Raw genomic sequence first — 72,089 nt, 5'->3', positions numbered from 1 at the left:
CAATGCAAATAAAGAGAAAAGGAGTTTGACAACGAAATTAACAAAAGCCGAATCTGAAATCAAAAAACTTCAAAATCAAAATGTGGTTATGAAAAAGAAGATGCAAGAACAATCTTGCAATTCTAATGATAAAATCTATCGTGAGAAAATTCGCAAACTGGAAGACGATGCGCACGGTGATAGAGTGATTATGGACTTAATGCAGAGGAAGTTAAACGAGATCGGAATGAAACATAATCAGTATGTAATGCAAATTCAGGCAGAAGCTGAGAAAACAATCAAACAGTTAAGGGAACAAAACAACGCCCTGCTACAGACCATCCAAATATTGGAGGATGAAAAGGATCATCTGCTGGCCGTATTTGTGGAAAATAAACAATTTCAACCACGAAGACATCAGGGAAAACCAAGAAGAGGCAATTTCTATTAACTAAATTTCAAAACACGAGGACGTGTTTTACGCGAAGGCGGAGCATGTGTTACGGTGTAAAATACGACTTTTCGGACTTATTATTAATTACTGTGAAAATAAACTTTTCAGACTTCGTGTAAATTGTTATAAAAACTTTTCGTATATTTCGGCAAATGTGTTAAATACTATAAATTCTACATATCCTTATTCCTACCCGAGGCACAGTCAGAGATGGATACGACTTTTCGGACTTATTATAAATTACTGTGAAAATAAACTTTTCAGACTTCGTGTAAATTCTTATAAAAACTTTTCGTATATTTCGGCAAATGTGTTAAATTCTATAAATTCTACATATCCTTAATCCTACCCGAGGCACAGTCAGAGATGGACACTTAATCCCTTAATTGACTTCTGTTTATATTTATTGACACTTAATCTTTCATCTACTTTAATTCTATTATATACATGCCGCTAAAATGTCATCATTCGCTCAATAATTGTTTAATACTTGATTTCTTAATACTTATTGTTAATCCTTTTATTTTGTTCTATCATTATTCAATATGTATGTTTTGTTGTGAAAATTTATAGTCAGCTGGAACAGACCTTCGGCGCTGATAGTTCCCAAACTCATGTAAAAGTATATGCCATGCTGATTCTATATAAAAGTATTAAAACCATAACGCGTGTTGGCTTATTGGATGTTTTATGAATCTGGGTTCAACAATAAGAGGAAAACCCACGGTTGGCCCATAATTAGAATTTGACGGACAAATTCATCCCGTAAAATATGTACCAATTAATGATCTATTTTACGTACTGTTTTTCAATGTTAAATGTATCAATAATTGTTAAATGTACCTTGACCTATGGAGAGAACGATTATAGGCATTATGCCTGCTGTTCAATCCATTTCATTTATAATGAATAAATATATTTTAAACTAAATATATAAGTCTTGATAAATTCTGAAACCGCCATTTTGAAGAGCAACTCAAATCACCGATGCTCATAACTAATTCAAAATAATTATTTTCCCTATATGTAATATTTTCATCTAGAATTCTTAAACTACACCTAGATTACCTATTTCAAATGAAACTGGCATCAAATTCCATTTTTTAACTGTTTTACAGACGATAAATATGTAAGTCTTGATAAATTCTGAAACCGCTATTTTGAAAAGCGACTCCAATCACCGATGCTCATAACTAATTCAAATTACTTATTTTCCCTAATATTTTTATCTAGAATTATTAAACTACACTAATAGTACCTATTTCAAATGAAATCGGCATCAAATTCCATTTTTAATTGTTTTCAGACGATAAATATGTAAGTCTTGATAAATTCTAAAACCGCCATTTTGAAGAGCGACTCAAATCACCGATGCTTATAACTACCGTAATTCAAAATAATTATTTTTCCTAATATTTTCATCTAGAATTATTAAACTACACTTAGATTATCTATTTCAAATGAATCCGACATCAAATTGCACTCTTTAATTGTTTTACAGACCTTAAATAAGTCAGCTCTGATAAATTCTGAAACCGCCAAGCATTTTGAGGAGCTACTCAAATCACCGATGCTCATAACTAATTCAAAATACTTATTTTCCCTAATATTTTCATCTAGAAATATTAACATGCATTCTCTGTAAGCACCAAAAAATCTTGGAAACGACATTTTGATGAAATTTGCACCACAGGTGCATCTTGGCACAAAGCTAGTAAATATGGTGTTAGAAGTTTCACACGTGCACCCGGTTGCCATGGAGACGGACCAATTGAATTTGGCCATTTTTGGCCCTTTTTGACCAAATAAAAACATGAAAATTGAGAAAATGTAAATGCATTTTTATCTTTATGTAGTAAACTCAAACATAAATCATTGTATCATAAGAAAACATCAACTTTTAAGGTATACAGGGCATATAATCGGTTATTCCAGAATTATTCCTACTCTAAGAAAAAGGTCCTGTAAAATGACATTGTTTCTGAAAATGTGTAAAATGGGAAATTTGGTATTTTTTTGAGAATTTTAAGGTTAAATAAAAAAAAATGTCTACGGAAATTTTTCAAATCTTAAGTGTGTTTTCGTACTTCAGAATTAGGAGTGTCACCTCATGAAAAAATTGGAGTGGGATCTCAATACTATTTTTAGTAACATGTATCTATAAATAGACATATTTCAGAAAAATCTAAAAAATCAAATTTGGGCAGAGTTTAAGATGTCAGTGTTAGGTATTTCAGAAATATACTGTAAAAGTCAATATGTTAATGTCAGAAACTGGACACCAATAACTACTATGCATATTATTTGAAGGGAGTTCCGTTTTCTATTTATAGCTTCAAATGCCTTAAAATAGACATGTCTAATAATATGTGTAAAAATGACTATTTTCTATCATTTAGAAGCTCCACTAAAACATAAGTGATAAACATACTGCTCTCACCAATATTTCATCAATTAGAACAAGGGATAATGCAATAACTCACACATTATTGAGGATAGGCTCTCATTTCTGTAAATAGTACAAATCTCTAAAATTAGACACATGGGAAATTAATGACGAAATGTGGATTTTTGCACTAGTTCTCACATTAGAGATGAACAATTTGCATACTAACTGTCATTAACTGTAACTGACATAATGTGACTGACAAGTACAGGAGAGCATTAACTGAAATGCAGAATAATAAGCGGAGGTTTCCATTTCTATTTATAGTAACAATTGTTTAAATACATGTATAGACATTCTACAAATTATCAAGAAAATGTAGAATTTTGCACTATTTTCTCACATTAGGGATGGACAATTTGCAGACAAACTGCTATTAACTGTTAATAACATAAGGGGAACAACAAGTACAAGAAAGCATTAACTGAAATGCAGAATAATAAGCGGAGGTTTTAATTTCTATTTATAGTAAAAAATGTTTAAAAATAGACATACTGCAAATTATTAAAGAAATGTAGAATTTTGCACTGTTTCTCACATTAGGGGTGGACAATTTGCAGACTAACTGTTATTTACTGTTGTTGACATAAGGCGACTGACAAGAGCAAGACAGCATTAACTGAAATGCAGTACATTCAGTGGAGGTTTCCATTTCTATTTATAGTAACAAATGTTTTAAAAATCATATCATAGAGGAAATGTAGAATTTTTGCACTATTTCTCACATGAGGGATGGGAAATCTGCAGATTTATTGTTATAAAGGTTATGTATTCGACAAAAAAAAAACAACAACACAGCATTAACTGAAAAGTAGAATAATCGGTGGAGGTTTCCATTTTTAGCTCCTCTGAGCCAAAGGCTCAAAGAGCTAATGCTATGGCCATTTATGCGGTGTGCGTAAACTTTATAGAATATGGGCCATAACTCAAGAACCCCTTGGCCAATTATTGTCAAATTTGTTACAGGGTATCCTTGGCCCAACAGCTCCCATTTTTACTAAAACTAGGGTTGTGACCCTTAAACAAGGGGAGATAATTAGGAAAATAGAAACAAAAGTACTGATTGCTAAAAAATCTTCTTCTCAAGAACTACTGGGCAGATTATCACCAAACTTACACAAAAGGATGAGGATATGTTGTAGATTAAAATTTGCACGGGGAATCACCCTGGGGCAAAGGGCATGGTCTCAAGGTCACTTCAAAGTTGACCAAAAATTACATTATATTAAAATGTTGATATTTTGCTTACTATAAGGACTAGGATCATCAAATCTTGTCAGTTGATGCATCTAAGGACCTCATATCATGTTGACTCAAAAGTAGGTCACGGTGACCTACTTTTTAAATTTTGCGGCCATTCTTTTTCAAAATGATTTTGAGGCATATTTTGAACAATTTAAGGCCTATGTCAGTTGATGTATCTTGGGTCCTCGGAGTACGTTGACTAAAAAGTAGGTCACCTTGACCTACTTTTTGAATTTTATGGCTAATCTTTTTTAAAACAATTAAGGTCATTAATTCGAATACTGAGAGGTTTAGAATCATTAAATTTTGTAAGATGATGCATCTTGGGGCCAGAAAACATATTTATTAAAAAGTAGGTCACAGTGACCTACTTTTTGAACTTTGCAGGCATTCGATTTCAAAGCGTTTTAGAGGCATAATTTGGACATTTTAAGGTCTATGATCATAAAACTTTGTCAGTTGATGCATCTTGGGTCCTCGGAGTAAGTCGACTGAAAAGTAAGTCACAGTGACCTACTTTTCAATTTATATGACTATAATTAAATATTTCGGGTACTAATTGGCTTAGAATCATCTTGGGTTCTCAGGGTGTTTCATCTAAAATGCAGGTCATTTTGACGTACCTTTGGAATTTCAAGACTTTATACAAATATACAGGATATTTAGAGGCTTCAAATAGAAGTGATAGGTTGTACAGTTTATCAGAAGAGCGATTCAAGGCCCTTCGACCTCTTGTTAATTTTGCCACCAAACACTAAAAATGATACAATGGAAATATATGCATGAAGAACAAATGTCTATATTTTCTATCATGTTGAGGCTCACAAAAAATTTGATAAAAATGCAAAGTGCTCTAATAATTATTTCATTGACAATACTAACACACAATATAAAAGGTGAGCACTCTTATGAATTAAAAAAAAAAACATTTCATTTGATCAAGAGCTTGATATTGTTAATACTGTAGATAATTTTTCGATAGTACATATCAAGAAAGGACTACAAAACATCAAATTATAAGAACACGAATTAGCGATAAAACCCCGCTCCACACTTTTACCATGTATTTCAACCATATAAAAACAAGCATTCTGAGAGTATTGCATTAGCAATACTAGTCCCCTACCGGCAAGTGTAATCTGGTTCCCGTTAAGAATTGAAAATGCCATAATTCCGTCAAAAATCAATGAAGCGGGACAAAATGCAAACTTGATCTATAACTAATCAAGGTAAAGTCACATATCAAAGATCAGCTCAATATCTGAAAGCATTTAGAAGAAAATTGCGGAAAACCTCTAAAAATTGAAAAGGCCGTAATTCCGTCAAAAATCAATGAAGCGGAACGAAATGCAAACTTGATCTGTAACTCATCAAGATACACTCACACACCAAAAATCAGCTCAATATCTGCAAGCGTTTAGGAAAAAAGTGCGGAAAACCAAGTGGGACAGACTGACAGACAGACAGAGGGACAGACAGACAGACAGACGGACAGACTCAGAGGAAACCTATAGTCCCCTCCGGTTTCACTGGTAGGGGACTAAAAAGCGAATAATTTTATGTTTCATGTGGTGCTTCTCACGAAGCTACGTGATAATAAATTCCTCAATGTAGTTCACTATTGCACTGTTAGATTGATGACACGATAATGCCACAATGCAATAACGATGATGCGAAGTAGCAATGATAATGCAATGACGATGGTGTGATAAAACAATGAAGCGATAGTAAGTATCTCTTCATCTTTATCGCACCATTGCATCTTCGCTATCACAGTCGCGTCATCGCGCTGTCGCTTCATAGTGCCATCACATCATCGTTACCATATTGTCGCGCAATCGCATTATTAGTCCCCTACCGGTGAAACCGGAGGGGACTATAGGTTTCCTCTGAGTCTGTCCGTCCGTCTGTCTGTCCGTCTGTCTGTCTGTCCCTCTGTCTGTCTGTCTGTCAGTCTGTCCCACTTGGTTTTCCGCACTTTTTTCCTAAACGCTTGCAGATATTGAGCTGATTTTTGGTATGTGAGTGTATCTTGATGAGTTACAGATCAAGTTTGCATTTCGGTCCGCTTCATTGATTTTTGACGGAAATACGGCCTTTTCAATTTTTAGAGGTTTTCCGCAATTTTCTTCTAAATGCTTTCAGATATTGAGCTTATTTTTGGTATGTGACTTTACCTTGATTAGTTATAGATCAAGTTTGCATTTCGCCCCGCTTCATTGATTTTTGACGGAATTATGGCATTTTCAATTCTTAACGGGAACCAGATTACACTTGCCGGTAGGGGACTAGCATTGCTAATGCAATATTTTCAGAATGCTTGTTGTCATTGATTCATGGTCATTGCATTATTGGTCATCGCACTATGGACCCAAACCTTTATGGTGCAATGACGCAATAGTGGACTTCATAGCCCTATCCGGATTCCATAAACATACCCTGGATGTAAGGAATTTTACATCGGAAAAATAAGCAACACACTAAGAGCTCGGATATTTATCGAATACAGATGGGGTCATGTAGATCACTATCGCACTATTTAGCATCAACTGTTGCAATGGTGCGATGACGCAATGTTGCGATACCAATGATCCAATTGTCATTCAAATTGAAAAATTCCATACTTAATTTTTTTTAAAGATATTGGTAAATGTTTGTAAATTATTTTTGTTTATTGAATTATTTCAATTAACTGTGACTTATAATTGTAAGCCAAATGATGTTTATGACAGTCTGCAGATTTTCCATCCATAATGTCTAAAATACTGAGCATGTTCATCTTTCAAAAAATCACAATATGTCTATTTTAGACATGTTTCTATAAAAAGAATGGAGAACCCATTCTCGGTAATGTGTGAAATATAGTGGAGATTGGTAGAACTGTAAAAAAAAAAAATTCTACGAATTTTCTAATTGGTGTAAAATTGTCATTTTTAGCTTTATTGGGTCTTACTTTTAATACTGGGTAGCTATTAAATTCATTCCTTATTATTTAATTTTCCATCACCAAGTGTAATTGACTGATTGATTACTGTTTAATGCCAAGGCGACATTATTTCAGCCATATTTCAGCGGGCACTTAGTGTGAAAAAATAACAATTTCTCCTTCAAATTGTACATAATTAAAATGTAACATCAAGCGGATCGATACGTTTTTGACTTAAGTCAGTGTGACCTAGGCAACACAGGTTATATGGTACACCATAACCAACATAATCAAATTAAACAAAATTGTGACACTATAAAAAGAAATGGAAATCTCTACTAGTACTGGTAATTCTGCATTTCAATTAATATTGACCAGTTCTTGTAAGTCACAATATGGTTATGACAGAAAATCTGCAAATTTTCTACTTCTTATTTTTGAAATAGTGCAAGAACCTACATTTTCTAAATTATTTGAGATACTGTAAAATCATTAAATTTTGTGGGTGTTTTATGGCATAGAGAGGCCCACAAATATATGTCCTCCATGAAATGTAAAATTCAAATATATGACAACCAAGCTTTTCTTCATTCACAAAGAAAATCCCCTTTACCAACTAATTTTTTCTTCAAACCACGAAAAAATCACTCCATGAAAAAAATGCTTTCCTGTTCTTGTCATTCACCTTTTGTCAATAACAGTTAATGATAGTTAATCGGCAAAATGTCCATTCCTAGTGTGCGAAAATCTATATTCCCTTGATTTTTTGCAATTTGTCTATTTTTAGACATGTATTGCTATAAATAGAAATTGAAACCTCCACTGATTATTCTGCATTTCAGTTAATGCTTTCTTGTACTTGTTGTTCCCCTTATGTTATTTTAAACAGTTAATAGCAGTTTGTCTGCAAATTGTCCATCCCTAATGTGAGAAAATAGTGCAAAATTCTACATTTTCTTGATAATTTGTAGAATGTCTATTTTTAAACAATTGTTACTATAAATAGAAATGGAAACCTCCGCTTATTATTCTGCATTTCAGTTAATGCTCTCCTGTACTTGTCAGTCACATTATGTCAGTTACAGTTAATGACAGTTAGTATGCAAATTGTTCATCTCTAATGTGAGAACTAGTGCAAAAATCCACATTTCGTCATTAATTTCCCATGTGTCTAATTTTAGAGATTTGTACTATTTACAGAAATGAGAGCCTATCCTCAATAATGTGTGAGTTATTGTATTATCCCTTGTTCTAATTGATGAAATATTGGTGAGAGCAGTATGTTTATCACTTATGTTTTAGTGGAGCTTCTAAATGATAGAAAATAGTCATTTTTACACATATTATTAGACATGTCTATTTTAAGGCATTTGAAGCTATAAATAGAAAACGGAACTCCCTTCAAATAATATGCATAGTAGTTACTGGTGTCCAGTTTCTGTCATTAACATATTGACTTTTACAGTATATTTCTGAAATACCTAACACTGACATCTTAAACTCTGCCCAAATTTGATTTTTTAGATTTTTCTGAAATATGTCTATTTATAGATACATGTTACTAAAAATAGTATTGAGATCCCACTCCAATTTTTTCATTATGTGACACTCCTAATTCTGAAGTACGAAAAAACACATAAGATTTGAAAAATTTCCGTAGACATTTTTTTTTTATTTAACCTTAAAATTCTCAAAAAAAATACCAAATTTCCCATTTTACACATTTTCAGAAACAATGTCATTTTACAGGACCTTTTTCTTAGAGTAGGAATAATTCTGGAATAACCGATTATATGCCCTGTATACCTTAAAAGTTGATGTTTTCTTATGATACAATGATTTATGTTTGAGTTTACTACATAAAGATAAAAATGCATTTACATTTTCTCAATTTTCATGTTTTTATTTGGTCAAAAAGGGCCAAAAATGGCCAAATTCAATTGGTCCGTCTCCATGGCAACCGGGTGCACGTGTGAAACTTCTAACACCATATTTACTAGCTTTGTGCCAAGATGCACCTGTGGTGCAAATTTCATCAAAATGTCGTTTCCAAGATTTTTTGGTGCTTACAGAGAATGCATGTTAATATTTCTAGATGAAAATATTAGGGAAAATAAGTATTTTGAATTAGTTATGAGCATCGGTGATTTGAGTAGCTCCTCAAAATGCTTGGCGGTTTCAGAATTTATCAGAGCTGACTTATTTAAGGTCTGTAAAACAATTAAAGAGTGCAATTTGATGTCGGATTCATTTGAAATAGATAATCTAAGTGTAGTTTAATAATTCTAGATGAAAATATTAGGAAAAATAATTATTTTGAATTACGGTAGTTATAAGCATCGGTGATTTGAGTCGCTCTTCAACATGGCGGTTTTAGAATTTATCAAGACTTACATATTTATCGTCTGAAAACAATTAAAAATGGAATTTGATGCCGATTTCATTTGAAATAGGTAATATTATTAGTGTAGTTTAATAATTCTAGATAAAAATATTAGGGAAAATAAGTAATTTGAATTAGTTATGAGCATCGGTGATTGGAGTCGCTTTTCAAAATAGCGGTTTCAGAATTTATCAAGACTTACATATTTATCGTCTGTAAAACAGTTAAAAAATGGAATTTGATGCCAGTTTCATTTGAAATAGGTAATCTAGGTGTAGTTTAAGAATTCTAGATGAAAATATTACATATAGGGAAAATAATTATTTTGAATTAGTTATGAGCATCGGTGATTTGAGTTGCTCTTCAAAATGGCGGTTTCAGAATTTATCAAGACTTATATATTTAGTTTAAAATATATTTATTCATTATAAATGAAATGGATTGAACAGCAGGCATAATGCCTATAATCGTTCTCTCCATAGGTCAAGGTACATATAACAATTATTGATACATTTAACATTGAAAAACAGTATGTAAAATAGATCATTAATTGGTACATATTTTACGGGATGAATTTGTCCGTCAAATTCTAATTATGGGCCAACCGTGGGTTTTCCTCTTATTGTTGAACCCAGATTCATAAAACATCCAATAAGCCAACACGCGTTATGGTTTTAATACTTTTATATAGAATCAGCATGGCATATACTTTTACATGAGTTTGGGAACTATCAGCGCCGAAGGTCTGTTCCAACTGACTATAAATTTTCACAACAAAACATACATATTGAATAATGATAGAACAAAATAAAAGGATTAACAATAAGTATTAAGAAATCAAGTATTAAACAATTATTGAGCGAATGATGACATTTTAGCGGCATGTATATAATAGAATTAAAGTAGATGATTAAGTGTCACTAAAAATAGTATTGAGATCCCACTCCAATTTTTTCATTATGTGACACTCCTAATTCTGAAGTACGAAAACACACATAAGATTTGAAAAATTTCCGTAGACATTTTTTTTTTATTTAACCTTAAAATTCTCAAAAAATACCAAATTTCCCAATTTTCACATTTTCAGAAACAATGTCATTTTACAGGACCTTTTTCTTAGAGTGGGAATAATTCTGGAATAACCGATTATATGCCCTGTATACCTTAAAAGTTGATGTTTTCTTATGATACAATGATTTATGTTTGAGTTTACTACATAAAGATAAAAATGCATTTTCATTTCCTCAATTTTCATGTTTTTATTTGGTCAAAAAGGGCCAAAAATGGCCAAATTCAATTGATCCGTCTCCATGGCAACCGGGTGCACGTGTGAAACTTCTAACACCATATTTACTAGTTTTGTGCCAAAATGCACCTGTGGTGCAAATTTCATCAAAATCGGAGAGATGTCGTTTCCAAGCCCAATAGTAAATTTTTTGGTGCTTACAGAGAATGCATGTTAAACTACACTTAGATTACCTTTTTCAAATGAAACTGGCATCAAATTCCATTTCTTAATGGTTTTACAGGCGACAAATATGTCGATCTGTCTTGATAAATTCTGAAACCGCCATTTTGAAGAGCGACTCAAATCACCGATGCTCATAACTAATTCAGAATAATTATTTTCCCTAATATTTTTATCTAGAATTATTAAACTACACCTAGATTACCTATTTGAAATGAAACTGGCATCAAATTCCATTTTTAATTGTTTTACAGACGATAAATATGTTAAGTCTTGATAAATTCTAAAACCGCCAAGCATTTTGAAGAGAGACTCAAATCACTGATGCTCATAACTAATTCAAAATAATTATTTTCCATTAATATTTTCATCTAGAATTATTAAACTACACTAAGATTGCCTATTTCAAATGAAACCGGCATCAAATTGTTCTCTTTAATTATTTACAGACGTTAAATAAGTCTGTTCTGATAAATTCTGAAAACGCCATTTTGAAGAGTGACTCAAATCACTGATGCTCATAACTAGTTCAAAATAATTATTTTCCCTAATATTTTCATCTAGAATTATTAAACTACACTTAGATTATCTAATTCAAATGAAACCGGTATCAAATTGTACTTTTTAATGGTTTTACAGACGTTAAATAAGTCAGTCTTGATAAATTCTTAAATCGCTATTTGAAGAGCGACCCAAATCATAACTAATTCAAAATAATTATTTTTCCTAATATTTTCATCTAGAATTATTAAACTACTCTACGATTTTCTTTTTGAAGCTAAACCTAAATCCATTTTAATTTTCTTAAGTTGGTACAGACCGTAAACTAGTAGCTTCTGATGGTATTTTGACGAGCGACCGAAAACATCGATGCTCATAATTTATTTATGATAATTATTTTTCGAATTTTTTCTTTGAATTATTAAAGTAACCTTATATCATCTACTCCTTGTCAAAACAACATCCAATTTTTAAGTTGTTAGAGATGGAAATATAATTCTGGTAGGTAATGAAACCCCCTTCTGAAGAGCGACCGAATAACTAAATAAACTTAAAATAAAGTTTTCCGATTTTATCCCTAGAAATATTGAACTACACTCAAATAATCTACTTAAAATCAAAACTGCAGCCCTTTTTACTATTTAATGTTGTAACAGAAGGCATACTAATCTGTTCGTATAAAACAATAGAACATGAAACCGTAATTTTGATGAGCAACCTGAATCACCGACGCTCATGATTTGTTTAAGATAATGTTTCTGCAATTCTTCACATTCAGATTTATTAAACTCAATTTATATCAGCTACTACATAACAATCAAAACTACATCCATTTTTTTCTCTTTTTTCTTTTTCTTATCATTTCGCCGGATAAGTGGCCAACCACCCTAAACGTATTCAAAATTATCATGTCTTCATTATTTATTAGTTCAGAATTATTTTCCCGTTATTTGTTAAATGAACAAGAGGCCCAGGGGCCACATCGCTCACCTGAGCACCATGGCTAGGAAAAAGCAGAATTCAGTTCAGTCTTGAAAGGTTGAAAAGTTTAAATAAAAAAGTGGTTCGGGGGGAGGGGGGGGGGAGGGATCATGAATTGAACAAATTTTAATCTACATTATCTGAGGAAGCTTCCATGTAAATATGACCAATCATGGCTTTGCTGTTCTTGAGAAGAAGATTTTTAAAGATTTTTCCTATATATTCCAATGTAAAACTTTGATTGCCCATTGTGGCCCCACCCGACCCCCGGGGGTCATGATTTGAACAAACTTGAATCTACACTATCTGAGGAGGCTACCATATAAATATGACCAATCATGGCTTTGCTGTTCTTGAGAAGAAGATTTTTAAAGATTTTTCCTATATATTCCAATGTAAAACTTTGATCGCCCATTGTGGCCCCACCCGACCCCCGGGGGTCATGATTTGAACAAACTTGAATCTACACTACCTGAGGATGCTTCCATGTAAATATGACCAATCATGGCTTTGTTGTTCTTGAGAAGAACATTTTTAAAGATTTTTCCTATGTATTCCTATGTAAAACTTTGATCGCCCATTGTGGCCCCACCCGACCCCCGGGGGTCATGAATTGAACAAATTTGAATCTACACTATCTGAGGACGCTACCACATAAATATGACCAATCATGGCTTTGCTGTTCTTGAGAAGAACATTTTTAAAGATTATTCCTATATATTCCTATGTAAAACTTTGATCGCCCATTGTGGCCCCACCCGACCCCCGGGGGTCATGAATTGAACAAACTTGAATCTACACTACCTGAGGATGCTTCCATGTAAATATGACCAATCATGGCTTTGCTGTTCTTGAGAAGAACATTTTTAAAGATTTTTCCTATATATTCCTATGTAAAACTTTGATCGCCCATTGTGGCCCCACCCGACCCCCGGGGGTCATGATTTGAACAAACTTGAATCTACACTATCTGAGGAGGCTACCATATAAATATGATTAATCATGGCTTTGCTGTTCTTGAGAAGAAGATTTTTAAAGATTTTTCCTATATATTCCAATGTAAAACTTTGATCGCCCATTGTGGCCCCACCCGACCCCCGGGGGTCATGATTTGAACAAACTTGAATCTACACTACCTGAGGATGCTTCCATGTAAATATGACCAATCATGGCTTTGCTGTTCTTGAGAAGAAGATTTTTAAAGATTTTTCCTATGTATTCCTATGTAAAACTTTGATCGCCCATTGTGGCCCCACCCGACCCCCGGGGGTCATGAATTGAACAAATTTGAATCTACACTATCCGAGGACGCTACCACATAAATATGACCAATCATGGCTTTGCTGTTCTTGAGAAGAACATTTTTAAAGATTATTCCTATATATTCCTATGTAAAACTTTGATCGCCCATTGTGGCCCCACCCGACCCCCGGGGGTCATGAATTGAACAAACTTGAATCTACACTACCTGAGGATGCTTCCATGTAAATATGACCAATCATGGCTTTGCTGTTCTTGAGAAGAAGATTTTTAAAGATTTTTCCTATATATTCCTATGTAAAACTTTGATTGCCCATTGTGGCCCCACCCGACCCCCGGGGGTCATGATTTGAACAAACTTGAATCTACACTACCTGAGGAAGCTTCCACATAAGTTTCATATTTTCAAGCACAGTGGTTCTTGAGAAGAAGATTTTTTAATGATGCCATTAATTTTTCACAAATTCTTAATTATCTCCCCTTGGAAGAAGGCGTGGCCCTTCATTTGAACAAACTTGAATCCCCTTTACCCAAGGATACTTTGTGCTAAGTTTGGTTGAAATTGGCCCAGTGGTTCTTGAGAAGAAGATGAAAATGTGAAAAGTTTACAACAACAACGACAACGACAACAACAACGACAGACAACGGACAAATTTTGATCAGAAAAGCTCACTTGAGCCTTTGGCTCAGGTGAGCTAAAAATCTTTGGAATAAAACACTTCATGTACTTTCAACAAGAGGCCCAAGGGCCTTAACGGTCACCTGAGTACAATACAACAATTTAGAGGATCCATAAACTGAAAAATGAAGCCTTGTTGCCCAAAAGCAAGAAAAATAGTATGATTAGCATCAACAAAATAATTGGTCTAGTATCTATCTGCCTATCTGACTTTCCAAGTCATTAAATCTATGAAAGTACATTTTCATTATACAATAAATTATCTTGCATAATTCTCTTATTCTATTAAGCTTTCAAATACATTATTTACATTGATTAATTATCAAAGGTGAATGGCAAAGGGGAATAACTTTGCTCAGCAGAATACAAGTTAATAGAGCCCTGGCCAGAACTAGAACACTTGACTAAATGGTCCAGGTGTTCAAAAATCTGGTAAAAATACCTTTGCATATTAAAACTTTTACTCTGTTTGCCTTGAACATCCCCAGAAGCATAGAAGATTTTCAAAGAAATGCATTTTCACCATAAAATTAAATAAATAAAGCCCCATCCTTACCCAGAACATCTGACCCATTGGCCACGAACTCACAATTCTGGAAGAAGCACCCTTTCTCATTATAACTATACACTTGTTTCTTTACTTTATAACCAGTAGTAGAAAAAATATTTTGAAAGAAATTATGCATTTTCACTATATATAATCAATAGAGCTCTTTCCCCCTCACCAGAACCCCTGACCCAAAGGCCATGAGGCATTCTTCCTTATCATAACCATGCACTTCCTTTGTTTGAAAAATACCCAGGCGCACACAAGATTTTGAAAGAATTCATGCCAATTCCCTATCTAATCAATAAAGCCCTGCCCTAACACCAGAACCCTTATCCAGAGGCCATTAAATTCATAATTTCTGAGGCAGCCATGCTCATCATAACTATGTACTTAGTTTATTTAATATCCAGGAGCAGAGAAGATTTTCAAAGAATTAATGCAATTTTACTATATAATCAATGGAGCCCTGCCCTAACACCAGAACCCCTGACCCAAGGGCCATGAAACAATTTCTGAAAAGGCAGTCATGCTCACCATAACTATGTTCTTAGTTAGTTTATTTAATACCCAGGAGCAGAGAAAAAGATTTTCAAAGAATTAATGCAATTCTACTATATAATCAATAGAGCCCTGCCCTAACACCAGAACCCCTGACCCAAGGGCCATGAAATTCAAAATTTTGGAAGAGGCACTCTTGCTCATCATAACTATGTACTAAGTTACTTTATTTAATGCCCAGGAGCAGAGAAGATTTTCAAAGAATTAATGCATTTTAACTATATAATCAATCGAGCCCCACCCTAACACCAGAACCTCTGACCCTGGGGCCATGAAATTCATAATTTTGAAAGAGGCACTCTTGTTCTTCATAACTATGTACTTAATACCCAGGAGCAGAGAAAATTATTGCAATTCTACTATATAATCAATAGAGCCCTGCCCTAACACCAGAACCCCTGATCCTGGGGCCATGAAATTCAAAATTTTGAAAGAGGCACTCTAGCTCATCATAACTATATACTAAGTTAGTTTATCTAATACCCAGGAGCAGAGAAGAAGATTTTCAAAGAATTAATGCCTTTTCACTATATAATCAATAGAGCCCCACCCTAACACCAGAATCCCTGACCCTGGGGCCATGAAATTCATAATTTCAGAAGAGGCACTCTTGCTCATCATAAATATGTACTAACTTAGTTCATTTAATATCCAGGAGCAGATAAGTAGATTTTCAAAGAATTAATGCATCTTCACTATATAATCAATAGAGCCCCGCCCTAACACCAGAACCCCTGACCCTGGGGCCATGAAATTCACAATTTTGGAAGAGGCACTCTTGCTCATCATAACTAAGTACTAAATTAGTTCATTTAATAACCAGGAGCAGATAAGAAGATTTTCAAAGAATTAATGCATTTTAACAATATAATCAATAGAGACCCGCCCTAACACCAGAACCCCTGACCCTGGGGCCATGAAATTCACAATTTTGGAAGAGGCACTCTTTCTCATCATAACTATGTACTAAATTAGTTCATTTAATACCCAGGAGCAGATAAGAAGATTTTCAAAGAATTAATGCATTTTAACTAATGTATATAATCAATAAAGCCCTGCCCTAACACCAGAACCCCTGACCCTGGGGCCATGAAATTCACAATTTTGGAAGAGGCACTCTTGCTCATCATAAATATGTACTAAGTTACTTTATTTAATACCCAGGAGCAGAGAAGAAGATTTTCAAAGAATTAATACATTTTCACTATATACTCAATAGAGCCCTGCCCTAACACCAGAACCCCTGACCCAGGGGCCATGAAATTCACAATTTTGAAAGAGGCACTCTTGCTCATCATAACTATATACTTAGTTAATTTATTTAATACCCAGGAGCAGAGAAGATTTTCAAAGAATTAATGCATTTTCTCTATATAATCAATAGAGCCCCGCCCTAACACCAGAATCCCTGATGCTGGGGCCATGAATTTCACAATTTTGAAAGAGGCACTCTTGTTCTTCATAACTATGTACTTAGTTACTTTATTTAATACCCAGGAGCAGAGAAGAAGATTTTCAAAGAAATAATGCACTTTCCCTATATGATCTATATAGCCCCACCCTAGCACCAGAACCCCTGACCCTGGGGCCATGAATTTCACAATTTTGGTAGAGGACTCAATGCTTATTACAATGATGCCAACAGTTTGACTGCTTGATGTCCAGGAGTAAAGAAGAAGATTTTTAAAGATTGCATTATTTTTGGTGGTTTTAGCCCCACCCCTCAGGCCCCAGGGGGGCAGGGACCATGGAATTCACAATTTTTGTTCCCCTTCACCCATAGGTGCTATATGCCAAATTTGGTTGAAATTGGTTAAGCGGTTTCAGAGAAGAAGCTAAAAATGTTCAAATGTTAACACACGACGCACACCGCACGACGCACGCCAACGGACGAGAACGGATAGCAATAGGTCACCTGAGTGACTCAGGTGACCTAAAAATAGGTCGAATAAATAGGTCGAAATGAGATAAGAATTATCACTTCATATTCTGGTGAAATACAGGTATTTATGGTTCATTGCAGGCAAAATACAAGTGGTTATCAAAACACAGTTCACACCTTTGGTAAAAATTGACCCTGGGGAGCTGTGTTTGTGAGTTATTAACATACAGGTAATTGTTGACACCTGTCTAAGATAACGCCCTAGGCATGGTTCACAAATGTTGAAACAAATGACTGAGAGATTGTCTCCCCCCCCCTTTTTTTATAGATATATGTTCAATTTACAAAATTTTTAATTAAATTTGAACAGCTGTTGAAGTCGTTTATTTCCTTTTAGAAACTAAAACATCATTTTAATAATCCTATTCGAAGAAAATTCAATATTCATGATATTACGTTTTAAATAACATATATACTTGTTTTGCATACTTTTAGGATTAAAATAAATAAATAAATAAATAAAATACCGAAAGCTAAGACTGCGGATACTATTACCGTGGAATTAAAACCAGTAGAACACCGCTTTGATTTGAACAATCGGAATACCTCGCCCTTTTCCCTCGCACGCAAGAAAAAAAATCTTTTTTCTAGCGTGCGACGGAAAAGGGCGAGGTGATCCGATTGTGATTTGAAGCGACTAAAATCCTCAGGCATGCGCAGAGGCCAGTGATTTGAGTCGCTCTTTTCCCTACCATATCAGTATATATATTCTATTAAGAGCGACAGAAATCACGGTTACACCGGGGACCAGTTTACTGAAGTTTCATTTTCTGGGATGAAATTACCAGTTACCGTAGAATTCAGGTACATAATATCACACATACATACATACATACATATATATATATATATATATATATATATATATATATATATATATATATATATATATATATATACATGTGATATGTATAAATACATATCATTGCAGTGGCCGCTTGGCGGATCCAGAAAGGGACTACGGGGGTTGCATCATCTTTGATATTGATTTACAGTGTAGGTGTGATAAAGTTGTGTGAATATAAAGCAATTTTTAGTTTGTAGAAACTGTAAACAGTAGCCAAATTTTGTTAATGTTCATACATTCATACATAGCTTTTGCTGTACTGTGAGAGTTAATGTTACAACTTGGCATATATAAATGGTGCCTGTTTTGGAGGGTAACAGTTGAAATTGACACCCTGAGGAAAACCATTGTCAACCAACTGTTACCCTCCAAAACAGGCACCATTTATTTTATTATACTGAATGTCTAATTGGTTTAGGATTTGTCGATCATTGTTAAGTTCACATTTAGAAGGATTTCAAACTCCTTGCTTCTGTTTTTCTCAATAAGAAAGCTTCGAAAAAGATTTACCGACCACTTTATTGTTTGTTTGATATTCAAAGAGTTCTTAATCAAAAGTTTCATTATTTCTGCACTCGCAAGCATTTTTTGTCTGTTCGTTGTTTTCATTTAAGCCAAATAGGACGTAAGTTTGATTGACGTCAAGTTTATTCTGCTTCTTTCAAATGCACAACTGACATTTTGAGAATTCTATGGTGAACCTTACGCACATGATTTACACGCATGTGACATTTTGTTCTATTATACCTCTACTCTTATTACTCTGTATAAAATTAATACCATGAAACTGTCTTTTTCCCTGAGAAGATACTATTTCCCCCATCTGAGGACTACTCCCTGAAAAATCAAAGCTACTCCCTGGGACTACTCCCTCATGAATATTTATTATTAATTTTAACCAATTAAAATGAACAGTGGGCGGAGCGTTCAAAGAATCTCGAGTCCATGACGTTATGTTATTATTTAGCAATGTAACTATGACATCAAACATTTCGACATGCGATGTCAAAATCATACTGGAATTTCTGAGCAAAAAGAGGACAATGATAATCCTTCGAAATGTCAGTGAAATTATTATTTTTTTAAGTAATTTTATTTTTTCCGTACTGATGCATTATATATTAAACAAAATTGGAATCACATGCATTTTTGATTACTTATATAAATGCCTTTATAGTTTTAAAAATGTCTAAGTCTCTAATCTCCTTTGTTGTTTCGGTATAATAAAACAGTTATAGAATGGGTACTCGGGAAATATCAAATTTATAGTTCCCCTTGGCAGGAAACTTGTACTATATCCCAATAGATGATTTTCGCCGCCTCAGGAAATAGTTTCCTCCCTCGGGGAACCATAAATTTGATATTTCCCTCATACCCATTTCATAACTGTATACTATTACCCGTTGTCAAGTATGTTGCTAACGCTGAGGGTAACATAATGGATTGTTAAATGTGTCTAAACCAATCAGATTTTAGTATTTAACATGAAAGTATAATAAAATATAAGATGTTGGAATGCTAGCTTGCACTTCATAAACATGTGCGATACAATTGGGTAATCATTTTGTCACTGAACGCTGTAAGTGTAATGATTTGGGCCGTGGATATTGGCCTGGTTAGCTCAGTCGGTAGAGCACCTGACAAGTGATGCAGGGGTCCCGTGTTTGATTCCCGGTCCAGCCATACATTTTCTCCTTTCCTGTTACAAAAGGATTTTTTGAAAAAAAAATTGCTATTGCAAAGTGCATTTTAATATTTTAATTTGTTCATGAAATATCTCTTACTTGGAAAACTTGTGTCAAAGAAGATGGGCGAACAAGGTGAGCGAAATGCCTATAGTCAGGCTGAAAAAAATAATAGTCTTGTATCCTAGCTGCTACTAGCCTGAAAAAAAAATAGGGTAAGTAGGTAGGAATATTGTTTTTATTTTTTTATTTTATTTTTTTCCAACTGTATTTTTTGGATATGAACTAATACAAAACCAAATTAGACATGTCATAGGTCAATATTATCTTTTGAAATTAAATTTCAGTTCTTTTGATGCACAACTCAAGTGGTATTTTATGAAAGTCCATATTTAAATCATAGAATTTCATGAAATACATGTACCACTTGAATATATATTTTTTAAAAAGGTTTGGAACATGAAATTCCTGAATTTCCCGTTTTTTTTTTTTCCAAAACTAAAAAAACTTTAGGGTTGGGTGCAAAAAAATAGGGTCGGTCGGATAGCAGGAAACAAGACTATTATTTTTTTTGGCATCATGATAGTGCAACAAATATAAAGGTGAAAAATTATATCTCAATAATAAAAAAAAAATTCTTCAATATTTCGTCTAATATTAAAGTATACTTTATGTAAAATCTTCACAATTTGCAAAAATCTCACAAAGATTAGAATTATTTATCTATGAAATAGTATACACACACTAAAGAGGGCAGAAATGATCATTTTCTCATAACACAATCTTTCAATACTAGTGGGTCTTCGCTTGGGCCATTTTTTGAAAGTTTATCCTCAAAGTTTGTGTAAAAATATACATATTTTGGTAAACAAAAACATGGAGCTAAGGCCAAAATAAAAAATACCTTTGTTTCCCCTAACGCGTCGCACCCAATAATTGCGCCAACTGAAAATTTTTTTTAATAAGATTATTCAAATATTTTTTTAATTGTTCATCAACTTTATAAAATGCAATTTCATCAAAATCCGTTTTTATCAGAATTTAAAGGCGGCTTTTGTTCTACCCTCATTTGGCACCCACATGTGGTCACAGAGGGTTTGTTCATGTTATAAAACAACGGCGATGTATCAATCTTGTTATATATCTTTATCTTATTAGAATCCTACACTCTTGAAACATTTTGTGAATTAAATATACCATGACTATTGAGTGTTTCGATGGTATTTACAAATGTGTCTACTAAAATTAACGTACATGTACGTATTGAGCATGACAGAGCCTGTCTCATGAGCAGATGAGGGGCCAACCATGTGTATACATATTAATAAATTTCACTGCATTTCATCAGTTTAGATCTATAAAAACAGTTCATGTATGATCCTATTTTATATGGGACTATACAAGTTGTAAATATGTCTTAAAATAATTATTTCATATTGATAAATATAATTCAGACGTCGTTTCTTCATTCATTTTATTTATGGGTTAAAATTCATGAATATGACGTGAGATATATTGCATTTTAGTCATTTTTAGATATGGTTTGGTTGAACTAAATATTGTTTATACATGTACACTCTTTCCAAATTGTGTTGAAATCTTTAAATTTGGCTTATGGTACAGCCTCCTGAGACATCCAGTGCATTTTTCTTTAGTTAGGCCCTTGAAAATAGGTTTTTTTCTTTGTTTTAAAATCCCTTTCAAAATTGTTGAGCCGACAATATTTGAACATATACCTGGTGGAGGGCTCCAAATTTAGACCTTTACTCGGCACTTATGGCCATTGATCATAAAGCATCAGTAAGGGATCTTTTTTGTGCCAACATCTATACTGTGACACTGGACCTACATTTTTGCGGTCTCATTCGACTGACTAGTCTCCAAGTCCTTCACTGGGACCTGTGACTTAGAATGAGCTCCTGAATTACGTCCTGCCTCCGAAACGAAACACTCTAGAATCACTGCGCCACATGAGGCCCTTGACATTATGCCTGTGAAAGCACTTGAAGATTGAAGATTGATAGGTTTACTTGGATGTCCGATGTTTGAGTATTTAGGAATCTTGTCTTTTTTTAAATATTCTATTTCAATACATTTACACTGGCCTGAGATATTTCAGAAGTTCAAATGAATATTATTTATGAATTTATTTATCATACATGTTGCTTTTAAATGTCATTTGTATTTCATTTGATATTTGGTATAAAAATCAGTTTCTTCTGTTCTTTCTCATTTATAAAGATATTATTCAATTTTTAGAATGTATTTTCATAACTGCAGTCAGAAAAAATTTATTTACCTACATGTACCTACCTACCTAACTTGAGATTTTAGGGTTGGATTAGGGGAAATAAAGATATTTTTAATGATGGCCTAAGACCCACTATACCTTAAAAGTACACTTTCAAGACACAACATTCACATCTTTCTGAGAAATAATTGAAGTCCTTTTAGTCAAGGGTCATATCACAAACATGATTGCTGATAAATTTTTCCTCAGAAAAGTCCATCTTTAAAAAATTGGTTGGTTGCCCTCTCCCGACCGACTGGCTAAATATGGCCCGACTCAAAACTTTTTTCTAACCTCCAGTAAGCAATTATTTTTTTTATGCATTATCAAAAATATATTTTGAAAATTCAGCATTGATGTCGACATTTTCAAAGAAAAAAAAAATTTCCACCTACCTACCGACCCAATTTTTTCATCCTGGGTCGGGAGAGGGCAAGCAAACATTACTTTAAAGGTGGCCTTATCATTATTTTGTAAATTTCAATAATAAGGACATAAATACTCTATTTAACATACTGTAGTATGGAAAGGAGGAATGAGTTAATATACATTGAAAATTCATAAATATATATATAATGAAAAACATATGGCTGGACCGGGAATCGAACCCGGGACCCCTGCATTACTAGTCAGGTGCTCTAACCACTGAGCTATCCAGGCCGATGTCCTCAGTCCAGCCTAAATTCCTACAATACTACGCTTACTAATTGAATATGATTTTTATATATCTGAATATATATATATTCATATGGAAACATACTCAGGTAGTGTAGGTTCAGATATGTTCAAATCATGACCCCCAGGGCTATGGTGGTGTCACATGAGCCAACAAAATTTACATAGAAATATATAGGAAAAATCTTTAAAAATCTTCTTCTCAAGAACAGCAAAGCCATGATTGGTGATATTTATATGGAAGCATTCTGAGGTAGTGTCGATTCAAGTTTGTTCAAACCATGACCACTTGGGGTTGGGAGGGGCCACAAATTTTTACGTAGGTATATATATGAAAAATCTTTAAAAATCTTCTTCTCAAGAACAGTAAAGGAATGTTTGAAAGCATTCTCAGGTTCTTTACATTCATGATTTTTCAAATCATGACCTCCAGGCCTAGGGAGAAGCCATAATTGGTGATCAAAGTTTTACATGATAATACATAGGATAAATCGTTAAAATCTTCTTCTCAAAAATAACAAATTCATGATTAGCTATATTAATTCAGAAGCATCCTCAGGCAAGGTATACTCAAATTTGTTCAAGCCATGTCTGCTGGGGGTAGGACGGGGCCACAACAGAAGATCAAACATAAAGAAAAACAAGAGGCCAAAGGGCCTTATCAGTCACCTGAGTATAATGTGACGATTATCCATAGATTAAAACAAAAAAAAGCTGATAAATAAAGCTATGTTTCCCCAAACCAAGAGAAATTAGATAATCAGGGATCAGCAAAACATTAATTTAGTACTCAATAACAAATCTTAAAAGTTTATCTATTTATTTGCCTGTACTTTCCCCCATTTGTCACTATCCTCATGCAGACTAAACAAAACAATACAATACTTCTAGAGCACTATTATTTAACTCATTTCATTCCCCACTGCATTGGCCTCTCTTGCTCTTTAAAGATTATTTATTGTACAAAGATAGGGTATTTTTGTACCATTTTCATTTATGTATTATTTAACACTTTTCCTGACCATTAAAAACTATGAAAGTACTTTTGTATTAAATATTATAAAATTTCTTGCATAATTCTGTTATTCGATTGTCCTTTTAATTTACATTATTTATAGTGATTAACTATTATAGGTGAATAGCAAAGAGTAATAACTTCTTTAAGTAAAAATTAATAAGTTGACCAAAGGGTACAGAATTTCAAAATCTTGTAAAAACACCCCGCTTATTACAACTTTATGTACTCTATTTGCCTCCTAGATGCCCAAGAGCAGAGAATATTTTCAAGGAAATAATCCATTTTCACTATAGATTCAATATAGCCCACCCTAATACCAAACCCAGGGGCCAATATAAACACAATTTTGAAAGAGTTGTCCTTGCTCATCATAACTATATAATTGGTTTATTTGCTAAATACCCAGGGACAGAAAAGTAGATTTCAAAGAAATAATTCACTTTCACTATATAATCAATAGAGCTCCACCCTAGAATGTAACACCAGAACCCCTGACCCAGGGGCCATGAAATTCACAATTATTGAAGAGATGCCTTGCTCATCATAATTATATATTTGTTTTATCTGCTTAATACCTAGGAGCAGAGAAGAAGATTTTCAAAGAAATAATGCACTTTCACTATATAATCAATAGAGCCCCACCCCCTTTCCTGGAGAACCCCTCATCCTGAGGCCACAAATTTCACAATCTTGTAAGAGGCACCATTGATCATTAACCATGCACCTAGTTTATCTGCATTATATACAGGGGGAGAGAAGAAGATTTTTAAAGAATTAATGCATTTTTATTATATGATTAATAGAGCCCCATCCTAAAACCAGAACCCTTGACCCAGGGGCCATGAAATTCACAATTCTAAAAGAGGCACCCTTGCTCATCGTAACTAGGATCAGAGAAGATTTTTGAAGAAATAATGCACTTTCATTATATAATCAATAGAGCCCCCCCCCCCTCCTCACCACTGAACCCCTCACCCTGGGGCCAGAAATTTCACAATTTTGGAAGAGGCGCACTTGCTCATCTTTACTATATACTTGGTTTATCTGCTAAATACCTAGGAGCAGAGAAGATTTGCAAAGAAATAATGCACTTTCACAATATAATCAATAGAGCCCCCTCCCTCCCACAGAACCGCTCACCCTGGGGCCAGAAATTTTACAATTTTGGAAGAGGCACCCTTGATCATCATAACCATGCACCTTATTTACTTCTTTATAAACAGGGGAAGATAAGAAGATTTTTAAAGAATTTATGCATTTTTACTATATGAATAATAGAGCCTGCCCTGACATCAGAATCCCTGTCCCAGGGGCCATGAAAATCACAATTTTGGAAGAGACACCCTTGATCATCAAAACCATGCATCTAGTTTATCTCCTTTATATACAGGGGGAGAGAAGAAGATTTTCAAAGAATTAATGCATTTTCACAACATAATCATTAGAGCACTGCCCTAACACTAGAACCCCTCCCCCAGGGGCCATGAAATTCAAATTTCAGAAGAGGCCTCTCTTCTCATCATAACTATGTACTTAGTTCATTGGCTTAATACCCAGGAGCAGAGAAGATTTTCAAAGAATTAATGCATTTTCACTATATCATCATTAGAGTCCGCCCTAACACCAGAACCCATGACCCAGGGGCCATGAAATTCACAATTCTGGAAGAGGCCCCCCTCCTCCTCATAACTATTTACTTTGTTCATCGGCTTAAAACCCTAGAGCACAGGAGAAGATTTTCAAAGAATTATTGCATTTTCACTATACAGTGGCTCCCGTTTTATCCAATAGTCAAGTTGTCAGTCTAATTTTATCAGGATAGCCGATTATTAGAATAGCCGATTGCTCCATACCGAGTCCAAAGATAGATGTATAGAGCTACATGTATTGATAATACATTGTAGCAAATTTCAAACTTGCACTTTTGTTTTTGTTTGATTAGTTTACGTAGTGAATTTCCTAAAATAGATTATTTCACTTACTTGTGAATTTAATATGATATCATTTTTTCAAATAAATTGATGTATAAAATATATTCATTGAATATTGCCATCTTTATTCAGCACATGTTTACATTCCTTCTTCGATGGTCGCCATTTTGGAAATGGAAGTAGACTAAATGCTTGACTAATGACTAATGACCGTAAACCTTTTTTCCCTGGAAAGATTGTAAATTAAAAATAAACAAAAATATTAAATAAATTAACTATTTCATTTTTATTTGTTTCTTTAATAAGGTAAATATTTTATACTGTTCGTGATAATTCTCTGGTCAATGAGTTTACCAGTCTTGTACTTGTCTGCCATGTGGAGAAAGATGATATGGATTTTGCACGTTTATTAACGATTGAATAGGCTTATTTCATTATCCAAACAAATTGTCATACACAAGCTCATCAGTTCAATAATTAAAATTTCAAGCCGAAAAAAATTGCAAATAATTGTCATAATTAACAAGTACATCATTGATTAAGATTAAAAACCCAAGCTGATCACCACAACTGTAAACAAATGATATCTATCTACTATGCCCACTATTAACACAGTTAAGGTGTCTGTGTGCGTCCAGCCGTAACTAATCCCCTCATTGTGTACTCAAGCCAGTCAATGTAAGAGCCCATACCAAAAAAGTACAGATTAGACATGCCTTGACTTATTTGCTGATGATGCTGAAACATTTCAGACAGTGATGCTTCTGCCTATCTTGGGTAAAAATAGGTACCAAAAAAGCATGCCTAAGGTATGCAAGTTAAGAACCACTTGTTCAAGTATAGGTAGCAAATTGGTACAAAATAGGCATACCTAAAGTATACCTTTATTTATTAATAGGCACGCTTTAGGTATGAAAAATGCACAATATTGGCACACGATCAGATAGGAACCTTCTAGGCATACCTAAAATGTGCCTATAAATATACCTAAAAGGTACCTTCAAGAATGTGCCAAAAGTATACCTAAAGTATGCCTACAGTTTAGGTACCAAAAAAGCACAATATTGGTACACATCTCAAACATTCAAGAATGTGCCTAAAGTATGCCTACAGTTTAGGTACCAAAAAAGCACAATATTGACACACACCTCAAACATTCAGATGAGTACCTTTTAGGTATACCTAAAATGTACCTACAAGTCTACCTGAAGTATGCCTACCAATTTGGTACTCAAGAGTCTGTGCCAAAAGTATACTTAAGGTATGCCTATAATGTACCTATCAAATAGGCATGTTTGAGGCAGGCCTATGTAAAAGAAAAATACCTAACAATAATAATTATGGAAAAAATAAAAATTTATTGCATGATAGTACATGAAAATATATGAAAAACACTTCCTTAAAAAGTCATCTCTATAAATACAGTCTATACCTAACATATCCCACATATTTAATTAATCAAATCCCTAACATTTAATTAATTTAGATTAATATGGTTAATGATATCAAAATAATGATATTTTAAACTTTCTTAATAAGAAAAAATAAAAGAAATAAAGACATACCTTTTTAGGCATATACATAAGTTAATTTAAATACACAAAGTCATGGTAAGGAAAGTTATCATTTCATGTCAATTTTTTCTGCTTGAACTGTTCACTTGTAATTCATGTAATCTTTATTATCTTTATAGAGTTCCTGTCCATCACAGAATTTTCTACCAGCACACCTTGTTAGTCTTCATTGCTTTACAGTTGAAGTCTTTATCTGGACTCTTTAAAAACACTGATCCTCCATTTGAATATGCTACGCAATATCTGCTTTCAGTTTCATGTCATTTTCTTTCAATTCTGAAAAAGTTCAATTATTATTATGTTGCTCTTCACCAGTCTTCACTTACTTAGTTAAATTTTATGCTGAAATGTTTTTAAGCATTTTTAGTAGATGAAATCCCTATAGTTTGCATTGGAGTTTGATGAGCAGTGCCTTGTTATATTCTTATACATTTACTCATTTTTTACAAAAATCAGATTAGATTATATACTTACTGATAAAGTTATAGTTTTAATGCATTTTTTTCATCACAGCTTGGAATATAAATGACCACAGGAGACAAGTATTCTGTTGAAAAAAGGATATGGTTGTTCATGAAATTATCTGGCATTAATATTGACAAACACACATGCACACACTATCTTTAAATTATTGAAACATTACACTCTGAAATAAATGATGTGTCTCATAACACCCCCCCCCCCCCCCCCCCCCCCCCCCCCGGTATGGAACATGTGGAGAGCTTGGGGATTATATGATCAGAAATTTATGCACAACTTATTTAAATATAAATTTATTATGTTTTATTATGCTGGATAAAGGCTGTAAATTTTGCTTGATTCATTAAAGAAATTTGACCCCGCCCCCTTTTTTTTTTTACAACAAAGATCTTTATCTTATATTTCAAATAATATTATCTAAGACAGTTCATTTGGATTTCATTTGTTATTATCATCATGCTCATGCAGAGACTACTGTAAGTAACTGTTCCCAGATATTGACACATTTCATATCTTTATATTTTGAGAAAAGACTCTGACACACATTTTTTTGTTGTTACAAAAGTCTTGTGATACATAATGTTAAACAAAGAGATTATGTTTAAGTACATTTACTTCATGTGTAGCACTGCCATCTTGAATCAAAACAAACCAGAAATCTACGATACAAATACCTAGAATTTGCGAAATCTACATTTGATATTCATATTCTAATACATTCTCTAAGTGGATAAATGCATTTTTAAGAAATAATGTATTTTCACTATATATTCAACAGAGTCCCACCCTAGCACCAGGACCCCTGACACTGGGGGCATGAATTTCAAATTTTGGTAGAGGGCTCAATGCTAATTACAATCATGCCAACAGTTTGACTGCTTGATGTCCATTATTAAAGAAGATTTTTAAAGATTGCATTAATTTTAGTGGTTTTGGCCCCACCCCTCAGGCCCCAGGGGGCAAGGACCATGAAATTCACAGTTTTTTCCCCTTTTACCCATAGGTGCTATATGCCAAAATTGGTTGAAATTGGTTGAGCTGTTTCAGAGAAGAAGCTAAAATTGTTCAAATGTTAACAAACATCGCACGACGACGCACAAAAACAGATAGCAATAGGTCACCTGAGTTTACTCAGGTGACCTAAAAATGCACTAAATAATACACATTAGAAATAGAATGACAAGTGAAAATGATTTTTTTTTTTTTACCAGTTAAGATTTTTAAAATTGACTTTTTTTATTAATTAAAAGCAGAGGGAGATAACTCTTACCAAAATTCAAGGTCATAAATTAGGACATCCCACCCTTGCATGCTAATAGTAATAAATGGGAATTATGTCTAAATATATTGAGTATTCAACACCTACACATCTGTTATGTATTCAATTTCATTGAATCTTTTGCTATTAGGATGGAATACCTTAACTTCTTTATTGCTGATTTATCATCCAACTTCTTCAGCTACCTTCTGAATGCTTGACTTTCGCAAAGCTTTGCCTTAAATACCCTTGGGCTAGTCCATTCCAATGGTTGTCAGGTCATTCCACTATCTGAAGTCTTCAACGTGTTTTACTTTAATATCCCTTAACCATAACACCTATATAGTCATATGTAAACCTTGACCCACTGTTGTGTCTCCGCCCTACCCCCAGGGGTCATGATTTGAACTTGAATCTACACTACCTGAGGATACATGTACTTCTGTATTAATATGTCTAATAATGGCTTAGCTGTTCTTGAAAAGGAGATTTTTTAAAGATATTTCCTATATATTCCTACGGTAAACTTTTAACCCTCCCCCCTGTTGTGGCCCTGCCCTACCTTCAGGGGTCATGATTGGAACAAACTTGAATCTACACTATCTGAGGATACTTCTGTATTAATATGTCTAATAATGGCTTTGCTGTTCTTGAGAAGAAGATTTTTAAAGATATCTCCTATATATTCCTATTATATAGTAAACTTTGACCCTCCTGTTGGGCCCTGCAAAATGATTGCGAAATGATTTGTTGAGCCCTTTCATAAATTATTGCCCCTGAAAGTTTTTGATATTTATGAATAATTAAAAATTTTCTAAGTCACAAGTTGTAAAGACTTGGGACCAACTGCATTATATTCTTTGACCTTATACCTTGAAATTAAGGTCAAAGGTCAAGGTCATTTGAACCATCAGAAATTTAACTCTTTTTATATCTCTTTTGTCTTTCAACATATACTACATATTGCTGCACCTAGGGTTGGATACCGTTAAGGATGAAATGGTACGATACCATACCGGTATTTTTGAAACGATACGGTATTTTTAACGATACAGTACTATGCATTGATGAATGAGAATGAGGGTTCATTTTATAACAAATGTGCTTTCACCATTCACTAACCTTTCAATGATATATCTAAAATGAGCTTATAAACTATGTTCCATGCTTTTAAGAGATAACAATAGATATTCCTAATATTCAAATTACAAACATTTCATTTCAACCTTTTAATAATGATCAACAAAACAAATCAATTGAATCCCAAACAAATAATTTGCACAAATTGGCTGACTGCTTCACCCGGTTGCCAGGACCCCTTTTGTTTGGTCGCACAAAATAACGAAACATTAGATAATGGATAGATCACATTTTTTGCGACATTTTGCCTTTTTAATTTACATTTATTATCAGTTTTTATTCGTAAAATTAAAATAAGATTCATGTGAATGTATTGTGATTTTTAAAAAAAAAACATACGTATTGATTTACCTCGAATATTGGCAGTCGAAAGTAAGTATCGTTCGAAGAATCCATTTCATTACATGTAATTAGCCTACCCTTTCAATGAGCGGAGAATTCGATTTTAGCAAGTTAGGAATCGTTTTTTTTTTTCTAAAAATCAAATTGAATGTATTAAAATGTTTTAAAGATGAAGAAGTACCGTTATTAGTACCGGTATTCAATGAAACGGTATTTTACCGGTATTTTTGAAGTAACTATTCGGTACGGTATTGGTACCGTGTACCGGTATCCAACCCTAGCTGCACCTTTAATATGTTCCTTTAAAACTATTTTAAAGATTTCATTCTTGTCCCCTAGGCTTGACCCCTTTAAAAGTTATTGCCCCTTTCACTATAAACCTTGTTATCGCTACTCCTCCAAAACCGTAAACCATAGAGACACACAACCTTCACCACTGTCTCCCATTACTTAAGGTTTTCTCCAATCTAAAAGATTTATCGACCCCTTCTGACAGTTATTGCCCCTTGAGTTTTTGACCTTTCGCAAATCAAAGCATAACTTCTAAACAGTGAGTCGCAAAAACATGGGACCACCTGCACATAAGTAACTTGACCTTTGACCTTGAGATTGGGTCAAGGTCAAAGGTCGAGGTCATTCGAAATCCTCAAATATCCATTTATGATATGAACTTTGACCTTGACCATTGACATTGATCCAAGGGTCATGAGAAGAATATTGAGATATTTTTACCCAGCTTTCAATTTATTTGTGCTTAAGCAAAATCAAAGTTCTTTTTTTAATCCTGATCTATGTCCCATTGTTTCGTGACCAAAGGGCCAGGACAAGCTTAAGAAGATGTATTTTGTTATAATTTTTAGCTAATATCAGGATGAGAAAAATGTTTTAAAGTTAAAAAAATATAAAAAAAAAAAAGAAAAAAAAAAGGGGGGGGGGAACCAATACCAATGTAGGAAACCAAATATTTCATGCTTTTATTATCTTGTTTTCTTCTTAAAATGCTGTAGAACATTTTATTATATTTGCATTTAATATAACCCACATGGAAGCTTGTTTCAATCAAGAATCTTCTTTCCGAACTTACAACAACCTTAGGATTGGCAGTCCGGCCGCTTTGAGTCCAATCCATGTTTTCACCATATGAAGACCTACATAACAATTAGTCTCAAGTCCGATTTATTTCATCGGCACTTTTCTAATTGGTTTAACTTAATCAGAACATTTAACACCTCAAATTAAACCTTTGAATGCATAATGCACAAAAATAGAAATACAATATATACAGTAAAACACATGTGAAGCATTGTACTTCCATGGTTACTATGTAAACAATGCATGCATAGCAAGCGATGCATAAACATGGAAGCAAACTAGAGGAAAGGAAAGAGAGAGAAATTCAGAGGAAGAGAAAGGGAAAAGGAGAAAAATTGGCCCCTAAATCACAAAACCCCCCATCTTTTTTTGGAGATGTGCGAAGATCTTTTTAATTTGAACTCTTTTTTTCATATTTATCTTTTTAAACCTAAATTTCATGAAAAGAGACTAGAAATGCTTAAAAGATGGAAAAAAATAAAGATTTTAATGAAAATAAAGTGACCCTGACCTTCAACCTTGAACAAATATTCAAGGTCAAGGATCACATTGCAATTGGTCTCATGTTTCTACAACTTTTAGTTTCAAAGTTATAGGATTTAAGAGTAAGCGCAAAGGCATACAAGGGCAATAACTCATACATGTATAAGGGGTCATCAGATCCTTTGGCACTGAATAGATTGAAGTTGTATCTAAAGACCCTGAAGACATTAGTGAAGGTTTTGTGTCTACGGTTTCAGAGGAGTAGCAATAACAAGGTTTTTAGTGAAAGGGGCAATAACTCTTAAAGGGGTCAAGCTTAGGGGACAAGAATGAAATCTTTGAAATAGCTTTAAGAGGACATATTAATGATGCAAAGATATAATGTATATGTTGAAAGACAAAAGAGCTACAAAAAGAGCTAAATTTCTCATATTTAGAATGACCTTGACCTTTGACCTTGATGTAAACTTCAAGGTCTAAGGTCAAAAAATTTAATGCTGTTAGTTCCATGTCTCTACGACTTATCTTTTTAAAAACTGTTAATAATTTGTAAACATCAAAAACTTTCAGGGGCAATAACTCATAAAAGGCTTCAAAGAATCCTTTTGCAATTAATAGATTGAAGAATCATCTGAAGTAGTAGAAGACATTGGTGAAGGTTTCATATCTCTGTGGTTTACAATTTCGGAGGAGTAAGGATAACAAGGTTTCTAGCAAAAGGGGGAAGAACTGCGAAAGGGGTCATATGTCATATGCGTTGGGTCATTTTTTCAAAATAACTTTAGATGTCGAGTATAATGGAATATAAATTGTTGATAAGTCTTTCGGTGTCAGAAGTCTTAGCGAAAAAAAAAACGTAAGCATTTCAAGAGGTCTTTCCACAGAAAGGTGGAAAGACTTAATAATAAACAGAACAATTTCAATAGGTCTTTCCACAGAAAGATGGAATGACCTAATAATAATAGACATAAGCATTTCAAGAACTCTTTCCACAGAAAGGTGGAAAGACCTAAAAAAGTTGAAAAGAAACAACAAAATAATAAAATAATAGGGAAAAAGAAACCGAACGAAAACAATAAGGTCTTCCGTTGGAAATAGATTAGAAGACCTTAAAAAGTGGAAAAGAAACAACAGAATAATAAGAAGGTCTTTCGTTAAGACAGAAGACCTTAATAAGAATAAGAAATGGAGTAAAAACAATATGTTCCCAAACTTCATTTGGGGAACATAATTACCTAATTTAATACTCCATTTCAAAATAAGAATTTATCCCCTTGAATGCCGTTTCTAATTTTCCTTTGCAACTAGTTCATGTGAAAAAATTGTGATGTGTTATTTTCCAATGCAGTTTCAATTTACGTGTGGATCTCAGTCTAGAAACACCCTTTTAACCTTTTTGACTTCTAGTGGTGTTTATCATGGACTTAGAATTATTTTATGTTGAAATAGTTTCCAGTCATGATGTAGCCATATGAATCTGTTCTAGATCTATTAAGTTTTACAAACCATACCTTGCACTATGTACATGTATTCATTTTCCCCCATATAATTTGACCAGTTCCATTTCAGTGGTGGAGCAGATTTGTTGTTCGACAAGGTGAAAAAGCATGATATAGAACTGCCAGCCTCTGAAAGAAAATGTAAGAAAAGTATTCCCCAGGAAGGTTGAAGTATATTTTCTTCTATAATTCACTTTGGTAACAGTAATATTAGTATACCAGAGCAAAATACTCCAACAAGCTTTTCTGATCAAAGTTTATGGTGTGTCTTTGGGAGTACATAATGTAGATATGAATGAAGTTGGCAGGATACAATGTAATCCTCTCTGTCTAGCACTCCAAATCTGTCTAGCTCTCTTTCTGTAGACTTTTAAAAAATTATCTCTAAAGCTATTCATCTTGTGTTTTTCAACTTAGTGGATGTATTTTTGAACATTTAAAGCTATGCAACTTATGATTTTAGATTGATTTTCAACATTTTTCAAAGTCGTGACTATTTGAAAGTTTCTTTATCAATACTTTTAAGTAGTAAAAAGATTCAAAATATAATTTGAGTTCTGACCAGTATGCAGTATACTGTTCTACTAAACAGAATTAAAGCCCTTGTTCAGAGAAAATGTAGATAAAGGATGAATTTCACTGTCCCCCCCCCCCCCCCCCCCAGGACCTCAGGGATGAAGGTTAAACCAGAAAAATTGGTGCTATCTTTAATTTTTATTCAAATTCTTCATCTTTACACCTGAACATCAAGCAGTCAAATTGTTGGCATAATTGCAATTAGCATTGAGCCCTCTACTATGAAATTCATTGCCTGATCACAAGGGCTTCTTGAGTTAGGTTGGGGCTCTAATTAATTAATACAGTGAAAATGCATTAATTCTTAAAATTTATTCTTCTTTCTCTCCCTGTACACTGGTTTCATTAATATTTGTGGGCATCAATTTTTGTGGATTTAGTAAAAATCACAGTTTCGAGGTAACGTAAATTCGTGGATAATGGTCCTAACAGAAAAAAAAAATTGTCTGTCGTCTTTTCATATTTTCTTTCGCCGTATTCTTTAGCGGGAACCATCATGCCATTTACAATGTTAAGAGTACGTAAACATTTTTAAAAAAAAAATACTAATAGGTGAAAACTCTTCAATTTATTATTTATATTTAACTCAATTGGTTTATCAAAAGTCGGAACCTTCAAGCGTTTACAACGCTGTACGGTGGAACAATGAGGGGTAAGGCATTCCAAATACCTTCTCCGCTGTAACACTATGAGCATGGGCCAATTAAATATTGGATATTGAAAAATAGACTTTTTTTAAATCAACGTTTCGGGGAAAAGATGTCCAAGTATCTCAAAATATTGAGACAATTTGAATTTTATCTTTTAAGCGCACACATGTGTATACGAACGATAATTAAGTGTGGCAACAGGATATTAAAAGTAACAACAATTAAGTATTTCAATTTACAAAATGGTGTTAGATACTTATTTTCACATGCATAGCATGTTTCTGGACTTGACAGAAACATCCAGTCCCCTTGTTTGTAGATCTCCGAACAAACACATCCATGCTCGCTGGATATGACTTAACTTCACACTTAAACATGCAAAATGGGCGACAAATAATTAAGCCGTGATGGGCTTTGAAATGGAAGGACTTCTGCAACATACTTTCCCGTTATCTCATGTTTAACAAAAAAAATGTTTCTAAACAAACAGATAAAGTCAAATAAGCACTAAATTGTGTTAATAATTTTATGAATTTAGCCTGTTTTGAACAGAGAGTAATTAATTATTTCTATCAGAATTTTTAATTAATGATAATTTGTTGTTTTCATTGTGCAGGTGATAATGGGGATAAGATCCTTATATTGTTTGAGAAAACAAAGTTAACACATTTACGCCTGATTATCATCCTTCAGGGGTTAATACCACTGACTGGTATATGTACTGCATTGACAGATCTATGTGTTGTTTGTTTATCTCCGTGCAGAATATTATAACATATTTACTCAAGAAGTCCAGATAATTATGTAAAAGTATTTCTTCCTCTTATTTTGATATTCTTAAAATGATAAAATATGTTTATAAAGTCAGTCTGATGGGAAAAGGGAGGGGGTATTTAATATATATTAACGAAAGTCGGAATGTGCTTTTTAAAGGTTTTTTCATAAATCAAAATGGAGGCACCAAACTTCGGTGAACATTTGATTTCATGGATCAACTCAACAATAAAATCCATGAAAATTGGTGTTCCATGAATAATGATGAAACCACAGTATTAAGCAGATAAACTAGGTGCATGGTTATGATGAGCAAGGGTGCCTCTTCCAAAATTGTGAAAATTGTGGCCAAGGGTCACGGGTTCTGGTATGTGTATTGGGGGTTCTTTTGATCAATTAGTAAAGGTGCATTATTTCTTTGAAAATCTTTAATCTCTGTTCCTGCATATCAAACAAAACATAACAAAGTGCAGGGGTGCCTCTTTCAGAATTTGGTATTTCATGGTCCCTGGGTTAGGGGCTCTAGTGTTAGGATGGGGCTGTACATGTCTTGATTATATAGTGAAAATTTATTACTTTTTGAACAATTTCTCTCTGCTGCTGGGTATTTAGCTGATAAAAAAGTGCATGGTTACGCAGAACAAGAGTGCTTCTCTTTCTTGTTCAAATGAAATTAATTTCAATAAGTGAAGTAGGCTTTTTTAAGTAGTGTCTGCTGCCAAATCATTTATAATAAAATATGTTCAAATCAAGGGTGCTTGATCAATGCCTCTTCCAAAATTTTGAAAACTGAGGCGCCACGGTCAGGGGTTCTGGTGTTGATGGAGCTGTATGATTAATTGGTGAAAATAAATTATTTCTTTGAAAATTTTCTTCTTTGCACGTGGGTGCATCTGCACCAGAAACAAAGTAAGTGCATAGCTATGATGTTCAAGTGTGCCTCTTCCAAAATTGTGAATTTCATGGCCCTTGGGATAGGAGTTCTGGTTTAGGGCAGGACTCCCCTGGGTATGTAGCAGACAAACTAATTGCAAAGATATGATGAGCAAGGATGCCTCTTCCAAAATTATTAAATTCTTAGCTCCTGGATCAGGAGTTTTGTTGTTAAGGTCAAGATTTAGTAAATGAAAGGTGCCTACAGATTTCTCAAATTTGAGAAATAAATTCCTTTAATGGTGCTTTATAACTTTAGCTTGGTCAAATAGGGTGTTTCGGGGCATATTTTGTAGATAAACAAGACGAAAAATCATATTTTAAACTGTCATTTTCAATGGAAAATTCAGAAAACCAGTCATGAATACGGGAGTTTTTTCCATATCAGACAAAGAAATGCATCCAGATTGCCTACAGTCTCTCAGAAAACGATAATTTGTATGTTCTTGGCCTCTTCTTTAAAATAATATCAAATTAAATATATGTATCGGGATTACTTTTCACATGATTTCAAATTGAATTCCATGAAAGTACTTTATTTTCTACAAAATTCTACTACAGCCGTAAAGTACGGGAAAGACAAAGTTAAAATTGATTATGACGTCATAATGGATCTAGCACCAAAAAGTTAGTCTAAAGTCATTTACTAGATCTTGACCTTAAGGTGGGTCTCTGTTGAATATGTCATGAAGAAGTATTATCTTCTTTTCTGTCCCTGGGTTTTTAGCAAACATATTAAGTGCATAGTTATGATGAGCAAGGTAACCTCTTCTAAAATTGTGAATTTTTCTGCTGCTGGATCTAGGGCCTCTGGTGCTATGGTTGGGCTCTATTGGTTATATAGTGAAAATTCACATATTTTTTGAAAATATTATTCTGTTCTCCTGGGTATTTAACAAACTTGGTGCATATTTATGATGAGCAAAGGTGCCTCTTCCAAAATTGTAAATTTCATGGTACAAAGTTGTAATAAGGAAGGTATTTTTACCAGATTTTTAGGTCATGTGAGTCACTCAGGTTACCTTTTGCTATCAGTTCTCGTATGCCGTCGTCCGTCGATTGTCGTCAATTGGTCATAAATTTTGAAAAATTTTAGCTTCTTCTCTGGAACCACTGAACCAAATTCAACCAATTTTGGCATATAGCATCTATGGGTGAAGGGGAATAAAAATTGTGAAATCATGGTCTCTGCCCTCTGGGGTCTGAGAAAGTGGGCTGCAACCATCAAAATTAATGCAATCTTTTAAAATCTTCTTCTTTACTCCTGGACAACAAGCCATCAAACTGTAGGCATGATTGTAATTAGCATTGAACCCTCTACCAAAATTGTGAAATTCATGGTTCAGGGGTCAGAGGTTCTGGCACTAGGGTGGGGCTCTGTAGATATATAGTGAAAATGCATAATTTCTTAAAAAATCTTCTCCTGTGCTCCTGTGTATTAAGCAAACAAACAAAATGCATAGTTATGATAAGGAAGGGTGCCTTTTCTAAAATTGTGAAATTCATGGCCCCTGGGTCAGGGGTTCTGGTGTTATGGCAGGGCTCTAATGATTATATAATAAAAATGCATTAATCCTTTGAAAATCTCCTCCTCTGCTCCTGGGTATTAAGCTGATGAACTAAGTATATAGTTATGATGAGAAAGAGTGCCTCTTCCAAAATTTGGAATTTCATGGCCCCAGGGTCAGGGTTCTGGTGTAAGGGCAGGGCTCTAATGATTAAGTATTGAAAATATATTAATTCTTTGAAAATCTTCTCCTCTGCTTCTGGGTATTAAGCCAATGAACTAAGTACATAATTATGATGAGGAAGAGTACCTCATTCCAAAATTTTGAAATTCATGGCCCCTGGGTCAGGAGTTGTGGTGTAAGGGGGAGGCTCTAATGATTATTTAGTGAAATGCATTAATTCCTTGAAAGTCTTTTCCTATGAGGAAGAGTGCTTCTTCCTAAATTAAGAATTTCATGGCCCCTGGGTCAGGGGTTTGGGGGGGGGGGGGAGGGGGAGGCTTATTTATTATGTACTGAAAATGAATTAATTCTTTGAAAATATTCTCCTCTGCACCTTGGTATTAAGCAAACAATCTAAATGATAGTTATGATGAGAAGGGGTGTCTCTTCCAAAATTGTGAATGTTATGGCCCCTGGGTCAGGGGTTCTTGTGCTTGGGTGGGGCTCTATTGATTAATTAGCAAAAATGCATTAATGCTTTGAAAATCTTCTCCTCTGCACCTGAGTACTAAGCAAACAAAACGCACTAAATGCAATAATATCAATGTAAATGTATTAAATATTATTATAAGTAAATTTGCCTTTTCTTTGCTCCTGGGTATCTAGGAGGCAAACAGAGTACACGATAGTAATAAGTGAAGCAAATGAGAGTTACTCCCACTTGCTAAATAGTGTTAATTCAAGAAATCCAATTTAATTTAATGAACAGGTTATTTGATTGAATGAGAATACAAAAAAGAATGTTATATATATAGAAACAAAATAAAAATGAATGCATGGTGAAAACAAGCAAAGCATGCTCAAAGTCGGATTCTTGCCTGGAAAGCAGTATAAAAGATTCACGTAAAGATTATTTATGTAGCAAAAGGGCCAATTGTGCTAAGATTGAGTATACTGTAGTGCCCTGTTTGACTACCTATGAGTTATTGTCAGGAAAATTCATGAAGTAAAGTTGTTATACTCCCCTGCAGACAAAGTTTGGGGGGGGGGGGGATTATATTGGAATCAGCATATCTGTCTGTCCATCCATCTGTAGACATGATTTTGTCTGGATTTTTTCTTGGAGACTATTGCATGGATTTGTCTGAAAATTTATAAAGTCATTATTCACCATATGAAGGTGTGCACCTGGTATTTTCATCATGATTGGATAATTTTTCTGCATTTTATTTTTTCATTTTTATTGACCTAGTCATTTTGAGTCCGTGTAGGTTTGAGACATAGAATCTAGAACTGCCAGTTGGTACATCTGTATAAAAATGTGAACTGCAGCTTAAAACTACTCATAAAAACTCAAAAAGTCACCTTTTATTAAAATAATACAAATCTAAGAGTCATGCAATAACCTTAAAAAAAAGTAGTATCAAGATTACACAGTTCTTTTTTCAGTATATAAACTATGTAACAAATTAAAAAAATCTTTGTTTTCAACAGAATGACATATACATGCATTTTCTATTGTATGACAGACTCACAGTACATTACACAGCAGATAGTTTAAATCCACTTGTCCCTTGGGAGTAGTGAGTGGACATGCATCCTGTTGAAGATTAATTAATGAGTTCAGAGTGGGAAGCTGTTAAAGATCTCTGTTCTCTAACTCCCTTTATAGTAATAAGTCATGCGATAAAATAAATGAATCAAATGTATTAAAGTTGACATTACTGACAACATAATTTTAGCGAAATATAACTTTTCCATGAATTTTGGATATTGAGAGATATATTTTGGTAATTGGTGAAAATTTGGTGGCATCTTTTAAAAATCTTCTTCTCAAGAACCACTGGGCAAGAAAAGATCAAACTTATGTGAAAGCTTCATTACATACTCTAGATTCAAATTTTTTCATATCATAACCTCCGGGGGTAGTGCGGGGCCACAAGAGCGGGTCAAAGTTTTACATAGGAATATATAAGAAATATCTTTAAAAATCTTCTTCTTAAGAACAGCAAGGCCATGATTATTCATATTATTAAAGAAGTATCTTCAGGTAGTGTAGATTCAAGTTTGTTCCAACCATGACTCCTGGGGGTGGGGCAGGGCCACAACAGGGGGTCAAAGTTCACCATAGGAATATATAAGAAATGTCTTTAAAAATCTTCTGAAGAACAGCAAAGCCATGATTAGTCATATTATTACAAAAGTATCCCCAGGTAGTGTAGATTCAAGTTTGTTCAAATCATGACCCTTGAGGGTAGGGTAGGGCCACAACAAGGGGGGGGGGATCAAAGTTTACCATAGGAATATATAGGAAATATCTTTTAAAATCTCTTTTTCAAGAACAGCTAAGCCATTATTAGACATATTAATATAGAAGTATCCTCAGGTAGTGTAGATTCAAGTTTGTTCAAATCATGACCCCCCAGGGATAGGGTGGGGCCAAAAACAGTGGGTTAAGGTTTACATATGACTATATGGGTGTAATGGTCAAGGGGCATTAGAGTAAAACGCATTGAAGAATTCTAATAGTGGAATGACCTGACAACCCTTGGAATGGACTAGCCTAAGGGTATTTAAAGCAAGCATTGGGAAAGTCAGGTATTCAGAAGGTAGCTGAAGAAGTAAGATGATGAATCAGCAATAAAGAAGTTAAGGTATGCCATCCTAATAACAAAAGATTCAATGAAATTGAATACATAGCAAATGTGTAGGTGTTGAATACTCAGTATATTTAGACATAATTCCCATTTATTACTATTAGCATGTAAGGGTGGGATTGTCCTAATTTATGACCTTGAATTTTGCTAAGAGTTATCTCCCTCTGTTTCTAATTAATAAAAAAAATCGATTTTAAATTTTACCTGGTAAAAAAAATCATTTTCAATTTTCATTTTATTTGTAATGTATTTTAGTGCATTTTGTCACTACAGTATTTATTGATATTATTTGAATTTTTATTTTTAAAAAATTGCTCTATAGACTTCAATGCAATCTTTGTTAAGTACTTAAGTTCTGGGTGTAGTAAATCTGAAGAAGATTGAGACAACTGGTTCTTATCTATCAGTGGGAACCTAGGGGAGAAACACGGTGCAAGTAGAACCTTACCCAGTCCCCATCTCTAGATGAAAGAAAAATTTAAGTACTATGTGATATACCCTCAGACATAGCTGTCCAATCATTAACTCAGAGTAAAGGGAAAACCTATATAGGTTGCACAACAGTATTAAATTTTGCTATATATGCTTACCAAAAATGCAACTTTGAGTAGGTGGTATTAATTGAAAACAAACTTTTGAGAAGTTTCCTTTTCAGATCTTGTAGAACAATTCTTTATAAAGATTTTAGTACCAAAAAATACATAGCCATTTAGCAAAGCAGGCAAGTTTGTTTCGGTCGAAGTCGAGCATGTGCTTGAAAATCAAGTCCAGGACCTAATCACTCCCCACTCAAATACACAGTATATAGAAAAATCAGCACACCCTAAATTATAATGAATCTAGTCAATACAGGAAGTTTACATATTGTTTTTCATCTCGTAAAAAAATTCAGCTCCAGTCTCGTGTTAAAATGCCCAAATCGGAAGGGAAGATTCAGGAATTATTTTGAGTCAGCCATGATTTGACGTGAACCTCAAGTGAAATACTGTTATGACACCTGCATCCCTTGTAAGAACCTGATCATACACGTTACATAAGAAATATCTTTGAAATCTTCTTCTCAAAAACAACTGAGCCATTATTAGTCATATATATACAGAAGCAACCTTGTCGCCCGCATGGTGCAGTGGTTAGAGCAGAGTCGCAAAGTAAGGAGTTGATCCTTACGTCGCGGGTTCCAATCCCACTGTTGGATGTGGAGACCGGTCCTTCGGATGAGACCGTATAAACCAAGGTCCCGTGTTGCAGTAGGTGCTGGCACGAAAAAGATCCCTCACTGCTCAATGGCTGTAAGTGTCGTGTATAAGACAAAATTTGCAGCTCTCCACCGGCAAGTGGTGGCGACTCCATATGAGTGAAAAATTCTTGAGAGGGACGTTAAACAAAATACAAACAAACAAACAGAAGCAACCTTAGGTATTGCCTAACAACTACTATGTCAGTCAGCATTTGACTCAATGATCGTTTGTATCTGCTGACAAGGTCATTGTATCAATGAAAAAACTTGCGAAATTATGAATTCAAACAAGACTGTTGATATCCTTGTTTTGTCAACTTGTTTGTCGATAGCTTGCCCTCATTTTAGAAATTGTTAATACGTAGAGAATGCTCTTGTGTATCAAATCAACTGAGAGACATACAAACCACATATGCAGGTGATAAGGGTATATTGCTACATAAGTAAGGGAAGTTGACGATTGAAAAGTTGAAGTCATGTTATTTATCATTAAGCTTTGTTGTTAGGTTACCATTAATGCCTTTTTCTAGTAAAATATCCAAATATGAATTAGATGTGTTAGGATGTAATGCTTTTATGAAAATAGTTTGTTTGATTTTTTTCAGAGCATGTTAAAGTTTTTGGAGCAAAGCAGCTTGTTGTCCAAACTTGTATGGATGATGCAGCTAGGGATGCACACTATCCAGACTTGCTTCAGATGCTGGATCTGATTTACATTTTCTGGATGAGTAATCAGGTTAAAGATTTTAGAGCAGGTTTCATTCTTATGAATTTATATAAGCCATATCATGACCAAACTTGCACAGATGATGCATCTAGGGTATACAGAAAGTTTAATTCATAATTAACCTTCAGTTTATACAGAAACATTATATTCAATATATAGCATTTTCCCATACAGAAAATGCAAATAAAAAGATAAATATAGATGCAATAGGTAACATCAAATGGATCATATATGAGTGTATGCAATATATTTCCATCAACTGAAGTTCAAGAACTATCATAAAAAAGTTTAACATCATGAAATTGAATTTAAAAGATGTTTTAAAAAGTTCAAACATTAAAGTACAATTAAAAGAAAAAATGTTTATTATAATAACTTAAATTCATCCTCTTTTGAAAGAAAGTATTAAACTTTTAACTCGCAAGAAAAATATTGACCTTAAAAAAAAACATTCACATAAAATAAAATACAGTCAAACCTCCTTATCTCGAACTCAATGGGTCCGAGAAAAAAACTTAGAGATATCTGAGCATTTGAGATATCCAGGGTTAAATACTTAAAGAATAAAGAGGTTGGGACTTCAAAATCACTTCGAAATATCTGTGGTATTCGAGATGTCAGTGTTCGAGATACCGAAGTTTAACTACCATTTTCTGTATTAAAAAAGGCTGAAAGTGGTTATTGTGTGTCTTTATTGAAAAAAAAATCGTTGAAATTGATTATTAGGGCCCCGCAAGGATTTGCGGGTGCCCTATAATAATCACTCTGTCTGTCTGTCTGTCTGTCATTCTTCTGTCCACAAATTTTCTGTTTTCTTCTAATAACTTTTTTTAAGGTTGACCAATTTAGTTCAAATTTGGTATGTTGGTTGAATAGGCAGTGAGACATATTTTGATGCTAAGTTTGGTTCTCTGTGTCATCCAGTTTGGAGCTGGGGTGGTGGAGTAGATTCCTTAACTTTATATAAGAGTGAATGGGCAAAGAGAGATAACTGCTGAGAATGTTCCTATTGTAAACTATGAAAGGCTGCAATGAGTCTCTTGGGATTAATTAACTTTCATCTTGAAGAAAATCCAAAGCATTTATCTTTATCTGTCACATTAAGATTAATTAAGACCTCTTTCTGCAAATGAAATTTGTTTTGAAGTTAAGGTCAATTCTGAATGATGTTTACATTCTCTGATATGTGGATTTAAATAATGTTCATACTTTATTTTGGTAAAATACACAATGAGTTATTTATGATTTTATTGAATTCTAAAAACAAGATATAGATAAAGATATCTTTTTTGTAATTATTTTATTTTTGTCTTTTTTCTTTCTTTTTTCTGCCTTATGTAAATTCAAGAATACTATTTATTCTAACAGGTACTCAGATAATAACTTCATTCTATCATTGCTGAAAAAGTTTTTATTGTAAACTTAGAAGAAAAGGTTGAGAGAGCAGTATAATTAATCCCCTGGGATTGATTATCTTGCTGGTTCCAGAAAATTCATATTTATATGGAAGCATCCTCAGGCAGTGAAGATTCAGGTTTGTTCAAATCATGACCTCTGGGGGTAGGGTGGGGCCACAATGGAGGATCAAAGTTTTACATAGAAATATATAGGAAAAATCTTCTCCTCAAGAACAGGAAAGCCCTGATTGGTCATATTGATATGGAAGCATCCTCAGGTAGTGTAGATTCAAGTTTATTCAAATCATGACCCCCAGGGTAGGGTGGGGCCACAATGGAGGATCAAAGTTTTACATAGAAATATATAAGAAAAATGTTAAAAACTCTTCTTCTCAGGAACAGCAAAGCCCTGATTGGTCACACTTACGTGGAAGCATCCTCAGGTAGTGTAGATTCTATTTTGTTCAAATCATGACCCGGAAGAATAGGTTGGGGCCACAATGGAGGATCAAAATGTTAAATAGAAATATATAAGAGAATTTCTTCTGATGAAGAACTGCAAAGCCATGATTAGTCATTTTGATATGGAAGCATCCTCAGGGTAATGTAGATTCAAGTTTGTTAAAATGATGACACCTGGGGATAGGGTGGGGCCACAATGGGGGATCAAAAGTTTTACATAAGAACATATAGAAAAAAAATTCTTCTCAAGAACATAAAATCATGTTTTGTCATTTTGATATGGAAACATCCTCAGGTAGTGTAGATTCAATTTTGTTCAAATGATGCCCCCCAGTGGTAGGGTGGGGCCACAATGGGGGATCGAAAGTTTTACATAAGAACATATAGAAAAAAAATTCTTCTCAAAAACAGAAAAGCCATGTTTAGTCATATTGATATGGAAGCATCCTCAGGTAGTGTAGATTCAAGTATGTTCAAATCATGACCCCTGGGATAGGGAGGAGCCACAATGGGGATCAAATTTTTACAAAGGAATACTGTAGATTCCTAAATATACGCGAAGAATTAATTATTGTGTAATTACGCGAGAAGCACCGCTCACGAAATTAAATTACTCGCTTTTATTTTTATGGTGCTTTAATGTATGTAAAATCACTAGATAAATAACCCCTTCGCGAATTATTGTTCTCGCGATTTGACGCCCTTGGGCCATTTCGCGATATTAAGTACTCACGTAAAATAAGGAATCTACAGTATATGGGAATTTTTTTTTAAATCTCAAGTACAACAAAGCCATTTGTTATATTGACATGGAAGCATCACCAGGTAGTTTAAAATTCAAGCCCCCCCCCCCCCCTTCCCCTTATCTTTTCAATACTGAACTGATTTGTGCTTTTCTAGATAATGTGCTCAGGTGAGCAATGTGGCCCATGGGCCTCTTGTATTAATATTTCTTGATATTTTCCAATATTTTTTTTTAAATCATAAAATTTAAATTAGAACAAAAATTGTTTGCGGACAATTCTTTGGTATCCTGCAAACTACATTCCAATATTTTAATTTTCAAGTTGTTTTATTTTGTTTAACACAGGGAAAATACGTAATCTTTTGACATACATCAGGGATAACCTGTTGAAAGAACGTCCAGAATTATTTATGCAGGGAGACACAGTGTGAGTAGAACTTTCTACCAGTGGTTTACCTTTCTGTCTATATGCTGTTTTGAGTTTTGTTTGACACATCATTGTTTTCTTTTCAGAAGACCTGGAATCTTGGTATTGGTCAATGATGCAGACTGGGAACTATTAGTAAGATATTAATGTCAACAGACTCTCACTTAAAAAAAATCAATTTAAATCAACTTTAATATGTGGCTCAATGTGAAGGTTGCTTACTTGGAACCATGTTCTTCTGTGTTTTATCTATGGGTAAAGGTTGATCTTATCTATGGGCTACTGTAAGTTTGTGTTGTTTAACCTTAGAATCTCTTAATTAGAGTTTTAAAAAGAAAACATTAACATTAATAAGATGTAGTTGGTTGACATCCATTTTGTACACAGTGTGTGCTGAAAGTATGATAAAGGATATTGGAAAAAACTTCAATGACATACATTTATCTATGAATTGGGTTGCAGGAACACTTATTTTATTTTACAGTTAACTAATTGCTAATCTTTAAATTATTAACTACATAGTTGAACATATATGTTAGCTAATGCTGATTTATTTACCCTCTTCCGTTGTATCCAGATATTATCTTAATAGATAACTACTTGAATTTTCCAACTCATTTTTTTTTCTCTTCTAGGGTGAACTTGATTATGAACTTCAACCAAATGACAGAATTGTATTTATTTCTACATTGCATGGAGGATGACATTCCTAGAAATAAGAGTCATCAGACTTGTTACACAGCCAATCTAGAACAATGGGGGTTAATGGATAGTGACATGCTGAAAACAGCCTTAAGTAGACTGACTTTGTTACAAAGTTGAATTAAGTAATAATGTTATAGAATTATTGCAATGTAAATTAAAACAAAAAGAACCAATGTACTGTATGTTTGTATGCAGCTCATGAAAACTATCTTTTGCTTGGTTTTTAATGAATTTGACTTTGAGACTAAATCACCTGAGTCATCCAGATAGCTGATTGTGTTGTGACTTCTGGCCAAGACCATAAACTGAAAACAGAATTACTAAGGGAATGTGTAGCAAATCTGTTTCAAAAGTGTGTGTTATTTTGTATAATATATAAAGAAAAACACGAGGAAATTGTTTCATATGCAAATTTATTTTAAAAGTTATTTTGACTTGTGTCTGCTGCAGTTTTACGGTGATGGAGCCAGGCAGTTAGTTGATCAGAAAGTGAAAATATGTTTTGATTAAAATGTTCCTTATTCCCAGCTGCTCTAAAAAAGATTAACTTTGTACTGTCAACATAAGAGTCACTGTCAACATAAGAGTCACAACCCAGGGGACATTAATTTCACAATTTACGTACTTATATTCATTAGGCCAAATAAAAAATTAAAGATCGGTTCTCAAGCCCCGCCGCATTCAAGTTTACCCCGCCGCATTAAATAATTTTTCGGTAAAATTGATCAAAATATTCCGGAAATTGTTAGTTTGTCATGACAGGTTTTAAATTTAGAAGGCCCAGATCTCTATCATTAATGCGTTTTTGAATACAAACTGAGATGTTATAAGATTCCGCTGAAAATAGACCTAGACTAGTGGAAACATGTTTTGATTATCAGTCCTGGTACTGTAACTTGTGGTCCCAATGTTTTGATGTCATGAAGCACAATTGGCAATAAAAAAGTTCCAACATATCTGTAAGAAATTTACTTGATTCAATTTGAGACTGTCACGTTGGGTCTAGGTGGTGGACTTTTCACTCCAACTTAGTCAAAGTATTGTAGTATCTGTGCGACTGTCCCGTGGTACGACCCACTGATGATGTTTCGTCAGATGGCGGGACAGTCGCACGGACCTCTTTCTGCACCGAGATGTCGAAGAGAGCAGTCGCACCCAGCGGCAGTTACAGACGAGGAGTCGACCTGGGCCAGAACCTGTGTAGCTTGTATATATTGTGTCAATAAATATTATAGAAGTACACCTCTGGTAGTTACTTTACTGGCGCCCAACGTGGGGCCCGGAAGATTCCCGTACTGCTGTCAGTTTGGAATTTTTTTCCTTTGCATTGTTTTTAGCTGCCATTTTTGGTGCTGAGAGCATGTGTGATATTTGGAAATGTCTATCGGCACGACGGTCGTGCCGATTATTTTCGTTATTCGCACGACGGTCATGCTAATAACAGTTCTTATCCGCACGACACAAGAGAGATAACTAGAATTATATACAATAACCAACGTAAACTTTTCACCAAAAATTTAATCCAAAGGAAAAGGGATGCATCTAACGTTCAGTTAAGCAAAATTTGCTAACGTTGAATTTTCTTCGTGAATCGTCGTGACACAGTATAATAAGAACTATTTTTTAATTCGTCCTTTATCATCATCTCTTGGGTAAATGTTACGTACTTCTAACATTATTTTGACTGGAAATATATAAAAAAAATATAGATATATTTATTTTCAATAATTTTCTTTCGTTTTTATGTGTTTATATTCTCTTTAAATAATTTTCCATTTTTCTGGATGGCTTGATAATCTCTCTCTCTAAGTCTCTCTCTCTCTCATTCCAGCTACTGTAGACGTACTTTTTCTCGTGGGATTAATTAATAACGCTATATGTGAAAAATTATATCACAGCGTATAAGTTTAAAAATCTTTAAGACGTGCAAAGGCAATAAAAAATTCGGATAATTTTCTGTCCGCGAATTGAACAGAAGAACCACGCACGCTAACTCGAAATTCCCGCCTACATTTTGCACCCATTTAATTCAATATAAATGGCAGTTTGGCCATTAAAACCTATTTGAATGCAAAGAAGAGTTTATTATTAATTGATTAATAATTTTAAAACCAGGGCCAAAAACTTAAGTGCTCTTATTTACGACTCTTATTCAAAAGGGGGGTTTGTGAAATAACAATTCATAAAACCTATAAAAAGGAATTTTTGTTTCACGGGGGGGGGGGGGGAGAGAGAGAGAGAGAGAGATGTTTTTAAAATGTTTTCCGTTGATTTCTGTAGTGAAAAACGCTGATTTTACCAAATTTAAAGAGTTATCTCTCTTTGTTTTCCCAAATAAGTTATGTTTTATGAAAATTCACATATTTAAATACCTATATTAGATATGAAAAATCATTCAAATATGTTAACTTTTGAAATTTGACTTGAGGCGGCAGAACAATACTATCGTTCGCAGTTCTTTGTGATTCCGTGGAATTGTGACCCCGTGGAAAAAATAACGTTTACATTACTTCACATATATATTATAAAATGATTTAAATATTCTGTCGTATTTTTCCCATTTATTTTATTTAAAAATAAATTTTATTTTAAGTAGTAAATCAATTAATTTCTAATATATTCACAGAGGATTTTTTTTTAGTTAATTTATACAATGTTACATGTATATACTTTGATAGTGAACATATACAAGGTTTCGTCTAAACGTTTTCTAATTTAAGTACGTTGATCAAACTTGTTTGGAGTTTTTTCAAATATACAGTTAGGAACCATTTAAATTCATTCAAAAATTCTTCAAAATCAATATGATACGATATAATCCATGTCCATGAAAGAAAAGACAAAAAGACACTGAATTTAATTTCAGAGATGTAAATATAAATATTTGAAAACAAAAGCATGGGATAGATTCACATTTAGTCCACTTTATTACAATACTGAGACCGTAATCTTGGATTCCGATATAATAATTCACGTGTACAGTACATGTATCATAGGACACAGATTACCAATTATTTCGCTATAATATATTCCTATATAACATAAAAATTAATTTAAAGAATTTAACTGCCTCAACTCACTTGAAATTTGGCACAGAGCTAGAACAATTCAATCAAGTCTAAAAATATTCTGAATCTCAGGAAAATTTGTTACATTCCAGAGGATTTTAAAGAAGAAACCCTTTATTTTTTTAAATGGCACTACTTGCACAAATTGGAGTGAATTAACTGTCAGTGTCGGACTGTCCAGAAGCTTTTTTTTTCTAATATATAATATTGAAATTTGAGTGTCGTATTTCGAAAAAAGGCCGTTGTTTTTCTTTTTGAAAAATCGTAATCGTAATTACTAGTATGCCGTGGCAAACACTCTAGCCTTTGAATAAGCTAGGAATTTCGGAAGAGTAAGCATGGTAAGGGATAAGTTCACTTTTTGTGTCCGTCTAATATGTAAAATTCTACATACAATAGCAAAGCACCGATTAAAAATTTATTTAAATAAATAAAGTATATACAAATATTAATTATATAAATATAAAGTTGTAAACAAAAAACAAATATAAAATTGTTTCAAAGTCTGTCGTGCGAATAGCTTCCGTAATTAGCACGACCGTCGGGCGGATAACTTCGGTAATCGGCACGACCGTCGTGCGGATAGCCTCGGCCGTGATATTTACAGTATTTTTCTGATGCAATGATTTTTTGAATTAACTGGAATCAATTTGTGTATATATTTATTGCAAGTGATTTAGTGATTTTGTAGATTGTCTGTGATTTATTTGAGATTTATTTTGTGCAATTTGATTATGGATATGTCCCTGGAGGAAGCCGTGTCGGCTTAAGGCCTGGGTAGTGACCCGGCTGTCACGCGGTCAGACATTATCACCCCTCACACTCCAGGTAGGGTGGGGGTTATCCTGGGGAGGGGGTTTATTCACCATACGCTTATAGCGAGAGTGAGCATTTTGTCTCCCGTCACACACCTTTTGCTCAGTCAATGTTAGGCCACATGGGAGGGGGTTGCCCCTGGGGGGTCCCTCTACACCTAAGCCCACCCCGCACTGGGGCATCCCCTGTGGGGAGGGTAGTGTGTTACATGGTGTGTCAAGAAAAGAGGTCAGGTTTACCCAGCCTCAATTAAGCTCACCAGGGATGATGACCAGTGATTCCCTGGAGTCCTCTTTAGGTAGCCTGTGTAGATGTAGCTCACCTGGTAGCACTATGGGTTGTAGCCCACCCAAATATGAATATAGTGAGGTTCCCTTGAATTCGGGTTTAAACCATCCTTATTCCTTAGGCCATGCCAGCTAGTAGTAGCCACCCTGTCCTTGTGGGAGACACAGCTAACCTGGGAGGCCCTGCTACCATTGGTTATAGACCAAGCTGCTTGAGTGAGGTTGTACCACACCCACTTGACCCCGCCCTTCCGTGCCATACACCGTGTGTTAGTCAGCAACCTGTGAGGCCTGCACAGCTCACCTCCGAGTATGATCGTCAACATATAAGTCCCGTAGATCCTGTAGGGCTCACCTGGGACCCTGTACCCATACAGAGCCAACCTAGACAAGCTTTTGGTGCGCCCTTTTTCCCTTGGGATGATTTGCAACCCCGGAGCTCAATGCCACGCACTATATCTGCCACAGCCCCTGTAAGTATTGAAGTGTCCCCAGCACAGGTTCAGTCACAAACAAATAGTAACCTAGTCTCTTGGCCTTAAGACACTGGTGTGACTGCTGCCAGACCCCAATCTACACCATTATATGCTAGTTGCACAAGCACATCTTACCATGCGCCCTCATCAGCATACATCAATCCTGGGGGTAGGCATGCCCAACCCCCAGTACCCAACCACAACCAGTCTGTGTTGAACCGAGGCAAGAATACTCCAGCCACATCCCATGGTATGTCTGTGCCCAGTGCACTGCAGCACCTTAGTGTTCCTGTGTCAATGACTTGTAGTCCTGTCCATCCCGATACCCCAACCTGCCATTTTGGAAGGGACGGGGAGAGGATAGCACACGTTCAGCCAAACATGTATGGGGCAGCCCATCCGTGATACTATGCTAGTCAGTCAGTCCTGGCTAACCAGGCTTGCAACTTTAGTACACCAATACATTATGGCTCACCTGGTTACCAGGGCACAACACCATGCCCAGGTAGGGCAGCCACTTGGAGTAAGCCCCGGTAAAAGGACCTTAGGTATGATGGTAAGACCAGATGGAAGGCATTTTTGCACAAGTTCGTTAAGTTGTCTCGCAGCAGGATGACCAGTTTTGTTTCTGCCTTGATGGGGCAGCAAGTGAGTACTATACCTTGCTGTTAGAAACCAGTAGCCAGCTCTGCCTAGGCGAGATCTTCCAGAGATTTGAAAAGCGTTTTGGCTCCTCTGTCCCCAATCTCGCGCATCAACTTAACTTCCAGTCTGCCAGTCAGAATCCAGGAGAGTCACTTCGCCAGTGGGCAGACAGGGTGCTGACCCTGGCGATGCGAGCCTTCCCTTGTATACACACGCACGCCATACTTCGGCTGTGTTATGGGGCTGAGGACTGTGACGCTGGCCTCTATGCACTCGACGGGCATCCCCGGACTGTAGAGGAGGCCGTGGAGCGAATGTAGTACTTCCAGCACTCCCAGCTTCATAGGCATAAAGCCAAGAGAGAGCTGCGGAAGTTGATCTCTGGTGAGGACACTGAACAGAACGATCCCGGGAAGGTAAATGTCGCTGCTGGGGAGGAGCTGGAAGCCCTCCTGAGCAGAATGGAAAAGTTTGAACAAGCCATTGAGCAGGAAGGGTCTGCCCCCATCCTAAAACCCCAGAGGACTGGTATCCGCCACCCAGATTGGCAAAGCAAGACCAGAAGCCCACTGTGTGTTTTAAGTGTGGAGAGGTGGGACATTTCCTTAGAGATTGCCCCACCCAAGCTGCCGGGAAGACATTGATGAGGATGAGAATGATGAGGGAGGCAAAATAGTTCGTGAGCACCTGTGGTCATTGCAGCAGCAATAAGCATCCTCAGCGCCTCGGAACCCCGGGTAGCTAACATTGGTGTTGTTCAGGAGATGCCCCAATCTTGGCCCAGGGCAAGACAGGTAACCTTGGCGGTTCTCCAGGAGTGGTGAGTGGGTCAGCTGGCTTTGACCCGCTCCAGTGTACCCTGCCAGGTCAGACTCTTTACCTGGGAATTATCCCGGACTTTAGGCCTGATGAGACGTTATTGGGAGTAATCCCGGACCCTTTTTCCCAGGAGGTATCTTGGGTGTTGTTCTACATGGGGTTTGCCCTGGCACTCATTATTCCTGGGTAGTCAGCCCGGGTGGGCGTTAACAGCACCCCGACGTTGGAGATGGTCCTGACGCTCCTTCGCACTGTGGACACCTGGCCTTTCAAAGAAAATGGGGGATAGTATTTGTGCGACTGTCCCTTGGTACGACCTACTGATGATGTTATGTCAGATGGCCGGACCTCTTTCCTCTTTCTGCGCCAAGATGTCGAAGAGACCAGACGCACCCAGCGGTGAGTCGACCCGGGCCAGAACCTGTGTAGCTTGTATATATTGTGTCAATAAATATTATATAAGTACACCCCAGGTAGTTACTTTAGTATGAATTATGCAGTCCCGAGTTATGCAGTTGAGACATTATTTGGTAAATAAAAAATGGATTTGTTTGTCAGGGTGATGCTTTCAGATAGTATCAATGAAACTATTCGTTTGTCTGGAAGTTATGATAAATTTAATCTAGTTTGAAAATACAGATGCAGGTCAGAGCAAAATTTAAAATGAAGTCAAAAATGTATGTAATGTCCTTTAAATGTCCATATGATGATCTACAGAAAAACAGTATTACTGAACCATATTTAGAAGATACTAAAATCAGATATAACAAAAGGGTGTTAATATTTAACAAGATTCTGTATATGAACAAGCATTGAGGCTTGAGCTAAACATACTCGTATGGATGTGAATTTCACTACAGAATCTCAAAGCTTCAGATTTTACCAAGGCTCCACACATAAGTTGTTTGTTGGGCTAGCTTTTCATGAGAAAAAACTTGTCTTGCTCGAATTCATTTTAGATTCCCTGTTTCAAGTATTGCTCATCTTCCTGATGTTTGTTACTGCTGTGGAAGCAGCGACAATGTGCAGAAAGTTGATCGTGCCAGACGTGCCTACCCAGTTTACTAATTATAATGATAGAAGCTCTTTCTAAACAGAAACATAACTTGTGGAATGAAAAGAATGCCAAAGTACAAAAAGATGAATGACTATCTTTGAATGTTTATTGAAATAACATGATTTGCCGTAGCAATATGACAATGATCTTGAAAATAAAAATTAAAATAAAAAACCTGCCTGCCTCATTTGATTTTCAAAAAGATGGCCTGAGAACCAACTTTTTTTTTGCTTGGCCTTATCACATGTCTTATAAAAAATTTGCTTTATTCATATCCGGGAAATTTGAGTAATTCAAAAGGTGATATGTACTTATAACAAGAGGCCCAGGGGCCACATCGCTTACCCGAGCACTTTGGCGAGGAAAAAGCAGAAATCAGTTTAGTATTGGGCCACATTGCTCAACTGAGCATACTGGCTAGGAAGAAGCAGAAATCAGTTCAGTATATTGAAAATTTTTAAGGGGGGGGGGGGGGACTTACATTTACACTACCTCAGGTTGCTTCTATATCAATATTACTAATCATGGCTTTACTGTTCTTAAACAGAAGAATTTTAAAGTTTTTTTTCCTAATGTAAGAGGGAGGAAGTTTATATTTAAAATTTTATTATTTGTTAACATGGAAAAAATAAGTATTGGATTTTTCGGGATTTGAACAGGGGGCCTTTTCCTCCAGGCCTAGTAGTGTTACCACTGGACCAGCGTGGTTTGTTTACATTGTACTATTTTACATAACACAGGAATTAGCATGGAATTTAATAGCCATTCTCTGTAAGCATTTAAACTCTTATATAGGGAGTGTGGCACGCTAGGTCTTGGATTTTTATGAAACTTGGCACACATTCCTATATTGATGTATGAAACTAAAATTCATAATAAAATGGTTGCTATGGTCAATGGTTACCATGGCAACCAACATACATTTTTCATGGCCTACAAAATGCTAAATTTTGATGAAAAATGACCATTTTTGACTAATTAAAAGTCTTTAATACAAAAAGATATTTACATGACTTTATCTTTTTGTCAAAATACATCATTTTTATAGTTCTTTAGATAATTTCTAGTATTTGAGTAACTTAACCTCATAGAAAAAATATCCCCCCTTTTTAAGTATGATTTTTTTAAGGAAAAATTGTAGATTTTAGGCTCCTTTGAAAAGCCTGGTATAAATTTCTGCGGACATATTGGAAAAAATAAATACATTGGTTTGAAAGTCCATATATAGTTGTAATATAAACCATAAAGAACCACTTGGTATTCATATCTTGTTTTCATGTTACCATGGTTACAAACTAATGCTTTTTTAAGAATTCCAGACAAGGGCAATAGGTATCTACTATCAGTTTCCATATAAATACCTGAGTATTTTAAAATGGATTAAAACCAAATTTGTACATATAGTACACAATAGCAAAAACAAAGAAAAAAAATCAATTTTCTTAACAAAAGGTCAAAGTTCAAGGTCAATATGGCTCGATTTAGATGGAAAAGTAAGGAAACTAAGCACATTTTTTCAATGCCATAACTAATACTTGTGTTTTAAGCAACATAATTATGAATAAACAAAATTACAGTTCTGGTGGACAATACATGTAACTAGCATCACATGAATTGGTAAATACGGACAGAAGGTCAAAGTTCAAGGACACAATGGTATATAAAATTTGCCTTTTTGTCCCCTACTTTCACTTAAAGTGGGGGATATTTATTTAGGTCTGTCTGACGTCCATCCGTCTGTCAGTCTGTCTTTCTGCAACACTTTCGTTTCTGCACGATGTCGCGTGAAGCCTTTGAGCCTTTGCAATGAAAGTTTATATAACAACTCCCTGTGACCTAAGGAAGACCCCCATTGATTTTAAGGTCAAAGGTAAAGGTCATGAATCATAATTCTGTCTGTTTTAACACTTTATTTCCGCGCAATATCTCAAAAACTTCAAGCTTTTACAATGAAATTTTACACTGAAACTCCCTATGGCCTAAAGAAGACCGCTATTGATTTCGAGTTCAAAAGGTCAAAGGTCAAGGTCAAAAATTTATACATTCTGTTTGTGTGTAAACTTTTCATTTCCGTGCGATATCTCAAGAAGCTTTTAAGCTTTTGCAATGAAATTTTATATCATAACTCCCTTTGGTCCCGCCCGCAACTCTTAAAGTATCCCGTTCCCCCAACCCCACCATCCTCCGACCCCACCCCTCAAGATCCGTACATGCTCTTTTTTTCCTTAAGCAGGGGACACAGCTTCTCTGAATTAGCTTGTTAGTATAGCATTTAAACTCGGATATTGTGAATGTCGTATCCTGTTTTATATACAATGCATTTTACTGAAATTGGTATTACATTCTCACCTTTAGCTTGATGCATAATGTTAAAATGCTTTGAAAAAAAAGTAGCCAACTCAAAATATTGAAAGCCTATACACGTACCATATTGAGTGACTTGTACGTAGAGCATTGTGCTACGTGCATGTAAATACACTCTTTTGTTGTTTTGGTAGACTAAGTCCTTGTTCTAAAATGTACATTTTTAGACCCTATTCAACACTCCACACTTTTCCAGTGACAGTCAGAATGTGTTTTCCTGTGACTTTTTTTTCAGAGAAGTTGACAGAAAAAGCCTAAATCCATTTTACTTTGCAATACAGTAAAAATCTATCATGTATTATTCTTAAAAACTTGAAAATTAAGAGACACTGAGATGATAAATATTTTAACCCAAATATGCCTGGATTTAAGTAATAGATCTGCTACAGTGCAGGGAACTAATTTTGTTACATAAACCAGCATCAGCATAAGCATTAGTAGCATCAGGATTGAGCTAGCATCAGCATCAGCATTTAAAAAACAGCATTACCAGGATCAGCATCAGCAAGCAAAGGATAAAACCAGCATTGACCTACATAAAATCAGCATTATCCTACTAGCATCAGAAAATCAATGAGTTTTAATTCAGTAAAAAATTTAAAAAGAAAAAAAGAATATTGGTTAAAGTATTTACATTATTGATACATAGTGAGATATTATGATCAAATTATTGTAAAAGGCACTTTAATTGCTTTAAACGGCAATGCTGAAATTCATTATCTACTTCCGGTAGCATGATGCTGCTTCTGGTAGCATTGACCTAATTATAAAACAGCATCAGGATAAGGATTACTAGCATTGAATCAGCAAGCAAAGGAAGCATTCAAATCAGCAAGCTAAGGAAGCATTCAAATCAGCATCGATACTGTAACAAAATTAGTTTCATGCACTGTACTTCCAATATTTAATCAATAATAATCTTTTGTAAAAATCTGCTGGACCTGCTCAGATAATCTGATTTTGTGTTTTCTCGAATTTATGTCGGTTGCTAAGTTTGAGTTGGTTGGTAAGCTTGATAGAATCGTACACCTTATGGTTTGTATTGTAAACATAATTTCTAAACTTGAGTCCTTGAAAATATTGAAAATAATCTGTCCCTGCCTCCTTCCTACGGTTTTCATTTTTTAAAATGAACATGATAAAGTAACCAATGACCAGGACTTACTCCATCCCTTCCAGGAACAATGTAAAAGCACTTACCCCAAATAAATGGGTAAGAGGCATTTGTAAGAAAAACACGGATCCGTTGTGAAACATTAAGAAACGTTATATATAAATATGAAAGAAAGCGGTTCATTCATAAGTGATTAACCCCAACCCGCCCCCATTCCCGAGTATAGATTTTTTGTGTTTAATTTTATGATTTTTTTCTTTTGGTAGAAAGGGGTGGGGTGGGGGTGGGGGGCTTGTCAGAAATTTATTTATGTTTTCATTATTAATAAAATACAGCTACACAGATTTACTATTAATTTTACTGCTACAAGGTTCAATCTACATTTATCTTAGTCTAGAGAAATGATAAACTTGATAAAAGTGATAACTTTAAATATGATTCAGACAATTTGTATTTCTATGCAACCCCCCCCCCCTTACAAAAAAATTGAAAGTATAATTTTCACTGGTCGAAAGGAATCAATTACAAAACAAAACTTTTTCATTACTGACCTTAACAATTTTTTTTTATTCTTTTTTTTTTTGGATAAAGACCATTAATTCCCTTAGAGAAAATACTTGGATCAGGAACATTATCAATTTCTTTGTAAATATTTTCAAAGTCATTGAATAAAAAGTTCAAATCTGAAATATACACAGATAACTTTTCTCTCTTTTTTTCTGAATCAGATACAGATAAAGGCAAACAGTAGTATTAAAAAGATTGAGTTTTCTGTTACATCCCTCACAAATACAGGGTTTTTAGGTGTGGATTTTTTTTTCTACATGTAACCTTTAAATAGAGATAAAATATACTTTTACGTTCTTTAATTTTAGAATGAGGGTGTAAAGAGTATCAGTTTATATTTCAAATGTAGCAAATCCTATCAAGTGAAAACACTCATCATATAAAAATTGTAAATTATGAATGACATAAATTCTGTTTAAAACTGCATAATATGACTGCGTTGACTATGGGTTAAGGGACGACCGTTTGATTCAGAAGGGGGGGGGGGGGCAAATTTTTTCCGAGTCAGATCATTTATTTTCATGGAATTGAAGGACAGATTATTTATTTCCAATATGATCCAGGACAGATTATGCATTTTTTTGCTTCACTGAAAAAAGTCTGATAATAAAATAAACAATCGACCCCGCCCCAAGGGAATGGGGGGGGGGGGGGGGGGTAGGCATTTGTTTCGGGAATAATTTTTTTTTATTATTTTTTATAATAATAATACTTATTATAATATGGGTTAAAAATTATTACCGAAACAAGTGCCTTTGAGTTGGAGCTTGTAGCAGTTATCAAAGATGGATTATTTATTTTCCTGCCAGTTGAGGACAGATTATTTATTTCCAACATTTTCAAGAACGGACTTTAGTTTCTAAAATCTGTCACCCCCCCCCCCCCCCCCGCATCAAATGGTCATCCCTTTAATGACAGACATCAACTTACATACATCATTCAATATTCAACTTCAACTTCCAGTTCTGTACAAACATGTAAATGTAGCTTGACTTTAATTATTTAGGTAAAATCAATAGCCTAGTTCTCTCACATTATAATTCAGTTTTTTTTTTCACATTTGTTTTAAAAAGGCACTGACTTTCCAAGGCTGTATTTATTATAATACATGTATATCACTCTGACTAGGACATTGTACCTCTTCTTACAACCAATTCAATATAATTCTGATATCTCAAGTTTATCTTTTATCCCCATTTTGAAACTCCTAAGACCTTGAGGCTTAGGTTTCAATATCATGAATGTGCACAGAGCTGATTTCCTGTACCATGTGGTCTTTTACATTTCGCCACTGTTCACTCATCAAAATTATTCTTTTGCATGCAGGAAATAAACAAAGCGGTTAAAATTTGTATGCATATTAAATAAATAGAAAAAACCAGTTGATTTTACTTGAAATCCAGGATACATGTTGATAATGTAAACAACTTCCAGTCAGTTTTGTCCAATGATTTTTTTTATCTCTCGCACTAAAGAGCTCACAATTATCAAAGGGAGATAATTCAATTTTTAAATGAATGTCTGCTATTTTAATCATAGATTTCTTATATTTATAGACTGAATACCAACAATGTTTTTAAATACCTTTTAAAATCAGATGTCATACTTTTTATTTCTGTGAGTAACATGGATTGAAGTAGCCGCATTTCATTGATTGCCATTCCCAAAAATTGCATTTTTTCAGAAAAAATCAACTTTAGACACCGTTTCCATGGTAACTACTCAACATTCATATGATCTAACAATATTTTTTGGAGTAGTTTATGAGGTGGTAAATTCTAGCCAAATTTGAAAAAAATCTGTGACTATGCGTGCCACAAAAGTTTAAGTGGTTACAGAGAATGGCTATTAAATTTCTAGTATTTACTTAAAAGATTTATTTTTTTTTAATTAATTGTTATTATTTTCAGTTCTTATTAAAAGTAATGTTATATTATAAAAAGCTCTGAAATAATTGTAAATATTTTTTTGTGATGTCACATGATTTATATCCTGTTGCATGCTGGTCATTTCTTGTGCTTTCCTAGCCATTGTTGGCAGCAAGTTATCAAGAATGAATGTAAGTAGAAATTGTGAAAATTTGTTATTCATAATTGCAACTAGCATTATGTATTAAGCAAATAAGTATGCAAATGTTATAAGCATGCATGTAAAAGTATTTTGAACTTAGTTTAAAGATATTTTTAATTGGTAAACAGTCTCTCCATTGAAGTCTAAAAGTGTTCATTATTTATAGGTTGAGAATACAGTACTCATGAGGTTAAAATAATCATACAAGTTTTTCAATATGTAGATATCTATATTTGTGTGTTTTTATTTTTGAATAGATTCATTAATGAGCCAGATTGTGGAATATGCTGTAAAGTGTAAACGTCACATATGCCCCTTGCTTAGGGTATGTGTTGGTTTATTATATATGAAAGCTGTGTGTATAGATTTTATGGCTTTATTATGAAATGAATAACATAAGAGTTTTATACTGAGAATTGTACAGAAATTTTTATTTTTATGATATAATTTCAGAAACATTGTCAACTTATTTCTATATGGAATAAAGAACCTTGAACACAATCACCGTGTTACATTTGGCGTCGCTGGTAGGATCCATGTGGTTAGGATATTCCTGTAGGATTCCAGGACCCAGTAAGATAGAGTACAAGTTGACAGTGTGCATTGTGTTCATTGCAGTATTCTATGACTATGGCACGCCGATTGCTTCAAAATTATTTTCTGCACGACCTTAAACAAAAATTACACGAGTAAGTAAAAACTTACACAAAGTGAGGAAAATATACACGAAGTTATTGAAATTTACACAAACTATAGAAAAACTGCACAATCAACAAAATATTTACACGGTATAGTGAGAAAATTACACAAACGTAAAAACGAAAACTGCACGAGTGAGAATACAACATCAACATAATATGGAACGCATCCTCATTGCGCACATTTCATTAATATTCATTAGAGAACAGGTCAATGTGGCTTGGATGCTTGAAACATACTATAAATACGAGTAACGTGTTGGTAATCTTTTTAAAAAAGATTCTTTTAAAATTCCGCTAGATTCTCAAGAATATGTACAACGTATATTATACATGTAGATAAATTGACAGGCACACAATCTTAAACTTGTAGTGTATGAAGACTCCCGAATAAAAAACATTCTACAAAGAATACATGTATAGATAATGTAAAAAAGGGGTGTGTGCATATTACCGTTGTGTGTTTAATTGTTGGATTTTTTTAGTAGGTCATTCCTCTAAATAGCAAATTCTTTTGAAATTTAAAACAATGACATATAGGCCTAAATTAAAATAAATAAAAACAACATGTGATATAATACAGGAGAGTTAACATTAACTCAAACTCTTCTCCTCCACCACCCACTGAGTGTACTTTTGGTAATAATCAAGGATGTGCATGCGTGACCTTTTCATACAGAGATCCCTCCCTACTGGTTCTGGAACGAAAGACACTTGTACGCTAATCGATTTATAGCTATTTCACACACCAATAATACCTTTTGATCAAAGATTACTGGCAATTCATACAAAGATTTTGAAGCGATGTTGCGATCATCTGGGTTGTGGAATTTGACCGAAAACTTTTTGAAAGTCAACAGTAAAGAAAACCGAGCAAATAATTGCGCAACTGAAATTTTAATATTGAAACGCATATCTAACTTTTTGATAAAATTTATGTATGTAACAAAGTAGTACATGTAGTCTTAACTTTTGAGCAACGTGTGGTGATTTCATAAAACTCCATGACACTGTAGAAAAATTATACCTCGTTTTACTTATGTGAATTAAAGCTTAATTTTAAGTTGTTTTTAATGTACCGGTGGTAGTCTATTTTGAATAGTTAAGATGCATATAAAGGAGTGAAGAAAATTTAAGATTATAAAATACAGGCACGTAGTATCGTTTTTGAAACGGGGGGGGGGGGGAGGGGGGGAGCCAGATTTTTTTTTACAACCTACCTGAAAAAAAAACCTTGACAAGCAACAAAAAAGGTAAAGTGTCCAAACTCGAAAATCCTATTTCGTGGTGGTGGTGGTGGTGGGGGGGGGGGGGAGGATGGGTCCACCTTCCACTTTGTTTTCGAAACACATTATAATACCAAATTACTTTGATTTAAACTATCCTACAACAAGGGGGGGGGGGGCAACCAGCTTTTTCAGTGGACATTTACAATAGAAGTAGGTTATGTTTGGAAAAAAAGTGGGGGGGGGGGGGGCATGCCCCTACTGATGCTACGTGCCTGTAATATTTTCTAAGAATTTAAGGGTACATATAATAGTCTATCGAAATCAGGATTGCAATTTAACTGATTTGTTACGATATTGTAAGACCAAATTCAAGAAGATGTACAAGATGAACTTTATTAGCTGGGACTTGGCTACACATGCATATTTATTTTCAATGCAGACTTTGACAATAATAAATTTGCACACGGTAATAAAACAAAAATTTCTTGAGGTTTATATTCATCATATGTTTTCTTATATTTATTCGTAGTCATGCTCAAAGTAAAACAGGCCTGGTTGATGCCATTGATACACATGTACAATATTGCTATAAAGCAAACTTTTTAATTACTTGTACATATATACCGGTACGTACAAAATTCATATTGCATAGATTAGTCTTTTTAACTCATAATCTGAATTTTCAAAAATGTTAGATATGCACATGAATAATCTTTTAAAAAGTGGAGCTTTATCAAATATGTTCCTTGAATGTTATTGAAGATTATTTTCATTTTATAATTATACAGGCATGTTCTTTATATAATGACTATAGATTTGGGTAAAAAAAAGTGTTATTACAAAAAACAAGTGTTCGGATGATAATCAAAATTTTATGCATACAAATTCGAAATGTAAATAAATTTGTTATCTTGGAAAATCTTTGTCAAACCTCTAGCTCCATAAAGAACATGATTTATTTGTATTTTTCAAGAGCGATAAAACACGTTCTATGTTCTTTCTATTTATTATAATATCCATTCCCATTTTCTTATTTGTAACATTGTACGTAGATGTATTTAGTAATTCACTGCTTTAAAATTTCTGATGTGTCATTTTGGTCCAACGATTTGAAACTTTAATAAATACATAGATTCAGATGTTGCTACTCTATCAATCCACGAACCAGATCCGCCACTGATAATATGTTTTACCGGTGCCAGGATTATTTGAGTAGAGTTTTGTTATTTCATTTGGACAACTTTTAAGTAACAAAACACAAAACCGCATGTATATAAAGCACATAGAGTATATATTTTTCCTTTATCTGGCCCTTTTCATTAAAAGTGAAAACATTTATCAAGTAATCGCCATTATACGAATGAGGGTAACGCTTACCCTTAGGAATGTCTTGTTTTTTAATGAGCAGTTTTTGACTGAAAATATGCGATATCATGGAAGGAATTCATAACAGTGTAGGCTACAGATATCTAACCAAAATTGATATCCTCATATTTTATAAGTAAAGATACATGTATAATTAGAAATATTTTTTTGTATTTGACTTTAAAAACATACTGTGTATATCTAAGGCCAGGTAATCCCCACTTAATTTTTAATCTTTTTGAAAATAAAAAATATATCAATCTAATTGAATAATTTCCTATTCCCAAATGAAAAAAAAATCTGCTCAAATGAAATCATAATTAGTACAAATGAGAAGTACCGAAATAAATTCTACAATTTAATGATTATAATCAGCAATAAGTCTGCCATCATTTTCATGAAGAATCCACTTTATTAATCGTTTTATTATGCATGTACATGTGTTAATTTTATTTTATACAAATAATTTCCGTTAAAGTTGTATCTACAAGTTAGATAATTTTAAAAGGCCATATAGAGCATATATTTTGAAAAAAAAAATAATAATTCTATCATTTTCTTAAAGCAAGATCTGTTTATCGTAGGAATTTAGAGTTTGCTGTGTATTATTTTTAGTTCAGAGTCGAGTGCATCATATGCAATGGTACTCCCCCCCCCCCCCCCGCATTATCACACAACCGTGCGACTCCTTTCTTGTCACAATTTATGTCCGGCATCATATAATACCTCCATATTTTGGCTAGGATCTCGGTCAATATAAGAAATATATAATATCTCCGAACAACTTATTTTTTTTTCACACAGTTCACAAGAAAACACTTCATTCGTTTGATTTGCATTAGCTAGAAATCGGATCGAGTTTTAGCAAAGAAATAAAGAAGCAAACAAACATGCATATCATCGTAAACGCCATTTTCTCTCGATTACATCCAGCATTCAAGAAGAGATAAAGAGTACAGAAAACCAAGAACACAATGAATATTCTATGTGCATAATAATGATATGCGCAGCTGTGTGCGCAGTAAAATTGTTTGTGTAATTTTTAGTTTCCTCTGCTCGTGCAGTTTCTGATTTTACGTTTGTGCATTTTATACCCATTAATCGTGTAAAAAATTTCGGATTCGTGTATTTTTCGTTAAGTTTGTGTTAAAATCTTTCAAACTATGTGCAATTTTTACCGATACGTGCATTTTTATTTTACTCGTGTATATTTTTCATCAAGCTCGTGTATAAAATCGTGATCGTTGTGCAGAAAATAATTTTGAAGCAATCGGCGTGCCATATATGACCAGTTCTATATTTAGTCTATTCACCACAATGGAACAGGAAATCAAGGATTTACAGGAACAAATCAAGAAGTTAGAAGCCAAAGGCTCCAAATTTCCTGTCGTTTACTTGAAATCCGAAAGAAAATTTTCTAAGTTTGGAGGTCGGCCGGTTAAGGATGGAGACCCGGATGTTTACAATTGGATATCTGACATGAGAGATCATATACAGTCCGCAAAGTCCAAAGACGATTTCGTAGATTTCATTATGGACCATCTAACTGGATCTGCAAAATCAGAAGTGAAACTTCGTCCTCACACAGAGAGATAAACAGGAAAACAAATTCTAGACATTTTGGAGGCTGTGTTTGAAATTAAAGAAACCACTACCCAACTTCTCCAGAAATTTTATCAACGAGACCAAAGACAGGATGAAACATTAGAAAAATATTCTGTCGTATTAACTGAGATGGCACAGAAAATCAACAAGAAAGATAAGAAAGAGCAAGTGAATGACATTAAACTTACTGAGAGATTTATTGATGGCATTAGAGATCAAAATACCCGACAAGAACTGAGAAAGGTTGTGTTAGATTCTGGCAATATACCATTTTTTGAAATCAGACTTAGAATATTACATTGGATAGAAGACACTCCTGATGTGGATCTCAGTGTTAAGAAAACAACATGTGTTCCGACTCCAAGTACAGAACTGAGTGAATTGATGACTCTCGTAAAGAAACAACAGGAGATGTTGGATAGACAACAACAACAGATAGACAGATTAACCAGGATGTCAGACAGAAAGTTTTATAGACAATCAAGTTTTCAGCAAGAAGAACGAGGGAGATCAAGACAAAGATTTGGACCGAGGTTTGTAGAGGACAAAATGGAAGACGAGGAAATTCGACAGTTGGTAGTGGAAGACAATGTTATAATTGTGGTGGTTTAGGACATGTGTCTTTGAATTGTCCATCTGAGAAAGGATCAAGCACTACATCTCGTGCCACATCTGTAAACCCAAACTGGAAACCTTCTCAGTGAGGAATTGAACTGTGAAGGAGGAGAATAAAGACTCAACGGAAACTCTGCATCAGAAAATCAATCGTGCATCTGCAAAGTGTCCAGAAACTTGTATAGAACTAAATGGTGTTAAAGTTAGATGTTGACACTGGCGCGCAATTTTATACAGTATCGGAACATTTTTATAAGAAATACTTGTCTTCATCTAAACTCGGTGATACTTCCAAAATTTTAGAATTATCCGCAGCCAACAAATTAAATATTCCATATCTTGGATACATTGAAGTTACTTTGAAAATACAGGACACTGTGTATATAAATGTAGGAATGATTGTGGAGTGTGTGACTAGCAGTAGTGTCCCAGTTCAAGTTGTTCTAGGATGCAACATTCTTCAAAGTGTTAGATAACATTTGCAAGAGGAACCCTCAACAACAAATGAAACAGTTTGGAACGATGTAGTATCTATTTTAGACTTAGATGAGGTGACAAAACAGATTGGATTTGTGAAATTGGCAGCACATGAACCATTGAAAATTCCAGGAAATTCGATGAAAGTGGTACTTGGTTCAACGAGAAGAAGCAAGTCATCTGTACCACATACCGCAGTAGTCCAAGCAATATCAAGTGAAAATGGGTCTCTGCCTAAGAATATATTATTGGTGGACACATTCATTGAAATGAAGGATGGGACAGTACCAGTGAAATTGATGAACATTGGACATGAGGATGTGTGGTTGATAAGTACTACTACACAGATGACTAGACTCAGTGAGATATCTCTTGTTATGCACAATTTTAGTTGTCAAAGTTCTTCTTTAAGAATATCAGTCTGTCAACTTGTTAACATGAGAGACAAGATCGCTGCACAGTAACAAGGTCTTTTACTGTTGAGAATATTCGGTTGCTTGCCAGAGATGTGGCAGGTATGCTCAAATACTTCTGAGCAAGATATCCTAGCAAAGGATATGTATTTTGGTGAACTTTCCACCATAACAAAGGGCTAGAATCAAGTGGCATACTATCTTCACATTTGTAATTAACAATTTTATGTTCAACTCTAGATTTTAAACGTTTAGCCGGCTCCACTTTTGTAATGAAAACCTCTCCAAACAAGTCATCTAAAGCACACTTCTTTTTCTTTGCTGGTGATTCGGATTTGACAACCACATCAGGCTTCTGCTCAAGCTCCTCTGTACTGTCATCATTAACTACAGTCCCACTATGCAGATCCAAAGAAGGCAAGGGAAGATTGGAGGGCTCCTCATCCACTTTTTCAACCTTAATCTAATTTAAAAATCATAAGATTAAAACTCTGAACAAAATGACTTATGAATAATTGAATTTATTAATAATCATGCATTGTTCAGTTTTCAGTATAAGAAAAATTTAAAATGTATAGAATTTTCTGAACCAAAATATTTCTGGAACATTAATTCTGCATTAATATAATAAATATCATATACCTCAAGAGATTTAGTCTTTAAACTGTGGATCTCCATCACTTTCTCCTCCAGTGATTTGTATACTTTTTCTTGTTCATCATTACTCAAATAGGGCATTGCTTTGAATCGTGGATCAAGGCAGGAACTTTCAAGGAGAACAGCTCGACATCATCACCCGAATATCTGGAAAATAAGGAAATGCAACTACCAATATTACACATGCAATAAAATTTTAATAAACACCAGTTTACTTACATTTAGTTATTTAGTTTGGTAATTTTTTTTTTTTATTACTATGCTATTGTTTAAGAATTAAGACAAATTAGTACAGAGTAAGACATAAAATAATTCAGTGGTAAGTAAGATATCAAATGACCTGGGCTCCAAGTTGCTGTAAATTGCTGTTTTCACTTCAGTAACAAGGTCATCATCATCAATTACTCTTCTCAACTGTCCCAGCAGCATCTCTTTGCGTGGATGAATCAAAGAAACAGTTGGTGAAGATTCATGACAAAGTATGGTGGCGACTGTTTTTATTGGTCTCAAAACTTCAATAACTTCCCGAGTTGATGAAACATCTTCCTCAGATCTAGACAAAGAGTATATATCTTTAAAGTTTTTTTCAGATCTCTGACCATAGGTGTAGCCTGTCGTGACACAGGGCCTCAGTTTTTAAGGTCTCATCCGAAGAACCCGCCAGGCGAAGGAACAGTTGCTACCTATTTTTTATCGACTTAGATCAGTCACGGCCGAGATGCCATGGCAACTCATGGCCTTCCGATCATGGAGCGAGCGCTCTACCGACTGCATGAGTTTGAAATCAATGCTGCTAGATGAAATCCCGCGCAAGCGCGGGGAATTGAATTTATACCACTACCGATAGAAAATATATTGTAGTTTCTACTGACAGTCTACAGGGTTATAGCAGGAAGAAATACTTTGTTCAAAATCCCACATACATGTGCGTCTCCACCCCACCCCCTTTTGTAAAAACTTGAAAAAATAACAATTTCATCAATTGATATTTATTGTGAAACCTGTTATACTATGTTATGGATATATTGTATGCTCTTATTTCATTCCCGTTAAGGATAAATTAAAAGCAGCGAATATGCACATTTTACTGATAAATTGATTTTTTTTTTTGGGGGGGGGGGTAAAATTTCACAGGTACTTGTGTCTTGGTTTATAAATATGTATATACCTTATTGAAATGTAAAAAAATTACCTTTTTTACATATCAATAAGGTTCATACATATACATAAACCAAGACGCAAGTATCTGACTGTGTAAAAATTTAGCTTTTAACGCCCTATGAATAAGCCGAGTATTTGATACAAAAGACTGTATTCCCAAAAAAAAAAAAAAAAAAAAAAAAAAAAAAAAAAAAAAAAAATTGAAATGTATAATGTATTGATTAAAGCACAAAATTTTACAGCTTTAATTGTATTTGAACAATATCTTATTCATTATTTTCTCTTTTCATGTAAGCAGTGAGGAATAATATATACGCATTTTACCGATAAATTTATTAGGAAAACCTACTACATATATGTAATAGTCTTTCGATATATAAATATATTCACAACTTATAGTGTTATCAATGATTTACCATTATTTCAATGACCATTCACACATAAGCTTTTCTTATGTTCCTACAGCTATAATTGTCTCGTTTTTCTTTTCAACATCGGGCTCGATGCTATATGATGTTCTAGAAGCTTCCGTCAATATTAAGATCGGTGAATGACAAAAATAATTTGCACATTTCCCTTTTTAATCGGTTATCACAACTTATTTCTTTTATGTCATTTAAATCAAGTTTTGATCGAATAATTCAGTGATGACGTTTTATGAAATAAATAAACGATTGATTGTTATCAGTTTCATTGAAAATTGCCAGAAACTTAGATCCGCCAACCGGAAACGCCACCGTACTCACGTTTTTGCTATTTCATGGCTGTTTATAGAAAATAAAAGCAGACTTTTAATTTAATGTACGATACTTACAATGCGAGTGAAATCTAATTATAGTTTACGGACATCATATTGTATCTGGTGTATTCTTAGAGGAGTAAGTAAAAACTCTGGTGCATCCGTTTCGGAGTTTATTTGCAAAATTTACTAATTTATAAGTATAGATTGTTTGCGTGCTTGAGTGACCACAAAATCAAATACAGGTGCATATAAAAGAAAAAAAAATCACATTTGTATATTTTAATGACAAGCGCAAGCCATAAAGTTTATTTGCATGGGCCAATGCATTCCCACTTGCATTTGCGCTAAAATACGTATGCGCCAATTTTTCTCGTTTTACAGTATAAGGAAAGACAATAGCATATGTAAATATATCAATATGACTGTACATGGCTTTGCTGTTCTTGAGAAAAAGATTTTTAAAGATTGTTTCTTTATATATTCCCATGTAAAACTTTTCATCACCCATTGTGGCGTACCCCCCCCCCCCCTTCCTGGAAACATGATTTGAATAAATCTGTCTCTACATGTACGCTATGAAAAGAAGGTTTCACATAAATTTCAACTATTTTGGCCCTTTGCTATTCTTGAGAAGAAGATTTTTAAACAAGAAGCCCATGGGCTACACTCACCTGAATAATTTTGGCCCTGTATTCTTCAGATTTTCCCCTTTGTAATAATTATCGTGGCCCCACCCTACCCCCAGGGGTCATGATTTGAACAATTTAGAATCCACACTACCCCAGGATGCTTCCACATTAGTTTCAGCTTTTCTGGCCCAATGGTTCTTAAGATTTTAAAAACATATTTCCATTATATTCATCCCCCCTTCAAAGAAAGGAAGGCATATTGCTTTGCTGCTGTCTGTCGGTCCACCAACAGTTCCCGTTCATTTTCTTCGCAGAAGTTTGAACATACTGAATTGAAATTTGGTATGCAGATTTATCATATGAATATCTAGGTTAAGTGCTGTTTTGGGTACGATCAAGCAATTTTTGACATAGTTATGCCCTTGGACTTAGGAAAATTGCGATTATTTGCAGTTTCGTTCATTTTCTTTGCAGAGGTTGCACATACTGAGAAATGAAATTTGGTATACAGATATATCATAAAAATATCTAATTCAAGTTCTGTTTTAGGTATGATCAGGCAATTTTGACACAATTGACACAAAAATTCCAATTATTTGCAGTTTCCATTCATCTTCGCCGCGTAGGTTGCGCATACTGAAATGAAATTCGGTATACAGATTTATCATAAAAAGATCTAGGTCAAGTTCTGTTTTGGATACGACTATAAAGGGTTAGAACGTTGATAAAATATACAGGTTGGTTATAGAATATGTCTAGAATTCGGGGATAAAAGGTCGTTGATTGACCAATGCAGGAAAGTGCCGAAATACATCCCAAAAGTGAGCAGAAAATCTTGCACCGTAAATTGCACTTTATTTACATTTCGGGATCTGTAAAACCATAATGCTACAGTTCTGCAGCTACCCTATTGGGGCCCTACCCTATCCCCTGGGGGTCATGATCTGAACAATTTAGAATATACACTACCCCAGGATACTTCCATATGAGTTTCAGCTTTTCTGGCCCTGTGGTTCTTAAGAAGATTTTTAAAGATTTTTCCATTATATTTCAATATAAAACTTTGATCCTATATTGTGGCCCCACCTAACCCAGGGAGGGGGGGGCATGATTTTTAAAGATTTTTCCTATATATCTCAATGTAAAAATTAGATTCCCTGTTGTGGTCCCAACCTACCCCTGGGTCATGATTTGCACAATTTAGAATTGACACCACCCCAGGATCCTTTCAAATAGGGCCAAATTAAAATCATTGTTTGTTTGGAATTGCCTTCCGCCTCATTGAAAAGACCCCTCATGAAAAAATTTTATTGACCAGAAATAAGAATTTTTTTTTTATTTAACAAATTCTTGGCCTTTAATCACGTGCACTGTCGAAACACTTAATAAGCATTGGATCTGAGCAAAAATTAGCAGATAATGTTTACCCCCCCCCCCCAAAAAAAAAAACAACAACAAACAAACAAAACAAAACAAAAAACAAACAAACAAAACAAAAAACAACAACAACAAGCCAAAGAAAAAAACCAAAACAAAACAAACAAACAAAAACCCCACACAAACAAACAAACAAACAAAAAAAAAAAAAAACCCACAGAAATAAAGGGTTTATTGTTTCTTAAAATTTTTATCAGCAGTTTTTAATTTAACTTCAATTTGGGAAAAAATTCTCTCCCTCCCTCCTGGGCCTGAAACCCTCAGGGCAGCAATTCCAAACAAACAAATTTTTTTCTGGCCCAGTGGTACTGGAGGAATTTTTAATGACCCAACCCTATTTTTGTCTTTTCTTGATTATTTCCCCTTGTAAGGGGGCTTGGACCTTTATTTTAACTCCCCTTCACCCAAGGATGCTTTGTACAAACTTTGGTTGAAATTGGCCCTGTGATTCTTAAGAAGAAGTTGAAAATGTTAAAAGTTTACAGATGGACAGACTGACAGACGACGGACAACGATCGATCAGAAAAGCTCATTTCAACTCAGGGGACGCAGCTAAGTTAAGGACACCAATATTTACGTCAGTCTATGCAGAGGTTAGGGAAAGCTATGACGTCACGTTAAAACAATATACATTGTGTATATGAATCTCTATGAAAAAAATACTATATATTTTTTTTTTTTAAAAACATACTCAAATACTTTCGTTTCTCATTAATATTGTAAAGATAAATGGACTTGCAACTTGTCTTGCCATAATAGCACTTAGCGAATGTAGCTTGATCTCGTTGTACTTACTGAGATGACGTCATTTCTTAGTTTGACATGCAGTTTCTCTGTACTTGAGGCATAGATCAAGCTATTATCGTAGTTCGTAAAAATAAATACGAAACAAGTGTTATCGGACCAAAAAAGGCCATATTCTGAAATATATTAATCCACATTTTATTGTCAAACTAAATTGATAATATGTAGTCTTTATATATAGCCTGCGTAGGGAGCACATTTGTACAGTTAGGTGCTAGCCCCTCAAAAATATCAAGAGTTCAACCATATCCGCTTCACTATAAATTCTGAATTTTTAAACATGTGTAGCTATTATTCCTACTATTTTGAAAAGTGCTGGGAGCTGGTT

At 34.5% G+C, this 72,089-nt stretch overlaps 1 protein-coding gene and 1 non-coding gene across 4 annotated transcripts; one reads left to right on the top strand and one right to left on the bottom strand.

The window, feature by feature from the left end:
* Window positions 1–18,087: 18,087 nt before the first annotated feature.
* On the top strand, window positions 18,088–47,602 carry LOC133192667 (ubiquitin-related modifier 1-like). Of its 3 annotated transcripts, none has more exons than XM_061328659.1 (5): window positions 18,088–18,176; window positions 33,757–33,827; window positions 45,860–45,941; window positions 46,031–46,076; window positions 46,577–47,602. In XM_061328659.1, the coding sequence occupies exons 1-5, from the start codon at window positions 18,148–18,150 to the stop codon at window positions 46,643–46,645; spliced, it is 297 nt and encodes a 98-aa protein (XP_061184643.1). In that variant the 5' UTR covers window positions 18,088–18,147; the 3' UTR covers window positions 46,646–47,602. The 3 variants fall into 3 exon arrangements, with proteins under 3 accessions (XP_061184643.1, XP_061184642.1, XP_061184644.1); XM_061328658.1 differs by having other exon boundaries at window positions 46,028–46,076; window positions 46,577–47,042; XM_061328660.1 differs by lacking the exon at window positions 33,757–33,827 and adding an exon at window positions 18,304–18,368 and having other exon boundaries at window positions 18,129–18,176; window positions 46,028–46,076; window positions 46,577–47,042.
* Trnat-agu (transfer RNA threonine (anticodon AGU)) lies at window positions 22,782–22,855 on the bottom strand. The gene has a single exon. It is a non-coding gene; the product is annotated as a tRNA-Thr (tRNA).
* Window positions 47,603–72,089: the final 24,487 nt, after the last annotated feature.

The sequence above is a fragment of the Saccostrea echinata genome, unplaced genomic scaffold (genome assembly GCF_033153115.1).
Source record: "Saccostrea echinata isolate AGI-Se365-2 ecotype Australia unplaced genomic scaffold, CSIRO_AGI_Sech_v1 ptg000025l, whole genome shotgun sequence".
In the NCBI taxonomy this organism is placed as follows: Eukaryota; Metazoa; Mollusca; class Bivalvia; order Ostreida; family Ostreidae; genus Saccostrea; species Saccostrea echinata.
The sequence above is the reverse complement of the archived record's forward strand: the minus strand, read 5'-3'. Positions and strand labels throughout refer to the sequence as shown.

What these genes read in the sequence shown, in the direction of transcription:
- LOC133192667 (XM_061328658.1), top strand. Translation starts at nt 18,148, where the DNA reads ATGAAATTACCAGTTACCGTAGAATTCAG. An exon ending in GCCAGCCTCTGAAAGAAAAT is followed by an intron (nt 33,828 to 45,859) that starts GTAAGAAAAGTA and finishes TGTTTAACACAG; the next exon opens with GGAAAATACGTAATCTTTTG. An exon ending in ATGCAGACTGGGAACTATTA is followed by an intron (nt 46,077 to 46,576) that starts GTAAGATATTAA and finishes TTTCTCTTCTAG; the next exon opens with GGTGAACTTGATTATGAACT.